At 44.0% G+C, this 72089-nt stretch overlaps 2 protein-coding genes across 2 annotated transcripts; one reads left to right on the top strand and one right to left on the bottom strand.

Moving 5' to 3' along the window:
• Positions 1–27106: 27106 nt before the first annotated feature.
• LOC139389584 (endothelial lipase-like) lies at positions 27107–48457 on the bottom strand. Its single transcript, XM_071136415.1, has 10 exons — positions 47981–48457; positions 42642–42823; positions 42310–42489; positions 39618–39729; positions 39122–39346; positions 38558–38800; positions 33202–33322; positions 30259–30489; positions 29774–29881; positions 27107–29619 (listed from the first exon to the last, which is right to left on the bottom strand). The coding sequence occupies exons 1-10, from the start codon at positions 48069–48071 to the stop codon at positions 29604–29606; spliced, it is 1509 nt and encodes a 502-aa protein (XP_070992516.1). The 5' UTR covers positions 48072–48457; the 3' UTR covers positions 27107–29603.
• A 13780-nt stretch (positions 48458–62237) lies between these two features.
• Positions 62238–71689, top strand: LOC139389855 (E3 ubiquitin-protein ligase KCMF1-like). Its single transcript, XM_071136842.1, has 8 exons — positions 62238–62420; positions 63844–64011; positions 64345–64484; positions 64765–64866; positions 65466–65646; positions 70225–70313; positions 70719–70951; positions 71121–71689. Exons 1-8 carry the CDS (start codon positions 62405–62407, stop codon positions 71410–71412), a joined length of 1221 nt encoding a protein of 406 aa, XP_070992943.1. The 5' UTR covers positions 62238–62404; the 3' UTR covers positions 71413–71689.
• The last annotated feature ends 400 nt before the right edge of the window (positions 71690–72089 follow it).

Genomic DNA, 72089 nt, shown 5'->3' with positions numbered 1-72089 from the left:
AATGCAATATTTTCAATGTTTTGGCAATTGAATGTTCACTATTTTTTGTCTTTTGAATTTCCATTAAAAAGCTCTAAAATCATTCTAATGTTATTATTTCATAACACATTTAATGTAAAAAAATATATATATAAAAATACAATACAAATCGAAACCAAAAAAACGTGATTATTTCTTTACATAATCAAACCGATACGACTTCAAAAAAGACTAATCGTTCAGCACTACACATGGTAAACACAGTACTCTTCCATTTCCGATATATGCTGTTGAAAACGATGCCTCCTTAACTCTCTTTTGTAGCTTTTACATGCTGAGGTAGGCTACCATCCCCTGCCTCAGCCTGACCCTATTGTTAGTGTTAGGGAACAGGTTGCCAGGGAACAAAGTCAGCTGAACAGGGCCAGCCAATCACAGGCTCTACTTAATTGGGGGATAACAGAGCCCTCATTCCAGCTTGCGCTTTAGTTGTTCCTAGGAGGGCAGGTTGAGAATGTCTCTATAAAATCCTGTCCTCCACTACATCTCATAACTGGACCTTTCCTGAAGAGACAAGGACCTCCCTGGACCTCCTACCTGTGTTAGTGCGTCACTACCCTTACGACTAGTCTCCTCTTCCGAGTTCGCTGTGTGTGTGTCTCATCGGGTTTGGTAATAAAGTGTGGATCGTATCCCTGTCCCCTGCTGGTCATCCACATCCTCTAATCAAGACACTCTTAACCGGCACCTCTATTGGAGTCCGCCACCAATAGGTGGCGCTCTTTTCAATGTATTGAGTATTTCTAAGCATTACGGTATTCTATGCATTCAGTTGAAATGGAATTGATCCCGACTCTGGACGTAAAAGGGTCAATAAGTTCAGAATCAGAGATTCTGGGCCCTTAGAGTAGGAGTACTGATCAGTTTCGCCTTTTACATCATAACGAATAAGATTATGGCAGGAAGGGGGGGGGGGCTGATCCTAGATCAGCATTCTCAGACGTTTTATACATACAGTATGAGCCCAGTAATAGGCCTCCCCCTGATGGCCAGCATCCCAACGAGGGACAAAGTCCTTTTGTTTGCCACGCAAGTCACCACACATTCACTGGTGTGGGATCAGGGGTGTTTGGGGATTAGGGTCAGCGGTCAGGATAAGGTCAGGGGTTGGCATAGAGGGATGTGGGCCCTCCTATCCCTGGGCTGGACCTGGATCACTGGGCTGGTTGGTACTGTTTGGAGGGCGAACGGAATGTCTCAACTCAGATCGCAGCAGTTTCACTGGACTGTACAGCCAACATAGCTGAACATATACATAGAATTTCTAGAAGGGCTGTCAATAAGTCTGTCAACTCCATTCCTGTCACTCTATATCGATGTGTCTGAAAGCCCCTCAGACCACAGAAATGTGACTGTAGTTAATGGGCACAATGACTCAATATGGCCAAAGACTAAAGGGGAAACCCAGATATGACACATGATACGACACATAATTTTTTTTTAATAAACAGTGAGCAGCTGCTCTTGTTCATTGTCATTTAATTTTACTAGGCAAGAACAAATTCTTATTTTCAATAATGGCCTAGGAACAGTGGGTGAACTGCCTTGTTCAGGGTCAGAATGACAGATTTGTACCTTGTCAGCTTTGGGATTTGGAATTGAAACCTTTCGGTTACTAGTCCAACGCTCCAAACACTAGGCTACCCTGCCGCCTCACGAAGCCACACCCATCCCATCACGTTAGATGTTCAGAACGAGGAAGTGTAGGCTATGTAGAAATAATGAGGATTTCTATCAGCCTAATCGAGGTGTAGATTAAGTCTCAGACTCCTTGCTTGTTCTGCACACTGTGCATCATTTGCTCCCATTGTAAATGATGCAGATGTCCTATCTTGAGTTTGTTATAAGAATCTTTGATGTGTCCATTCTAGTTTTTCTATGGGTCTGAACGGCCCTTCAACCACAACTCATGGGTACAGTTAACAATTTCTGTTACTCTTCAATTACAGAAACCCCAGACCAAATCAGGGGGGAGGAAAATAGGTTTCTTAGAAGAGGACAAATCATACAGGGTGGTAGATGATCATTCTCCCCTGTCCTCTGTGATTCTCTCCTGGGATTCTCTCTACACAGAACAAAGGGACAGCGTGTAGTTTTATAACCCAGCCCTTAGCCTGTGGTTGGCCAATTAGAATTCCTTGCAATAAAACTAGCCAATGGCCAAATAAGAAGTATCCTATTTCAGAAGACATATTCCTCCCATGTCTCTGAACCATGGATCAATAATTCCCTATTACAGAAAAAAACACTATTTCCATTGATCGTTATTGACTCTCATCCTCGTAATTTAAAGGCAATGTTCCTGGGTCAGCGGAGACTGCATTCACAGTAAACGCTGCAGATTTCAGCTCAATAGGAAATTACTTGTACATTTCTATTGCGTAACCTGTAGCCCTTCAGCGATATACATACATGAAAAAACACTTTACGTTCACTTTACGAGCGACACAATGCTTAACTATAGCATACAACTCTCTAATGGGCATTAACTCCCCGAGGGGGGGGGGGGGGGGGGGGGGGGGGGGGGACCATGATGTAGTGCCAGGACAATGGGTGATGGTAAAGAAATATGTGACAGATACATTAGGGACAATATGGCAAGGTCCTTACAAAGTTTAGCTTATAACGAGGTCGGCAGTAAAAGTCCAGGGAAAATCAAGATGGTTACATGTCACTCATTGAAAGGTTAGGTAGCTTAGTGGTTAGAGCGTTGGACTAGTGACCAGAAGGTTGCAAGTTCACACCTCTGAGCTGGCAAGGTATAAAGCTGTCCTTCTGCCCCTGAACAGGCAGTTAACCCACTGTTCCAAGGCCGTCAATGAAAATAAGAATTTGTTCATAACTGACTTGCCTAGTTAAATAAAGGTTAAATATTAATTGCAAGATTTGGATGACAAAGCAGAGTCTGGAGAATTAAGAACTGATTGATTAGCAGTCGGGGGGGGGGGGTCAATTTCAGCTTCTATGTTGTAAACCTCAGTCATCATATTAGGGATATCTAGGTGAAATTAGGGATATTTTTTTATTTAACCTTTATTTAACTCGGCAAGTCAGTTAAGAACAAATTCTTATTTTCAATGACGGCCTGGGAACAGTGGGTTAACTGCCTTGTTCAGGGGCAGAACGACAGATTTGTACCTTGTCAGCTCGGGGATTTAAACTTGCAACCTTTCGGTTACTAGTCCAACACTCTAACCACTAGGCTACCCTGCCGCCCCACATTAGGGATATCTAGGTGAAACGTTTTCCTGAAAATCAGGACATGTTTAGTTCTATAGATGAAATATGCATTTCTCTTGAAACCCGGGACATGTTACATTCATTTTTTTGGTTTCCTTCGTTACAGGGTATGAGAATCTATCGTCTGAGGCTGCAGCAGTATATCTTAGATACACAAGATCCCCGGTGAAGTGGTCATTAGAAACGTCCTCATAAACCAGATGAACGGAAGATGAATTTCTCACTACCGGCAGACTGTCAGAACATCATGTCTAATAGTTATCTGTGGGACTGATACCAGTGTGGAAGAGCTGGTCATGTCTAATAGTTATCTATGGGACTGATACCAGTGTGGAAGAGCTGGTCATGTCTAATAGTTATCTATGGGACTGATACCAGTGTGGAAGAGCTGGTCATGTCTAATAGTTATCTATGGGACTGATACCAGTGTGGAAGAGCTGGTCATGTCTAATAGTTATCTATGGGACTGATACCAGTGTGGAAGAGCTGGTCATGTCTAATAGTTATCTATGGGACTGATACCAGTGTGGAAGAGCTGGTCATGTCTAATAGTTATCTATGGGACTGATACCAGTGTGGAAGAGCTGGTCATGTCTAATAGTTATCTATGGGACTGATACCAGTGTGGAAGAGCTGGTCATGTCTAATAGTTATCTATGGGACTGATACCAGTGTGGAAGAGCTGGTCATGTCTAATAGTTATCTATGGGACTGATACCAGTGTGGAAGAGCTGGTCATGTCTAATAGTTATCTATGGGACTGATACCAGTGTGGAAGAGCTGGTCATGTCTAATAGTTATCTATGGGACTGATACCAGTGTGGAAGAGCTGGTCATGTCTAATAGTTATCTATGGGACTGATACCAGTGTGGAAGAGCTGGTCATGTCTAATAGTTATCTGTGGGACTGATACCAGTGTGGAAGAGCTGGTCATGTCTAGTAGTTATCTATGGGACTGATACCAGTGTGGAAGAGCTGGTCATGTCTAATAGTTATCTATGGGACTGATACCAGTGTGGAAGAGCTGGTCATGTCTAATAGTTATCTATGGGACTGATACCAGTGTGGAAGAGCTGGTCATGTCTAATAGTTATCTATGGGACTGATACCAGTGTGGAAGAGCTGGTCATGTCTAATAGTTATCTATGGGACTGATACCAGTGTGGAAGAGCTGGTCATGTCTAATAGTTATCTATGGGACTGATACCAGTGTGGAAGAGCTGGTCATGTCTAATAGTTATCTATGGGACTGATACCAGTGTGGAAGAGCTGGTCATGTCTAATCGTTATCTATGGGACTGATACCAGTGTGGAAGAGCTGGTCATGTCTAATAGTTATCTATGGGACTGATACCAGTGTGGAAGAGCTGGTCATGTCTAATAGTTATCTATGGGACTGATACCAGTGTGGAAGAGCTGGTCATGTCTAATAGTTATCTATGGGACTGATACCAGTGTGGAAGAGCTGGTCATGTCTAATAGTTATCTATGGGACTGATACCAGTGTGGAAGAGCTGGTCATGTCTAATAGTTATCTATGGGACTGATACCAGTGTGGAAGAGCTGGTCATGTCTAATAGTTATCTATGGGACTGATACCAGTGTGGAAGAGCTGGTCATGTCTAATAGTTATCTATGGGACTGATACCAGTGTGGAAGAGCTGGTCATGTCTAATAGTTATCTATGGGACTGATACCAGTGTGGAAGAGCTGGTCATGTCTAATAGTTATCTATGGGACTGATACCAGTGTGGAAGAGCTGGTCATGTCTAATAGTTATCTATGGGACTGATACCAGTGTGGAAGAGCTGGTCATATCTAATAGTTATCTATGTGGGACTGATACCAGTGTGGAAGAGCTGGTCATGTCTAATAGTTATCTATGTGGGACTGATACCAGTGTGGAAGAGCTGGTCATATCTAATAGTTATCTATGGGACTGATACCAGTGTGGAAGAGCTGGTCATGTAACGCGGAATTTCCGTGGTACGGATTGAATAGAGCCCTTAGTTTCAGTTTACTATAATAACCTTGAGTCCTACACACACACTCACACACTCACTTACCCTCTTTTAAGGTGAGGCCATGCCTTTCGGCCAATCACAATGCTACCAGAATCAGGCACTGTGCCCTGAGCCAATCAACACATTTGTGTTTTTTTTACTCCTCTTTTTCATCCTTTTGAAATTCTATTTAGTAACTCAACACTTCAGATCTCCTGGGATGGGCCGGCTCTGGATCTGTGGCAGGCTGTTTACTATCGACTAGTCATTCATAGACACAGATTAACACACAAAGAATAAATCCCAACATGTCTAACCCATGAAACCTCCAAACACTCAAATCAAGTCACATGCGCCAAATCAAATCGCAACAAATCACATGCGTCGAATACAACAGGTGTAGTAGACCTTTCAGTGAAATGATGAATACAACAGGTGTAGTAGACCTCACAGTGAAATGCTGAATACAACAGGTGTAGTAGACCTTACAGTGAAATGCTGAATACAACAGGTGTAGTAGACCTCACAGTGAAATGCTGAATACAACAGGTGTAGTAGACCTTACAGTGAAATGCTGAATACAACAGGTGTAGTAGACCTTACCGTGAAATGCTTCTTTTACAAGCCCTTAACCAACGACGCAGTTAAGAAAATAACAGTTAAGTAAATATTTACTATGTAAGTCGAGCAGTGAATTTCAAACACAGATTCAACCACAAAGACCAGGGAGGTTTTCCAATGTCTCGCAAAGAAGGGCACCTATTGGTAGATGGGTAAAAAAAAAAGAAGAAGACATTGAATATCCATTTGAGCATGGTGATGTTATTAATTACACTTTGGATGGTGTATCAATACACCCAGTCACTACAAAAGATGCCAAGAGTGTGCAAAGCTGTCATCAAGGTAAAGGGTGGCCACTTTGAAGAATTTGAAATATAAAATATATTTTGATTTGTTTAACACTTTTTTTTGGTTACTACATGATTCCATATGTGTTATTTCATAGTTTTGATGTCTTCACTGTTATTGTACAATGTAGAAAATAGTAAAAATTAAAGAAAAACCCTGGAATGAGTCGGTGTGTCCAAACTTTTGACCGGTACTGTATATTGTGTATTTCTAACATGTACTGACTCAGGGGTGTGAATACTTACGTAAATTAGATATTGCTGTATTTTATTTTTAAATAAATGTGCAAACATTTCTAAAAACATGTTTTCACTTTATCATTATGGGGTATTGTGACGTCATTACGGGGTATTGTGACGTCATTACGGGGTATTGTGAAGTCATTATGGGGTATTGTGATGTCATTACGTGGAATTGTGACGTCATTACGGGGTATTGTGACGTCATCATGGGGTATTGTGACGTCATTATGGGGTATTGTGACGTCATTGTGGGGTATTGTGACGTCATTACGGGGTATTGTGACGACATTACGGGCTATTGTGATGTCATCATGGGGTATGGTGACGTCATCATGGGGTATTGTGACGTCATTATGGGGTATTGTGACGACATTACGGGGTATTGTGACATCATCATGGGGTATACAAATACATTTTGGATTCAGGCTTTAATAACACAATAAGCCCATGGATAGGAATACTTTCTGAAGACAATGTATGTAGCGATCGATAGGCAGTGGATGAGTCGTCAGGCAACGATGTTGTTAGTTGAGAATATTCCGTCCTGAAACATATAATTGTATGGAATTGATTAGAATGTATGAAATCATAATCAATAAATGTGTAGTCCTAGTCAGAATCAGGGTAAAACAATATGTCTTTATGGTGTTCTAAACACAGACTGTCTGAGCTCGGTGCCGACCTGACGAGAGATTTGGGAGAGAACAGGGAGTATGTCTCAAGGACAAGGTCACTATCTCTGTTGGCTGGATAGTGAGACAGACAGTGTAGCAGGACAAGGTCACTATCTCTGTCGGCTGGGTAGTGAGACAGACAGTGTGTGCGTAGCAGGACATTGTGTGCGTCTGTTTGTGTGTATGTGTGTGCGTATGGTTGTGTGTATGTGTGTGCGTATGGTTGTGTGTATGTGTGTGCGTATGGTTGTGTGTATGTGTGTGCATATGGTTGTGTGTATGTGTGTGCGTGTATGTGTGTGCGTGAGAAGTCTGAATAAAATTAAGGTCTTTGTACTGTGCACGCCAGAACGTTCCCGTGAATAAACCTTTTGAACCATTTAGCTGGGCCTCCGTCTGTTTCATTCGACCAGGATCTTACACATTCTGGTTTGCAGGCTGAGAGTAATATAATTAAATTAAATTGGGTTATGTACCTGGAGAACATAATTCAGTCTTGTTGTTCTCTTAGATTGTTTCATTGGTGCATTAAAACCAATAAAAAAAATCAGCCCAAAAAGTGAGAGGTTCCCACACACAAAAAAAGCTCAGACGAAGGCCGATAGGTAATGCTCGAATAAACAGTGCCAAGAGTAAGTTTTTCTATTCAGATATCACACACACACACACACACACACACACACACACACACACACACACACACACACACACATCTAGGCACCCGAGTGGCGCAGCGGTCTAAGGCACTGCATCTCAGTGGTAGAGGTGTCGGTGGTCACTGTGGTCTCTCTGGCCACACTAAACTACCATACGAACCCATGTAGAGACACAGCCATGTCAACTTCACCAGCCTTACCACAGCCACGTCGACTTCACCAGCCTTACCACAGCTATGTCAACTTCACCAGCCTTACCACAGCCATGTCAACTTCACCAGCCTTACCACAGCCATGTCAACTTCACCAGCCTTACCACAGCCATGTCAACTTCACCAGCCTTACCACAGCCATGTCAACCATGAGGTGGTCTGGCGAGAGGGGGGAGAAAGGGGAGGATAGGGGGACCAAAGGAGCCGCCCCTGGGACCATAGGAGCACCCCATAGGGAACATAGGAGCACCCCATAGGGACCATAGTGGAACTCATAGAGGCACCTTACGGGCCCCTATCACCACCTCTATGGGTGCCTCTATGTTCCCATGGGTGCCTCTATGGGTGCCCCTATGTTCCCCATTGGTGCCTCTATGGGTGCCTCTATGGGTTTCTCTATGTTCCCATGGGTGCCTCTATGGGTGCTTCTATGTTCCCTATGGGTGCCTCTATGTTCCCTATGGAACATCCTACCTGGCAGGCCGCTCCTACCAGGTGATGTGGAGAGGATCTGGTTCTGCACCACATACTCTCACTACTGGTGTCCCCCAGGGTTCGGTTCTAGGCCCTCTCCTCTTTGCTCTATACACTAAGTCACTCTGCTCCGTCATATCCTCACATGGTCTCTCCTATCACTGCTATGAGGATGGACCTCTCCTCTTCTCTCTACAGACCAAGTCACTCTGCTCCGTCATATCCTCACATGGTCTCTCCTCTCACTGCTATGAGGATGGACCTCTCCTCTCTATAGACCAAGTCACTCAGCTCTGTCATATCCTCACATGGTCTCTCCTATCACTGCTATGAGGATGGACCTCTCCTCTCTATAAACCAAGTCACTAGGCTCCGTCATGTCCTCACATGGTCTCTCCTATCATTGCTATGACACTCAACTACTTTTCTCCTTCTCCCCTGCTGACACCCAGGTGGCAACACGCATCTCTGTGTGCCTGGCAGATATCTAAGCTTGGATGTCGGCCCATCACCTGAAGCTCAACCTCCACAAGATGGAGCTGCTCTGTCTCCCGGGGAAGGCCTGCCTGCTTAAAGTTTTCTCCATCACGCTTGACAACTCCAGAGTGTTGCCCTCCCAGAGTGCAAAGAACCTTGGCGTGACCCTGTACAACACCCCGTCGTTCTCTGCAAACATGAAAGCAGTGACTCGCTCTGTAGAGTACCATCTTTCCTCACACAAGAAGCAGCGCAGGTCCTAATCCAGGAATTTGTCCTCTCCCGTCTGGACTACTGCAACTCGCTGTTGGTTGGGCTCCCGGGCATGTGCCATCAAACCCCTGAAACGTATCCAGAACACTGCAGTCCGCCTGGTTTTCAGCCTTCCCAAGTTTTCCCATGACACCGCGCTACTCCACACACTCCCCTTTCTTCCAGTTGAAGCTCGGAATCCCCTGCAAGACCATGGTGCTTACCTACGGAGCAGCAAGAGGAACTGCCCCTCCCTACCTTCAGGCTATGCTCAAACACTACACCCCAACCCGAGCACTCTGTTCTGCCACCTCAGGTCTCTTGGCCCTCCCACCCCTGCGGGAGGGCAGCTCCCGCTCAGCCCAGTCCAAGCTCTTCTCTGTCCTGGCACCCCAATGATGTAACCAGCGTCCCCCATAAGCTAGAACAGCAGAGTCCCTGCCTGTCTTCCGAAAGCACCTGAAACCCTAACTCTTCAAAAAACAAATCTTAAATTACCCCCCCCCCCCCCCCCCCCAAAAAAAAAGGAACCTACCTGTAAGTCTCTCCCTGCTAAATTACCAAAATGTAATAATTATGATAGTAAAATGCATGCTATGGCTGATGGTTTGGTTAGCTAAACTAGCAAGTCTGTTTGGTTACCATGGAAACTACTGCATGGTTACCATGGAAACTACTGTATGTCACGACTTCCGCCGAAGTCGGTCCCTCTCCTTGTTCGGGGGGGCGGTCGGCGGTCGACGTCACCGGCCTTCCAGCTATCGCCGGTCCCCTTTTCATTTTCCATTTGTTTTGTCTTTGTCTTACACACCTGGTTTCAATCCCCCAATTACCTGTTCATTGTCTAACCCTCTGTTCCCCCATGTTTGTTTGTGAGTGATCGTTTCTATGTAGGAAGGTCCGTTATTGTGGGCTCTGTTTTTGTATTGCATTTATTATATGTTGGATAAATATGTTTATTTACTCATATCTGCTGTCCTGCGCCAGCTACACATAGACCTCCTGACACTGTAGCTATCTAGTAACACTCGCTAGATATAGTCCGAACACAATTCTAGGGTTTCTACCCGAGCCGGCTGGTCGTCCATCGTTCGTTCTATCGGTTCGGCTGCCAGAGACGTGACTCAGTCGTTAAGTCTTTTTGTTCTAAACCCAGTCGTTCATTCTAAATGCTCCATTGCCATGATGGCTGGCAACGTTTTCTTCCCTTGCTTGCTAGCTAGTCAACTTTGGCTAACAGCTGGAATGACATCAAACTAGCTGCATTTAATGTTTTCCTATTGACATTTCTTAATATATATCCATAACAAATAATACAGAGTCATGATTGGCTGGCTGAGAAAAGCTGCCTGTCTGTCTCGTCCCGACACCTACACGTTCATTACTATGGGACAGCTGGAAGATCGAATTACAATATTGAAACAATGATGCAAACGTCAGAGAGACAGAGAGCAAGGTTTGTACAAATCTCCTCTGTTGAAAACCAATTGCTAGTCTAAAATAAATGTGAGATAATGTCTAGATGCTTTTTATAGTGGAGATCAAGTTTATAAATTGCCTGGCTGGGCTGTTGAGACAGTGGATTGCGCAGTCAGATGGAACAGAGTAAATAGGCATTTCAACATCATAGATTTAGCTGGTGGTAGATTTAGCTGGTGGTAACTTGTGGAATAGACACAGTCTGGGACGTGGTTCTAACCAATCCTCATCCAGGATTAGACCCACCCAGACAACAATGGCTTAGTTTCATCCAGTTCACAAGGGCCTCCTAATATACTGGATACTAGCCAATGAGAAACAGTGACTGGTCATAAAGGGCGTGGTCAGAAGTCATGCGTTAGAAGAGTTAGTCTACATACAGAACACACAATATATATATATATACATACAGGCATTATATAATACATACATACTGTACATGCATACATACATACATACATACATACATACATGCATACATACATACATACATACATACATACATACATACATACATACATACATACATACATACATACATACATACATACATACATGCATACATGCATACATACATACATACATACATACATACATACATACATACATACATACATACATACATACATACATACATACATACATGAGACACTTAGAGCATGAGAACTTTTTGTTGCTGAACTCTTTATGGAATGAGTCTGCTATGTATATTAAATTGACAGAACCACAACCATGACAACCCTGTAAACAAACACAGCAACAAAAAGAAAACAATAAGGATCCTCTCCCACCAAATAAAAAGTATAAACACGTCTACACTTCTACAAACGCGTTCACCCCCTTGAATAGTAACACGCCACTGAAAACAATGCGTTTGTCTCGTGCCACGAACACACATCCATCTTTTCATAATACTCGTTAAAATTGAGCATATGCACACACTATAATTACCCAACACAACAGCATTCCACAGAGCTCAGTACCCGACCTGATTCTATCAGGTCATCCTAGAACAATCACCAGGCTGATTTTAGCAGGCAGCAATCGAAATAACTAAGTCATATTATTGAAAGACTCAGCTATCTAAATTCACTTTTAATTCCCCCTTTCCCAACTGCACGGCCCCCACCTCATTTTGGGCAAATGCCGGCCCGGTGCATTTTTAGACCAGTTGGCCTGTCTAACTAGTCTTTTCATGCAACATTACCATTATCTGGTTAGTACTAAGTCCTCAGGGAAGAAATAAATGGACCGGTGTGGGGCGCCCCCCCCCCACAAAAATAAAAATAAAATAAAAAATAAATAATTAAATCAGCTGGTATGTTAGAAATACCAGTCCCAGTACACCCCTGCTTGTGATAATTACATAAATCCTTTTCAACATCAGATTTACTGTAACCAGTAATTACTGATTCATGTCTATTACTATCTATCTATACCATCTATTTCTGATTACTATCTATACCATCTATTTCTGATTATTATCTATACTATCTATTTCTGATTACTATCTATACTATCTATTTCTGATTAATATCTATACTATCTATTTCTGATTAATATCTATACTATCTATTTCTGATTACTATCTATACTATCTATTTCTGATTATTATCTCCCCCCCTTCAAAACTGACAACAGCGGCATTTCTATTCTCCCATTCCTCCTTCCATCTGGCCATTTTCTCATGAGAATATCTTACCCTTTTAAGACCTTAAGGCAGGGAAAGGGAGAAAACTGCTTGGCTGGCGTCGACACATAAAGTTCCGTGTTGGGAATCTGATCATGTTCTGCCAAACAGACACTTCTCTGTGGTAGTATGATGTAGCCTACTTGGGATAACTGCCTTCTGGCCAGGGGGGGGCACCTCACCTCACCTCACCTCACCTCACATCATCTCCTCTCCCACTAGGCTGACAATGCTATCATGCCTCCTGAAGGAATACCACTTGACATAGGCAGTGTACATTGATTTCATCATAGGTTGATCCTCACCAAATCAAATTTTATTGGTCACATACACATGGTTAGCAGATGTTATTGCGAGTGTAGCGAAATGCTTGTGTTTCTAGTTCCGACAGTGCAGTAATATCGAACAAGTAATATCTAACAATTTCACAACAAATACCTAATACACACATATCTAAGTAAATGAATGGAATAAGAATATATACATATAAATATATGGATGAGCAATGACAGAACGGCATACGCAAGACGCTATAGATGGTATAAAATACAGTAAATACATATGAGATGAGTAATGCAGGATATGTAAACATTATTAAAGTGGCATTATTAAAGTGACTAGTGGTCAATTTATTAAAGTGGCCAATGATTTCAAGTCTGTATGTAGGTAGTAGCCTCTCTGTGTTAGTGATGGCTGTTTAACAGTCTGATGGCCTTGAGATAGAAGCTGTTTTTCAGTCTCTCGGTCCCAGCTTTAATGCACCTGTACTGACCTCGCCTTCTGGATGGTAGCGAGGTAAACAGGCAGTAGCTCGGGTGGTTGTTGTCCATGATGATCTTTTTGCCCTTCCTGTGACATCGGGTGCTGTAAGTGTCATGGAGGGCAGGTAGTTTGCCCCTGGTGATTGTGCAGACCGCACTACCCTCTGGAGAGCCTTGTGATTGAGGGCGGTGCAGTTGCCGTACCAGGCGGTGATGCAGCCCAACAGGATGCTTTCAATTGTGCATCTGTTAAACGTTTGTGAGGGTTTTAGGTGACAAGCCAAATTTCTTCAGCCTCTTGAGATTGAAGAGGTGCTGTTGCTCCCTTCTTCACCACACTGTCTGTGGGGGGTGGACCATTTCAGTTTGTCCGTGATGTGTAAGCCAAGGAACTTAAAACTGTCCACAATCGTCTCCTTTGTTGTGTTGACGTTGAGTCAAGAGGTTGTTTTCCTGACACCACACTCCAGGCGGACAAGAGGAGAGGGCTGTCTACTTGATCTGGATACAAACAAAAATGGATTGGGGAGGTTGACTTCGAGAGGTTATAATGCTTTATAAAAGGAGTATAATGCTCCATAACGACATACCACTTGGCAGTGTACATTGTTGTGCCTATAGATTCTAAGGCTAAGCTAATACATGATGGTAGCACAGGGTGCTGTGGTGTAGTAGCTAACTGCTAAGTAGGTAAGTATGATACATGCAGACGGTGACACAAAGTAAAGACAATAAAACACTCTCTCATACTCCCATTTTCTACAACAGGACTCTAATTGTTCCATACATGAAATCTCTCGCATGACTTGTCTTCGTGCTCAGTGTCCTGGTTGGCAAATGGCTGTGGTGACTGGCTAGTGTTCTGTGTCCTGCATGGTTGGCTAATGGCTGTGTTGACTGGCTAGTGTTCTGTGTCCTGCATGGTTGGCTAATGGCTGTGGTGACTGGCTAGTGTTCTGTGTCCTGCATGGTTGGCTAATGGCTGTGGTGACTGGCTAGTGTTCTGTGTCCTGCATGGTTGGCTAATGGCTGTGGCGACTAGCTAGTGTTCTGTGTCCTGCATGGTTGGCTAATGGCTGTGGTGACTGGCTAGTGTTACGTGTCCTGCATGGTTGGCTAATGGCTGTGGTGACTGGCTAGTGTTCTGTGTCCTGCATGGTTGGCTAATGGCTGTGGTGACTGGCTAGTGTTCTGTGTCCTGCATGGTTGGCTAATGGCTGTGGTGACTGGCTAGTGTTCTGTGTCCTGCATGGTTGGCTAATGGCTGTGGTGACTGGCTAGTGTTCTGTGTCCTGCATGGTTGGCTAATGGCTGTGGTGACTGGCTAGTGTTCTGTGTCCTGCATGGTTGGCTAATGGCTGTGGCGACTGGCTAGTGTTCTGTGTCCTGCATGGTTGGCTAATGGCTGTGGTGACTAGCTAGTGACTGGCAACAGGGAGCGTTAGGACATAGGCCGATGTATATTCTTTATCCCCCACCTGTTTAGGAAAAAAGTGTTGTGGCAACACTGCTATATATCAGGGATCACGGAGACAGTTTTCAAAGATACTTACAATTACCTGAAGATAGTTAATCTGCGTTGTTTACAACGGGAACAAATTAGCACAGCGGGCAGAACAAACAAGGAGGTGGGCAGAGCCAAGCATGAGCTAGCCAGATCCTACTGGTGCGTTTCAGCATGTATTTGCATATTTCCGTTAGGCAACACCTACTCTGTGAATTGCTCGTGTGCAATAACTCAATTCGCCCTTGCACTCTTAAATAACTAAATGTGTTGAAACTTTGGTAAAGAGCTAAGTCTACTGTTAGTAACAGATTTTAGTTTTGGGAAAAGAAAACTGTATTGAGATCGAATGTTTCATCGATGAGAAAATTTGCAGAATGTCGGCCAAAATCCATCTTCTACCATTTCCTACAACTGGACATCCTCTCATTATCATATTTGGTGGTGAGTGGAAGTTCCAACCAGATGCTGCACATTTTCACCCCCTGTGATCCATCTGGGTTTCCCCTATCCATTTGAGTTTCCCCTTTCCATCTGAGTTTCCCCTATCCATCTGGGTTTCCTCTATCCATCTGAGTTTCCCCTATCCATCTGAGTTTCCCCTATCCATCTGAGTTTCCCCTATCCATCTGAGTTTCCTCTATCCATCTGAGTTTCCCCTATCCATCTGGGTTTCCCCTATCCAACTGAGTTTCCTCTATCCATCTGAGTTTCCTCTATCCATCTGAGTTTCCCCTATCCATCTGAGTTTCCTCTATCCATCTGAGTTTCCTCTATCCATCTGGGTTTCCCCTATCCATCTGGGTTTCCCCTATCCATCTGAATTTCCTCTATCCATCTGAGTTTCCTCTATCCATCTGAGTTTCCTCTATCCATCTGAGTTTCCTCTATCCATCTGGGTTTCCTCTATCCATTATTTAGTTGGATGTGTCCCAAATGATGCCCTGGTCAAAAGTAGTGCACTATTTAAGGTGTCTGCAGGTTTTCACACCTCCCTTGTACTTGACTGATGAATTAAGGTCACTGATTAGTTAGGAACTCCCCTCACCTGGTTGTCTGGGTCTGTAGTGATTAGTTAGGAACTCCCCTCACCTGGTTGTCTGGGTCTGAAGTGATTAGTTAGGAACTCCCCTTACCTGGTTGTCTGGGTCTGAAGTGATTAGTTAGGAACTCCCCTTACCTGGTTGTCTAGGTCTGTAGTGATTAGTTAGGAACTCCCCTTACCTGGTTGTCTAGGTCTGAAGTGATTAGTTAGGAACTCCCCTTACCTGGTTGTCTAGGTCTGTAGTGATTAGTGAGAAACTCCCCTCACCTGGTTGTCTGGGTCTGAAGTGATTAGTTAGGAACTCCCCTCACCTGGTTGTCTAGGTCTGTAGTGATTAGTTAGGAACTCCCCTTACCTGGTTGTCTGGGTCTGTAGTGATTAGTTAGGAACTCCCCTCACCTGGTTGTCTAGGTCTGAAGTGATTAGTTATGAACTCCCTTTACCTGGTTGTCTAGGTCTGAAGTGATTAGTTAGGAACTCCCCTTACCTGGTTGTCTGGGTCTGAAGTGATTAGTTAGGAACTCCCCTCACCTGGTTGTCTGGGTCTGTAGTGATTAGTTATGAACTCCCTTTACCTGGTTGTCTGGGTCTGAAGTGATTAGTTAGGAACTCCCCTTACCTGGTTGTCTGGGTCTGAAGTGATTAGTTAGGAACTCCCCTTACCTGGTTGTCTGGGTCTGAAGTGATTAGTTAGGAACTCCCCTTACCTGGTTGTCTGGGTCTGAAGTGATTAGTTAGGAACTCCCCTTACCTGGTTGTCTGGGTCTGAAGTGATTAGTTAGGAACTCCCCTTACCTGGTTGTCTGGGTCTGAGGTGAAAACAAATGTAAAGGAAATAACAAAACGAGCAGACACTCTGCCCTCCATGGAGTGAGTTGGACACCCCTGATAGGGAATAGGTTGTCATTTGGCACACAACTCATCTACTCTAGAGCCGGGGCATTCTCACTCGAACCCTACGAGGTCCGGGAGCCTGCTGGTTTTCTGTTCTACCTGATAATTAATTTCACACACCTGGTGTCCCATGTCTAAATCACTCCCTGATTAGAGGGGAACAATGAAGAAAAAAAACTTGCTGGAACTGACTTCCAGGTCCACAGTGAAGTTTGAGGATGGAGAGCATCCACTGGGTGTGTTGTATTGTCCTGAGACTGTGAAGCGTTGGTGACCCCAGAAATAAAAGGTCAAGTCTGTGTGGCGTGGCCTGTCGGGAACACATATGGCTGCCCTATTACATTTGACCCCAGTGGTTGCACTCTCCTGAATGGCCAGGAATGGGCCCAAACTGACTCTGAATCAGTTTGACCTGGGTCGTGTTGATTATGACAGGGGTTCTACCTGGGTCATATTGATAAGGACATGGGTTCTACCTGAGTCATGTTGATTAGGAAAGGGGTTCTACTTGATGTCGTATTGATAAGGACAGGGGTTCTACCTGGGTCATATTGATTAGGACAGGGGTTCTACCTGGGTGGTGTTGATAAGGACAGGGGTTCTACCTGGGTCATATTGATTAGGACAGGGGTTCTACCTGGGTCGTGTTGATAAGGGCAAGGGTTCTACCTGGGTCGTGTTGATAAGGGCAAGGGTTCTACCTGGGTCGTGTCGATAAGGGCAGGGGTTCTACCTGGGTTGTGTCGATAAGGGCAGGGGTTCTACCTGGGTCGTGTCGATTAGGGCAGGGGTTCTACCTGGGTCATGTCGATAAGTGCAGGGGTTCTACCTGGGTCGTGTCGATAAGGGCAGGGGTTCTACCTGGGTCGTGTCGATAAGGGCAGGGGTTCTACCTGGGTCGTGTCGATAAGGGCAGGGGTTCTACCTGGGTCGTGTCGATAAGGGCGGGGGTTCTACCTGGGTCGTGTCGATAAGGGCGGGGGTTCTACCTGGGTCGTGTCGATAAGGGCGGGGGTTCTACCTGGGTCGTGTTGATAAGTGCGGGGGTTCTACCTGGGTCGTGTCGATAAGGACAGGGGTTCTACCTGGGTCGTGTTGATAAGTGCGGGGGTTCTACCTGGGTCGTGTCGATAAGGACAGGGGTTCTACCTGGGTCGTGTCGATAAGTGCAGGGGTTCTACCTGGGTCGTGTCGATAAGTGCAGGGGTTATACATGGGTCGTGTCGATAAGGGCAGGGGTTCTACCTGGGTCGTGTCGGTAAGGGCAGGGGTTCTACCTGGGTCGTGTCGATAAGGGCAGTGGTTCTACCTTGGTCGTGTCGATAAGTGCAGGGGTTCTACCTGGGTCATGTCGATAAGTGCAGGGGTTATACATGAGTCGTGTCGATAAGGGCAGGGGTTCTACCTGGGTCGTGTCGGTAAGGGCAGGGGTTCTACCTGGGTCGTGTCGATAAGGGCGGGGGTTCTACCTGGGTCGTGTCGATAAGGGCGGGGGTTCTACCTGGGTCGTGTCGATAAGGGCGGGGGTTCTACCTGGGTCGTGTCGATAAGGGCGGGGGTTCTACCTGGGTCGTGTCGATAAGGGCGGGGGTTCTACCTGGGTTGTGTCGATAAGGGCGGGGGTTCTACCTGGGTCGTGTCGATAAGGGCGGGGGTTCTACCTGGGTCGTGTAGATAAGTGCAGGGGTTCTACCTGGGTCGTGTCGATAAGGGCGGGGTTCTACCTGGGTCGTGTCGATAAGGGCAGGGGTTCTACCTGGGTCGTGTCGATAAGGGCAGGGGTTCTACCTTCATCTTATTCAACAAGTTCAGGTGAGAACCTCCAAGCTTCAAACCGTTTTCTTCAGTTGGTGCCAACTGAACCCGACCCAGTGTAGGAGGTCTGGGTCACATCTCTCCAGATTGGCCATTTGTTTGATTCACACCCTGCAATGGGAATGTATCCGTTGTGACCGTCAGGAAAAAGACCTGCAGCTTCTCGTTGTTTGACTCTGGTGGATGGGCAGTTCTCTTGTGATTGGGTGTTCTCTATCTCCAGTTCATTTCCATAAAAGGGGGCGTCGCCTGTTGTAACACTGGGGCTGATATGACGCTCTATATTCCCTATGGACTGGGGAAAAGTACTGCACTATGTAGGAAATAGGGCTCTGGTCAACAGTAGTACACTATATAGGGAATAGGGTGTCATTTCAGATGATTAGGGGTGTGGTCAAACTGAGCCATGGAAGAGGAACCTGTCAGGTGACCTGCTAAAGAGGCGTGGTCAGGGCCAGTCATTGGTTATGGTCCAAACACTTAAAAGACACACCCTCGTCCACTTACCCTCGCTTTATGCTCTTGGGGGAATCCCCATCACCATCTTGGAGGGCGGTCCAAATGATTAGCCAAGCAAGGGAAGTTTGCACCGTAAGCCCCTCAGCCCTCGTTTTTAGTCGGCTTTGCGAGCGTACAATTATGTTCACTCCGGGACCTGAAACTCCCCATAATTACATTTGCGACGATTGTACATAAGCGAAGAAAAGTCAGCGAAAACATAAAAACAACATCAATGGAGAAGTCAACATATAAGTGTTAGTAAAAACAAATGCAAATAAGTTAGAAATTGTGCTACTAATGCACATGACGGCACAAACACGTCTCGTAAAAAGTAAATATGTTTTTGTTTGGTTATCTTTTGGAAATTGTAGAAATAAAACATTTTCCTTCTTCAGAAGTTCCAGCTAGGCAGGCTAACGTCAGTTACTTAATTAATTAGCTAGCTATCATACAGTAGGCAGTTAGCTAATTAATTAGCTAGCTATCATACAGTAGGCAGGCTAATGTCAGTTAGCTAATTAATTTGCTAGCTGTCATACTGTAGGCGTATATTAATAATTATATATTTAATATAAGTAGACATGCACTCATAATTGACTGTAGCCCATATCAAGCACCCACAAGCTCCCGGCGGCTGGAAACACAATCATCACGGGATGAACGACTGACGAAATTCCAGCCAAGATTGGTCCATTTAAAATGATTCCTTCCTCCCTCGCAAGTGTATACTTATCAGACGTCATGATACGAAGTGATACGTCATGATACGAAGTGTCCACTTAATTTGAGGGCTGGGGGGATAGGGTGTGTCTTTTAAGTGTTTGGACGCAGCCATGGAAGAGGAACCTGTCATGTGACCTGCTAAAGGGGTGTGGTCAAGGTGAGCCATGTAAGAGGAACCTGTCATTTGACCTGCTAAAGGGGTGTGGTCAAGGCCAGCCATGGAAGAGGAACCTGTCAGGTGACCTGCTAAAGGGGTGTGGTCAAGGCCAGCCATGGAAGAGGCACCTGTCAGGTGACCTGCTAAAGGGGTGTGGTCAAGGCCAGCCATGGAAGAGGAACCTGTCATGTGACCTGCTAAAGGGGTGTGGTCAAGGCCAGCCATGTATAAGAGGCTCCTGTCAGGTGACCTGCTAAAGGGGCGTGGTCAAGGTGAGCCATGTAAGAGGCTCCTGTCAGGTGACCTGCTAAAGGGGTGTGGTCAAGGCCAGCCATGGAAGAGGAACCTGTCAGGTGACCTGCTAAAGGGGTGTGGTCAAGGCCAGCCATCGAAGAGGAACCTGTCAGGTGACCTGCTAAAGGGGTGTGGTCAAGGCCAGCCATGGAAGAGGAACCTGTCAGGTGACCTGCTAAAGGGGTGTGGTCAAGACCAGCCATGGAAGAGGGACATGTCAGGTGACCTGCTAAAGGGGTGTGGTCAAGGCCAGCCATGGAAGAGGACCTGTCAGGTGACCTGCTAAAGGGGTGTGGTCAAGGCCAGCCATGGAAGAGGACCTGTCAGGTGACCTGCTAAAGGGGTGTGGTCAAGGCCAGCCATGGAAGAGGAACCTGTCAGGTGACCTGCTAAAGGGGCGTGGTCAAGGTGAGCCATGTAAGAGGCTCCTGTCAGGTGACCTGGTTAAGGGGTGTGGTCAAGGTGAACCTTCCAATAGGACAACGACCCTTAGCACACAGCCAAGACAACACATGAATGGCTTCAGGGCAAGTCTCTGAATGTCCTTTAGTGGCCCAGCTAGAGCCCGGACTTGAACCCGATCAAACATCTCTGGAGAGAACTTAATATAATTGTGCAGCAATGCTCCCCGTCCAACCTGACAGAGCTTGAGAGGATCTGCAGAGAAGAATGGGAGAAACTCCCCTGTCACAATGTGGCCCTTTGAGGTATATATCGTGGCTCCACTCTCTCTCACTCCCTCCCATCACAAGTTTCATGAATTTACAAAAGGTCATACATTCCTGTCAAAGACTCTCTCCCCCTGGATGCAGAAAGAGAGGGGAAATAAACCTATGTATCAACTCCTATTCCCCAAAATTGGAGGAATAAACAATATTTATATTTTTGAGAATGTGGGAATGGTCCATGGGTATTTAAAGAGCAATCCTGTCGAAGTTGTTTTATTTTGTGACATCAGGAAGGACGGTAGCACAGAATAACGGTAGCTTTGGAAGTGTACATTTCTCAGTTATTAGTTTCTACCTGAATGTTGTGTAATATCTATGATTGAATATGAAACTATTTGTGAGAAGATGTAATGTCATGTTGGCCTTCTAAACGAGATACTTGTTTAGTTAAAAGTTTTAACTAGTCAGTGGCCACATCCCCGTGAGCCCAGACATTACATCAGGCATCATAGAACCGCCCATATAAAACCCACTTCCTATAAAATATACATTAAGTCAGAGAACTTCGGGAAGGAGTCCCCACATTGGAATGGCTACAGATCTATAGGCCACTGAGACCATACAGCTGTAGTTATGGCTACATGGCTAGAGATAGTTAAACTCAGACTATCGATTCACTGCAGAAGGAGCAAATTCTAGATGACACTAATTACTAGTCTGCAGCGAGAAATTACGTAACCACATACAATCGTAAATATGTACAGTACATTGCAATTTCTTGAAGAATGAGTGGCCGTTCATGTGCAAAGTATTAGCATGTCTATGAGTACAATTATCAACTGTGTGTGCAATCCATCTGGTCTTTCCCGCTCTTTGTCTGCCCCACCTCTTTCCTTTGTCTACCAAGCCGTCATATCGGCTTAGTCCACTAGGGACTTTTCTATCATTGTTAGTAACCAATATCTACTGTTTGTTTGGTATGTATTTCTGTGATTATTTAGTTAGTTAGTAAATAAATGATTAAGTCAATTTGTATATTGCTGATTCATTACAGAAACTAGGGTTCGTGCAGATAACCAAGAATTTTACGACGTTTGGAATTTGGAAGGTAACAATTAATAGTAATTCATGGAAGACTGTAATTGATAAGATATTAAAATATCTGAAGAGTTATATCCGGGAAATTCTAACTCTGTAACTCTAAAAAAAAAATCTGTGGTGCCCCGACATCCTAGTTAATTAATATTTACATGATTAGTTTAATCACGTAATAATTAAACCTAGAGAACTGATTTTATATAAATAAGTCTTCACATTTAATAATACACAAGACAACATTTTGACACCCCTTGCAAGGAATCTAAAATAGGTTTTCATGATTGAATTAAGTATATATATTAATTGTGCAAACAGATTACTTTACAAACAGACTGCATGAGATACGAATAGAGCTGTTTGGTGTGTGTGTTGCCCATAGAAGTTGTCCCGGTGTTGCGTATCTGATGATGTCAGAGTGTCTTCTGAGTTGGTAAAGTTAGTGATACATTTATTGTGCTTGGACACAATCCAGCTACTTCTAGAAATTTGACAAATAGATGTGTTGGGCCAAACGTGCCATTTCTGTCTCTCGTGTTTCAGAAGCGGGTAGACTCGATCATTATTAATTTCTCGAGCGAGGACATAGGAACAGCCGATTTGAAATTTGAGGATATATTAGCTTGACCAAGCGATACATCTCGGTCCCCTGCATTTTCAGTAGCGTGGGTAGGGCACAAGCGTATCTTTTTCCTAAATTTACCGCAAGTTCCGGTAACAGGACTACCAAAGGTGTTATTAGGAAAACGGTTTAAGGGATTTGATTGGATATCATCGTCTCATTCAATTTAATAAGAATTAGTGAAATTGTCAAACATACATTTTCAGGTTCTTCCAATTAAATTAGACATTTTAAACTTTCCCACATTAACCTAGATGAACCAACTTTTCAGGTTAATTAAAGTTGAATTCCCAGTTTCCTATACATGTCTGATTAATCATTATCATTGATTAATCAAGTCAATTTGCTCCTGCAAATTCATTCACGTCCAACTCCCACATTAACGATATTGTACTGATGGTTCATTTAACCATCAGTACTGTAAATAGATTAAAAGTCTATAAATAGATTAAAATCATCTTTGCAGCTTCCAACATCAAACTGGAAAAATATGGAAACCTGGAAAAAACTTCTTTTTTTTTCCTCCTCTCAAATGTTCTAATGTGCAAGCTATCAGAGGGGTTGGTGCCCACTCCCCTGCTAATTAGTGAAACCTCACCCATAAAAGGATGTATCGCTGACCTCAGCAGCAATATCAACTCTAAATAAGCCATTAGCGGAAAAACAGTACAAATCGCGAAAATAGCTCCAAAATCAACCATCGGGCGCAGGTCTTGTAAAGGTTCTCTCCAGTGTAGCCCTAATGTCTTGCCACCCAAGATTGGCATCGGTCCAATACCGCAGCTGAAGCCCGAGCCGGAAACGGTAGACATAAAGGGACAGGTGGAGAGAACCCGGGAAACTGATGACAAAAGCAGAAAAGGGAAAAATTCTGCTAGCTATGGAACTGCGTTTGAAAACTGAACAATGTAATTGCAAAAAAATTATGGCGACGAAGGAGCACAAACTCTTCAACAAAATCGTGTTCTACAGGAACAAAAACTGGTTTTAGCCAAAACTAAATACGACAATGTCCATGCCAAACTGGATAAATCTGACAAGTTATCTACAAACAGGAGCGAGCAACTTGATAACATGCATGCAGTGTTGTTGAACGTTACTCAAAGTAACAATGTTCTACTCCAAACGCTGTAGAACTAAGACGATCAGTTAATGAACACAATGACAAAGTTGGATGACAGGTCAGCAGAACTCATTGAAGTCGCTGACCAAATGAATGACGAGAGAACTCAGGTGATGAAGATGGAAATATTGATCTCTAAGCAAGCGGAGGAAATCTCATCACTGAATCTCTCGCTCCGTACTCAGGACCTCTATCTGCAATAGAGGTCGGCACTGAGTAATATGGCGCCTCTTCGCCTCCTCTTGGCCTTTCGGCCACAATTTCCCCACAGGATGAAGTCAAACCTCTCCGCCCGCCTGGCGCGGAACACCTTAACAATCTCGTCAACTTCATGAGGTAGTCACCTGGAATGCATTTCAATTAACAGGTGTGCCTTGTTAAAAGTTAATTTGTGGAATTTCTTTACTTCCTGATGCGTTTGAGCCAATCAGTTGTGTTGTGACAAGGTTGGGGTGGTATACAGAAGATAGTCATATTTGGTAATAAGTCCATATTATGGCAAGAACAACTCAAATAAGCAAAGAGAAACTAAAGTTTAAGACATGAAAGTCAGTCAATACAGAAAATGTCAAGAACTTTGAAAAGTTTGAAAGTGCAGTCACAAAAACCATCAAACGTTATGATGAAACTGGCTCTCATGAGAACCGCCACAGGAATACAAGACCCAGAGTTACCTCTGCTGCAGATGATAAGTTCAGTAGAGTTACCAGCCTCAGAAATTGCAGCCCGAATACATGCTTCACAGAGTAACAGTAACAGACACATCTCAACATCAACTGTTCAGAAGAGACTGTGTGAATCAGGCCTTCATGGTCGAATTGCTATAAAGAAACCACTACTAAAGGACACCAATAATAAGAAGAGACTTGCTTGGGCCAAGAAACATGAGCAATGGACATTAGACAAGGTGGAAATTTGTCTTTTGGTCTGGAGTCCAAATTTGAGATGTTTGGTTCCAACGGCCATGTCTTTGTGAGACGCGGTGTGGGTGAACGGATGATCTTTGCATGTGTATTTCCCACTATAAAGCATGGAGGAGGTGGTGTTATGGTGCTTTGCTGGTGATACAGTGTGATTTATTTAGAATTCAAGGCACACTTAACCAGCATGGCTACCACAGCTTTCTGCAGCGATACGCCATCCCATCTGGTTTGTGCTTGTGTGGGACTATCATTTGTTTTTCAACAGGACAATGACCAAACACACCTCCAGGCTGTGTAAGGGCTATTTAACCAAGAAAGAGAGAGATGGAGTGCTGCATCAGATGACCTGGCCTCCACAATATCCCAACCTCAACCAAATTCAGATGGTTTGGGATGAGTTGGACCGCAGAGTGAAGGAAAAGCAGCCAAGTGCTCAGCATATGTGGGAACTCCTTCGAGACTGTTGGAAAAGCATTCCAGGTGAAGCTGCTTGAGAGAATGCCAAGAGTGTGTACATCTGTAATCTAGGCAAAGGGTGACTCATTTGAAGAATCTTAAATATAAAATATATTTTCATTTGTTTAACACTTTCTTGGTTACTACATGATTCCATATGTGTTATTTCATAGTTTTGATGTCTTCACTATTATTCTACAATGTAGAAAATAGTAAAAAAATATTAAAAAAACCACTTGAATGAGTCGGTGTTCTAAACCTTTTGACTGCTAGTGTAGTCTTGGGAGTAGTCTTGGGAGTGTGCATAGGATCAGTGCAGATAGTAACCATGAATTATTATTATTCATATATTATGGCTATTTAGCAGTCATATGGGAATTGAGAAAGGCAAGGTCGTGTTTCTTGGCACATTACGGGAAGTGAAATTCTTGAGAAATCGCTGAATTGATGGAAACTGTAGCTCACCTCTTATGCTGTTCCGTGGGGTGGTGAGAAAGTCCTCCCTCATATCATCTCTCTCTCTCTCCCACGGTAGGCACCACACTGTGGGCTGAATTTCCCCTGCACATCAGGGATTTTCCTGTATTTTGCTACATTCGTTGTTCCCCTCTATCCTTACCAGTCTCCCAGTCCCTGCGCCGCTGAATAGCATCCCCATAGCATGATGTCACCATACTTTACGGTAGGGATGGTATTAGATGGGTCATGAGCTGTGCCTGGTTTTCTCCAGATAGCACTTTGCATTCAAGTTACACTTTTGTCTCATCAGACCGACACAGAATATTTTGCCTTATTCTCCCAGTCTTTAACGTGTCTTTTTACAAACTCAAGGCGTGCTGTCATGTGCCTTTTCATCACAAGTGGATTCCATCTCCATAGCTGATGTGTGTAAGACCTTTAAACAGGTCAACAATCACAAGGCCGCAGGGCCAGACGGATTACCAGGACGTGTGCTCCGGGCATGTGCTGACCAACTGGCAGGTGTCTTCACTGACATTTTCAACATGTCCCTGATTGAGTCTGTAATACCAACATGTTTCAAACAGACCACCATAGTCCCTGTGCCCAAGAACACAAAGGTAACCTGCCTAAATGACTACAGACCCGTAGCACTCACATCCGTAGCCATGAAGTGCTTTGAACGGCTGGTAATGGCTCACATCAACACCATTATCCCAGAAACCCCAGACATGGTGAGTCAATCCGGAAAATTAAGAACTTTGAATGTTTTTTCAAGTGCAGTCGCAAAAACCATCACAGCACAGATGAAACTGGCTCTGAAGACCGCCACAGGAAAAGACCCAGTTACCTCTGCCGCAGAGGATAAGTTCATTAGAGATAACTGCACCTCAGAAATTGCAGCCCAAATAAATGGTTCACAGTATTCAAGTCACAGACATCAACTGTTCAGAGGAGACTGTGTGAATCAGGCTTTCAAGGTTGAATCGCTGCAAAGAAACCACTACTAAAAACGACTCCAATAAGAAGTCTTGCTTGGGCCAAGAAACACAAGCAATGGTCATTAGACCAGTGTAAATCTGTCCTTTGGTCTGATGAGTCCAAATGGAGGTTTTTGGTTCCAACCGCCGTGTCTTTGTGAGAAGCAGAGTACATGAATGTGCCTCTGCATGTGGTTCCCACCATGACACATGGAGGAGGTGTGATGGTGCTTTGCTGGTGACACTGTCTGTGATTTATTTAGAATTCAAGGCACACTTAACCAGCATGTCTACCACAGCATTCTGCAGCGATACGCCACCCCATCTGGTTTGGGCTTAGTGGGAACTTCACCTGGAAAAGCATTCCAGGTGAAGCTGGTTGAGAGAATGCCAAGAGTGTGTAAAGCTTTCGTCAAAGCAAAGGGTGGCTACTTTGCAGAACCTCAAATATATTTTGATTCCATGTGTTATTTCATTGTAGAATAATGAAGACAACTATGTAGGAAAAAGTACATGTATTTAGACAACTGTAGTTGTCTAAACTTTTCACTGGTACTGTATATAACTAAAATAAAGTTGTCTTATTTTCACAAACTTCAGCACAAGTCTTCCAACTTAAGGTAAACATACACTTTGGACTTGAAATATTTACCAAAATTCCCTACCAACCCACTAAATGTGTCACTACCAACACAGTGAACTTAAAAATATATTTAAAAAACGGGACAACAGTAGTAATCATGTTGATTTAGCTTATATTACAGATTCATTCTAGAAATGTTATTTGCATACCAAAATATTTTTCACCAGATTTTAAAAGCCTTAGAATTGAAAGGTGATCTCTATTTCTGTAAAAAAAAAAGTGTTCAACTTTGACAGTATGAATCTGAAACTTGACTGATTGAATTACTTATCCATCTAAGACAAATTCATTAGTATTTATTTACAGTAAGAAATGCCACACAATGTCCATTTTCTGGTTGGAGTTGTGCCACATGATTTAATTTCAGTTCCTTTTTTGGAAGGCAGAGCGCACATTTGTGGTGGGAAATTTCAATTTCTCAAACTTCTCCAAGAATCACTTCACTTTCTTGATTGTGACGTGCAGGCCAATAAGTAGTAACAGATGCAGCCTGAAACCTTATGTCATACTGCAGCCACAGAAATGTACGGTTTAAAAACATTGGGCCAATTTCCTATGAAATATGGCTGCACAGTAAGGTCAGAGGTCCTAATTCATTTTTGGGGTACCGTCGCTGCCAAAATCGTCACACCTGGTTTGCTATGTTGAAGATTTGAAACCTGTCAATTCAGTGAGATATGTGCAGCAATCTTATGAAACCTTATGGTTTACTTAAAATTGTTAAAAAAAAACCTATTCCCCCCTATATAAAGTATTGAAACCGTGTGAGAGAAGTTTACTGGTGGATTAGACAAACTAAGGATCACCACACATACTGTGAAGTTATTGGAGCAGCTGTGAAAGTGCGTCATAAATCCAATCCATCTGGGGTTTATTTTCTTCTTCATCCTTTTGAGATTTTCCAAGAATTCCAGCGCCTTAGAACATCACCTGTGAGGTTTGGGAAGCACATCAAAGAAAAAGTATAAGCTGAGTCGGTGTGCCGATTAACTAGCTACGCAAGACAGAAGGCATTTCAGTCTTCTCTCCACCTCCTCAAACTATATTGGAGAAGAGCCAAGCAGCATCCTCTTGGAACTTCTTCTCGCATCTTCAATGTGTTTAGAGAAGGTGGAGGGGAAAGAGGCAAGGAAGAGGAATATGGGAAGAGTAGTGTCCTACTCTAGCCGTGCCATGTGTACCAAACAAGGAAATATCTATACAGAAGTGGTCTACTCTAACAGTGCAACCGACAGGGACTTTAGCAGATGTGGGTCATATTTTTTTTTTTTTTAATTGGCACGTTTACTAGATTCCATAAGATTAATCCCAGCATCACACCATGGGCTACGTAGACTTCTGCTAGAGTTGCATTTCCACTGTCAAAATGAGGCCATACTTCCCAGCACTGTAACACAACTAAAAGTAGCACCGTCAATACCACTGACCCAGGCAAGCAAAGGAATCTGAAACCGTGGCAACAGTACTTCCAGGCCTCAGGAAGGCCGTACATAGACGTAAACGATGTTGAAAACGCGTCTTTTCAGCATCGTGGTAACTGAACATCTGGGAATAATGATCAGATTTTTGGGTTAGTGCAACGTAAGTGTCATACTTAAAGTAGTAAGCTTATCTAAGTAGAACTGGACATCAAAACTTCTGCAGTAATTTCAACTCCTCTTGACTTTGAGGATGAGCCAAATAAAAAACAGCCTTTAGCACCTTGGTCATCCATCTGAAGAAAAACAGCCCAAAAAAGATTTTTTTTCCCCCAATTTTTTTTTTAAATTTTTTTTTTAAACATTATATACATACACACAGCCACATATGGGGAACATCGAAATAACAATAGCAACACATTGTACAGAAGTAGGGTAGCAAATTTCAGTTAAAATTTCCCCAAATTCCCAGGTTTTTCCCCCCAAATTCCAAGAAGGAATATGACCGGACACCGAAGGGACTAACAAATCCACAATCATCCAACCAAGATTTCAGGAAAACCTGGGAATTTTGCAACCCTACAAAACACAGTGAAAGATCAAGTGCATGTAGCCCAGTCACATCCTTCAGTTTTACAGTGTAGTCGCATTAAGCTCGCTCTAGCCAATAGGCACGCTCATACCCTTGGTCACACCACACACACACACACACTACCTGCATGCAAACACATACACTCAACCACAAACACTGCATCAGAGGAAATTATTCAAACAATGTGCTCGATAAATAACCATGGTCTTGCAGTGCTTCCAATTCAGAAAATTAATACAAATATACAGTAAAGAGACTAGGTTTGTTGGGGGGAAATGTCCGATGGATAACAACCATTTATTTTCCCGAGTTGAACAGTCTCTGTACAAAGAAAAACTCTGGGAATTCTCAGGTCCTGACAGACGGCATGTGAAGCCTCCCGCCATCCCATTGGCCAGAGCCCAGAGTCATGTGACCACCAGTAAACATCCAGGTGCATCCCAAGTCCAAGGCCTCCCACCGTGTGCTCATCACTCCTCCAATCAAAGTGCTCAGATGAAGAAAAAGGCGGGCCCTTACAGACATGCCTTCTGACTTTAGGTCCCATGCTATTGGTGCGTTGATTGATGAAGTGCTGAATCCTTATAAGTTATGCAACCTGTCAAAGCAAGAGGACCGGTCAATATGCTGTATTGACTAGACATGTATCCATTCATCTAAGGACCTTGTCTAATGGTTTAAAATACAATTCTGTATCTAAGAATAAGACACCGTTAGGGAACGCAACACTAAGTGAACGGGCTGTGCTGTACCTTTTTTTACTTGGTTTGACCTCCCAGCCATCACGACACTTGACATACGTGATGACCTGTCCTGGAGAGATCTCAGTCACTGAGGGGTCCTGGGCACAGAATGTGAACCTACACAAGCACAAACCAATAAGTGAAACAAGGAACCGATAGCACAACGTCGAGCAGCAGATTAGATGCTAAAAACAACCAAATGATAGTTTAAAAAAAAAAATGAAAATATAAAAAGAGCATGTTTAACAGCAAGATGCATTTGATTCAAGACTAAATGGCTCCATTTCCTGAGTTATAAACAAAGGCCGTTTGAGTGAGAGCATTATCAAATCAAAGACAGCCGACTCGGCTTGGTGAACTAACCATAGAAATACAATTACTAGACTGGAAATCCCAATTCTGAGCTCTTTTTCCATTCTATGGAACCAACCACTCATTGAATGGTATGTGGGAAAAAAACAAAAATGGCCACCGCTTTCTGCCTCCCAACTTACTTCTTCTGCGTTTCTCCACACTTGACACGGATCCTACGGACCTCCAGCACTTGGTTGATGGGCGTGCCGGTGCGGTTCCAGGACCAGAAAGACTTCTTCATGTTCTTCCAGATGGACCCTAGCGACTCGTGGGCTCCCTCCCAGCTCAGACGAATCTTCAGCAGATCCCCGATGTCGTCCTCGGTGAAGACCAGGAAGGTGTTGGTCAGGTTCAGACCCACTTTGTTTGGACTGGCGGGGGAGAGGGACATAAAAAGGTGTCGATCACAGGTTGTTACGGATACAGGTATCCTGTGTTTCTTCTCTCTCCTTCTCCCCTCACAGGTGGCAATCATTCCTCAAACAGCCTTCAAAATCAGAAGACCCCTCCCTGTTTCCATTACCCAATCACATTCCCTTGGCTTAAAAACCCTGACCGTTGTTTTCTCAGAAGCTCAATCTTTCGGTAGTTCTTTTGTTTTTTTCAACTGCATGTCACTTTGTCCCCACCTGTGAGTATTGTTTTTGTTGATGGTGGGAAAAGGGGGTACTAAGACAAGTCCCCCATGGGCCTACACTACCTGTAGGTAAACTTTGTATAAGAACACTAGTTAGAACTGGGCGGACCACCCACTGTATATTTGATTAGTTAGCTGTTGGTGAAGTAGGCTAGTCTAGCTTAGGGGTGTTTTTGGTTGGTTAGCTGTTGGTGAAGTAGGCTAGTCTAGCTTATGGGTGTTTTTGGTTGGTTAGCTGTTGGTGAAGTAGGCTAGTCTAGCTTATGGGTGTTTTTGGTTGGTTAGCTGTTGGTGAAGTAGGCTAGTCTAGCTTAGGGGTGTTTTTGGTTGGTTAGCTGTTGGTGAAGTAGGCTAGTCTAGCTTAGGGGTGTTTTTGGTTGGTTAGCTGTTGGTGAAGTAGGCTAGTCTAGCTTAGGGGTGTTTTTGGTTGGTTAGCTGTTGGTGAAGTAGGCTAGTCTAGCTTAGGGGTGTTTTTGGTTGGTTAGCTGTTGGTGAAGTAGGCTAGTCTAGCTTATGGGTGTTTTTAGTTGGTTAGCTGTTGGTGAAGTAGGCTAGTCTAGCTTAGGGGTGTTTTTGGTTGGTTAGCTGTTGGTGAAGTAGGCTAGTCTAGCTTAGGGGTGTTTTTGGTTAGTTAGTTAGCTGTATTGAAATAGGCTAGTCTAGTTTAGGGGTGTTTTTGGTTAGTTAGCTGTATTGAAGTAGGCTAGTCTAGCTTAGGGGTGTTTTTGAATACTTATTATAGTACATCACCTGCAGGATGTCCATGTCCTTTCTTATGTTTCAACATGGCTACTAAATAGGTGAACCTCTCCCAGAAAAAAAATAAATGAATTCACTAATTTCCATTACACTTCAGTGCATTAGGACTACGCAAGTGTTAGTTTCTTTTTACATGAGCACAGTAGTAATAGTGTTTATATTTGCTCCATTTCCCACGTATACATAGTGTGTTTTATACACAAGTGTGAATTGGAAAATGTTTTTTTTTGCATATCCCAAAGGGTCACGGCCAGGATCAGCCACTATCAACAGCGACCCTGGAGCAACTTGGGTTAAGTGTCTGGCGCAAGAGCACCGAATTTTCTACTTGTCGGCTCAGGTATTTGAACTAGAGACTTTTTGGTTACTGGCCCAAAAGCTCTAAGTGGGTGAATTCCGACTAGAATTAAGCATACATTAAAAATAAGGTAAATCCCTTGTTATACTCCTCTCTATGAGTTCTAACCTCTACCGTAAGCAGCAGAACCTAAGTCTAGTACTGCTATCATCACTGTTCACCTGCTATTCGCGTGGTGGAGAGCACTGAAATTAAAAGGCGTGGTCGGTGTCAATGCTGTGTTCTGCATCACTTAACCCCCGTCGTAAATATAAATCTACATGCACTGTAATTTACACATTAAGGTAAATGAGAAATCCATTTGGAGAAGGGAGTCACAGGAGGAGGTTGGTGGGTAACTTGAAAATCGGGGAGGATGGGCTCGTAGTAACGGCTAGAGCGGAAATAGTATCAAGTGCAGCCAACACATGGTTTCATGCCATTCCATCCACTCCGTTCCAGCCATTATTATGAGCCGTCCTCCCCTCAGCCGCCTCCACTGGTGGAAATGCACATAGCAATTATTTTAGATTATTTTCCCTATGATCCCTGGAGACAAATGTGAAACCAGTCATTTGGAAGCAAACTGAAAATCTCCTCAACATGGCGTGAATTAGGCTATAAATAGCTGTGCCGTTATTCTGAATTTTGGCGTAGTTGTTCCTGAGGGTCACTAGCGATAGTGGATCATAATAGGCTAACGCATCACAAGTTGTGCAATCATTTGGGACATGTAACCCATTTGAATCATTATGGAATGAAGACCATACCTAGCAGTTTAAATCTGGAGCACGGTTCACGACAACAGGACCGCCGTCAAAACAGTTCCATGATCACTGAGGATTATTACTGGTCAACCCCTATTGTACACTGCTCATCTTCCAATATTTCATAGATTGAACTTGAATATGACAATCTTCAGGACGACTCAAAACCATTATTTTGGTGCGTAGTTATTATTTCTTATGATTCATACGTTCCTAACCTAAACAAACTAGCTACTATTGAGTTGGAGCTGAAACAGACAAATATGTCCATACATTCTAGTGAGTGTCAGCAATTCTAATACATTTATTTTTTTAATTACACCGTATTTAGATAAATGTTAGAAAACCCGATTGAATGACAACCCATAGAAAATCTGTTTGCCAGCAAGTGAAAAGGGTTTTCATGGGTCGAATTAAAAATGTATTCAGTGCGCACAAGGAAAGCTTATTTACAAACCTGCATAAGGCAAGTCTGAATACCAACTTCTAAGTGCCTAGGAAAGGCGTACATTTCCTAAGTCTTCTAAAATCAGGCCCAAACCGCTAGGCTACCTGCCACTGAGTAGAGAGCAGCAGTACTCACACGTCTACATGCAGGTCATCGGTGTCATTGTGAGCTCCATACAGCTTGACGTGGAAGGTTGGGTCAGCATCGTCAGCCTGCTTTCTGTTGAACACATGCATCTTCATCTGATAATGGATGCCTAGGGAGGGACAAACAATACAAAACGGCAAAATAAATATCACAGGACAGGGACATAAACAGGAGCCAATACAGTAGCTTTACGACTGCAAGGTGTGACTGAGTCATAAAAAAAGAAAGTTCAGATAAATCGCTTGGCTACTGATCAAGTACTGTGTGTTATGTTTAAGTGATAATGTCCGAGAAGCCGGTGTCTGGAGGATATTGTCACAAGTGTTAAGCCCGAGAAGAAGTAGAGAAACTGTGGCAATATATCCTCCAAAAAAAAAACACGTTCCACAAGGCATCACTTTTATGCAACAGGTTAACATATTGAAATGACTGATAATATGCATGTATTTATACCATTTCAGCCTTCCACAAAGATATTCCTGAACCAAACCTAGGGTTGCTACCCTAGCCACCTGTTCGTTCACTTGCCAGAGACAAGTTAGGTCTCGTTATAAATCTACGGACACCACCCAGGCGTACGGTCTAAATATTGCGCTGCGATGACGGCTGGCAACATTCTTATCCCTCGCTTGCTAGCCATAAAAAACATCTGCTAACTGTCATGTCAAACAGTGCGGCCAGAATAACAGAAAAGTAGCGACGTGCGTTTGTTTAAGCTGTTTTCTAGAACAATGAGCTAATGGGCAAATTCACCTGGCGTAGAGCATTTGCTTCCTAGCCAGGTTACTATTCAGAGGAGCTAGCCAACACAAATCCCTTCAAACTGAAACGACAGAAAACTAGCTGCCTTTGTTTTTCTATTGAATTATTTTTGTTTTGACACACTGAACAAAAATATAAGTGCAACAATTGCAAAGATTTTACTGAATTAGAGTTCTTATATATATATATATATATATAAAAGGAGATCAGTCAACTGGAATACTATTAATTAAGCCCTAATTTATGGATTTCACGCGACTGGGAATACAGATATGCATCGGTTGATTACACACACACAACCTTTAAAAAAAAATAAAACATTTAATGTAGGGGTGTGGCTCAGAAAACCAGTCAGTATCTGGTGTGATGACCATTCGACACATCTCCTTAACATAGAGTTGATCGTGGCTGTTGATTGTGGCCGGTTGAATGTTGTCTCACTCCTCTTCAATTGCTGTGCGAAGTTTCTGGATATTGGCAGGAGCTGGAACATGCTGTACTACACGTCAATCCAGAGCATCCCAAACATGCTGAATGGGTGACCTGTCGAGTATGTAGGCCTTGGAAGGCTTTGGAAGAACTGGGACATTTTCATCTTCCAGGAATTGTGTCCAGATCCTTGCGACATGGGGCTGTGTATTATCATTCTGAAATATGTGACGGCGGCAGATGACTGGCACAACGATGGGACTCAGGATCTTGTCACGGTATCTCTGTGCATTCAGAATTAACATCAAAATTGCAAATGGTGTCATCTAAGTTATGCCTGCCCATAACCACACCATGAGGCACTCCGATCACAATGTTGACATCACCAGGGTCTTGACCTGACTACAGTTTGCCCTTGTAAACGACTTCAGTGGGCAAATGCTCACTTTTGATGGCCACTGGCACGCTCTTTGTGGATGAATCCCGGTTTCAACTGTACTGGCATGTACGGCATTGTGTGGGCAAGCAGTTTGCAAGGACGACAAGCACGCAGATAAGTTCCCCCTGAGACAGTTCGTGAAAAAAAAATATTTGGTTGTGCAAACCCACAGTTCCATCAGCAGTCCAGGTGGCTGGTCTCAGATGATCCCGCAGGTGAAGCTGGATGTGGAGGTCCTGGGCTGACGTTGTTACGCATGGTCTGTGGTTGAGGCCGGTTGGACGTACTGCCAAATTCTCTAAAACGACATTGGAGGCGGCTTATGGTAGAGAAAGGAACATTAAATAATCTAGCAACAGCTCTGGTGAACATGCCTGCAGTCAGCATGCCAATTTGTGCACTCCCTCAACTTAGACATCTGTGGCACTGGGTTGTGACAAAACGGCACATTTTAGAGCTTTTATTGTCCCCAGAAATTCTCAGTAACAGGGATCGAAACAAATTTGTGACAAATCGGGGAGAAATAACCTTTGTGCATATGGGAAACTTCTGGAATCTTTTATTTATATAAAACATCCACACTGAGCTAAAGGGTAGAGTTGCCACTTTCAAGGAGCAGGGCTCTAAACCGGAAGCTTAAGAGAAATCCCGCTATGCCCGCCGACGAACCATCAAACAGGCAAAGTGTCAATACAGGACTAAGTGTCAATACATGACTAAGAGTCAATCTTACTACTCTGATGCTCGTCAGATATGGCAGGGCTTGCAAATTATTACGGACTACAAGGAGAAGCCCAGCTACGAGCAACAAGTCTACCAGACGAGCTAAATTACTTCATGCATGCGTCAAGGCAAGCAACACGCATGAGAGCACCAGCTGTTCCGGACGACTGGGATCCCACTCTTGGTAGCCGTTGTGAGTAAGACTTTTAAACCAGGTCAACATTCAAAGACGCAGGGCCAGACGGATTACCAGGACTTTTACTCCGAGAAAGCGCTGACCTACTTGCAAGGTTCTTCACTGACATTTTCCACCTGTTCCTGACAGAGTCAAAAAAAATTAAGCACAGGAGATTAAGCGAGAATTTAGACATGTATAAAAGCAACAGATACCATTAATAAGACGGGGCTAGAAGTGACGTATATGGTGAGCTACCAAGTGGCTAGGACAGGCAAGCCCCATACTATTGTGTTGGACTTATTTCTTCCTGCTGTTGCAAATATGGCTGGAACAATGCTGGGGGAAAAGGCAAAAAAAAACTACAGACAATTTCACAACACTTCAGTGACATGGCAGGAGATGTTTTGAAACAATTACTGCTTAGCATACAAGCCAGTGAATTATATGCGTTACAGCTGGATGAGTCACCCGTGGCAGGCCTGGTACATGGGGGGGGGGGGGGGGGGCAATTAAGGAAGACATCCCCAGCAAACCAGGACAACATGAGGATATTTTTAAAGTACTGGACAGCTTTGTGACATCAAATGGACTTGTGTGGTACAAAATTGAGGCTAAGAAGTTGGAGCTCTTTTCTGTCTGCATTAACAAGGACAACAGGTCTTTCCGTCATTGTATGCATGATTACCATGCACATGAACGAAGCACCTGAGTGAGGTGGGTGCGCAATTACTTTCCCGAAACAGACGAACTGGATCCGTTATCCCTGTCATGCCCTGCAGCCAGTCCATTTGACCACGATCTGAACAAGAGCCTCATCGAAACAAGCGGTTCTGTGAAAATTGAATTTAAAATCAGAAGCCACTGTCAGATTCATGGCTAGAGCTGCACTGAGTTTTGCCACGGCAAATTAAGAAACCGAGGCCCTTTGTAACCACGTACCTATCCGAGTGTGGATTCTCAGCCCTCACTAGCATGACAACTAAATACAACATTGCAGAGTTACAGGCATCCCTTCAAGTACACCGTCTCATTAACCAAGTTTTTGATGAACAAATGAGGTTGAGTGTGTAAGATGGCAAAATAACTGATTATTATTTGTGCCCTGATCCTATAAAGAGCTGTCACTTCCCACGAGTCGGGTTGTGAAAAAAAACCTAAGTCTTATATTTAATAAATGCATAGTATGTGTGGCAGGCACTCAATGGCAAAAAACAACATTAGAGTGTGCCGACCCTGGTGCTAGAGGGGGTACGCAGCTGGATGTTGACTGTTTGAAGGGGTACGAGACTATAAAAAGTATGGGAACAGACCAACTCCAATTCACATGCCGCAATCTGTATTGTACTCCACACTGCCCTTTCACACCTGACAAAAGGAACAATTACGTGAGAATGCTGTTCAGACTACAGCTCAGTGTTCGACACCACAGTGTAGGCAGTCATTGTAAATAAGAATTAACTGAACTGCCTAGTTAAAGCATAACATTGTTTTTTTAAATCCCTTGTTGCCCACATAGCTTATCACAAAGCTAAGGACCCTGGGATTAAACACCTCCCTCTGCAAAACGATGCTGGACTTCTTGATGCCCCCCCCCCCCCCCCCCCCCAGGTGGTAAGGGTAGGTAACAACACATCCGCCACACTGACCCTCAACACAGGGGCCCCTCAAGGGTGTGTGCCTAGTCCCCTCCTGTACTCCCTGTTCACCCAGCCGTGAAGAGGGCACAACAATGCCTCTTATCCCACAGGAGAGTGAAAAGATTTAGCATGGCTCCTCAGATCCTCAAAAGGTTCTACAGCTGCACCATCGAGAGCATCCCGACTGGTTATAATCACCACCTCGTATGGAAACTGCTCGGCAACCGACCGCAAGGTGCTACAGGGGGTAGTGCGTATAGCCCAGAACATGACTAAGTCCAAGCTTCTTGCCATCCAGAATCTCTATACTAGGCAGTATCAGATGAAGGCCCTAAAAATGTAACGACTCCAGCCACCCTAGTCAAACTGTTCTCTCTGCTACCACACGGCAAGCGGTACCGGAGCACCAAGTCTAGGTCCAAGAGGCTCCTTAACAGCTTCTACCCCCAAGCCATAAGACTGCTGAACAGATAATCAAACGGCTATCCGGACTATTTTACTTCAGTTTATTAAATATTTTCCTTCTCTTAAACTACAAGCACTTCAGTTAGGTCTACACCTGCGGCATTCAGCGCACGTGACCTGCTGCATTGAGCGCACGCGACCTGCTGCATTGAGCGCACGCGACCTGCTGCATTCAGCGCACGCGACCTGCTGCATTCAGCGCACGCGACCTGCGGCATTCAGCGCACGCGACCTGCGGCATTCAGCGCACGCGACCTGCGGCATTCAGCGCACGCGACCTGCGGCATTCAGCGCACGCGACCTGCGGCATTCAGCGCACGCGACCTGTGGCATTCAGCGCACGCGACCTGCGGCATTCAGCGCACGCGACAAATAATTTGATTTATATTACACAAGTGCGAAAACCCATCAGTAGATTTGAAAAAATGGGGTCGGGACATGGTACACTGTATTTGGTACATTGGAAATCAACCAAAGGGTCAAGATATGTGCACCATGTCATCACGCATAACAGTCAATTAGATGAAAAACGGTTCTCTGGTGGGAAAATACATTTTTAATAAAAACAATTAAAATAAAATTAAAAAGACTATTTGCATGAAAATCTGTCGGGTGGAAACCAACCCATGCGGTTGAGGGAAAATAGCTAAATGTGAAGAACAGCATTATAAAACTGCACATCCCCCCAAATTAAAATAATCCCCAGCTCACCTCCGAAGGGTGTGACAGCACGGGTCTTCAGGTACATCTTACAGTTGCTCCTCTTCCTCATCTTCTTGGTGTTGTAACCAATGTTGTTGCAGCGGTTCTTGCGGCAACTCAGGCAGATGCCCTTCTTGAAGCGTTCGGGGTCGGTGCACTGGTAGGCAAGGCTCATGTACTCGTTGTTCATCAGCGAGTCCACAAACAGGAGCACAGCCCGCTCGTGTTCACACTTAATCACATCCATGAAGCCTGAGGAGGAAAGCGTTAACAGCACTGATAAGCAACAAGGGAACAGCTAACCAGTCACATGACAAGCAGCCAACTCCCATCTAGCCAAAGAACAGCAGAAAAAAAGTCCGTTAAACTTGGTACAGCACTGCGTTTAGTGGTGCGTCCCAACAATCTCTCCTTCCACCCAAAGTGTGCACTTGTTCACTTCCCTTCATGGATTTGAAAGGAAATGACTGGTGTATGGAAACTCCCTCTAGCCTATGCCTACACCAATCCAATGCTTTTAGACTTGTGGTGGGAACACACCCTCAGTGACTTCTTCCTGTGTGTGGTACTCACTTCCTCCAGCTGTACTGGTAAGCATCTCACGCAGGGAGCAGCCTGGCTGCACGTCTCCACCGTTGGGGTAGATGTCAATGTCTCCGATGGGCTGCTGGATCCCAATGCTAATACCCAGTGCCTCGCGCGTGTACGTATGCAGGATGTCCACAAAGTCGGCGTCGCCCGATGAGAGGCGCTTATCATCTCCCACCCCCTCAAACATGGGCCCTGCCGGGTCTAGACCTATAGGAGAGATTGGAGAAACAGGAACGTCTCTTTTGGTGGACAAGACAGGTGTGTCTAAGATCTATAGGCATACAGCCACAGCTTAACAGTCAATACACCGCGACTATAGCCACAGCCATCACTCCATGAAGACGGTAAGGTGGTACTGGTTTCATACTGGACTATATTGAGTTTGATTTAAAGGGGATTGGCACCGTTACAAAGGTTCAGACTGTTCAGAGTCTTGAGGAGCAACAGTGAATGAGGTCATAAACCTCCCACAACTTACCCGTGATTCTGCCAATAGTCCCTCTCACAGATGTTCCGGCGTAGCCCGCCACATGGGCCCCCAAGCTGTAGCCAATCAGGTGCACATTCTGCAAGGGCAGCTGCTGTTCCTCCTATCGGATACATGACAACCAACATCAGCTGCTGCCACACACAGGCCCTCAGCCAATAGCAGTCAGTCGTTCCCTGGGCACCAGCAAATCCCAGTGGAGATAATGAGGTATCAGAACACGCTCTCCCTTCCATGCAAAAGCACTTCCACCCTCTGCTTGTCTCAGAAGGCAGTCTACCCTCTTACCCACCGCCTGAACCCTGGGCTTGCATGTCAGCGGTGTCCTGGCCTGTAAAGGGGGCAGAGCCTGAGAGCCTGGCCTGAATGAGACATAGAATGTATCCCAATACTGTTAAATAGCCTCCTTTCCCTTCAGCCATCTGAACAGATTAGATAGGTAGAAAGCAGTACAGTGGATTGGAACCACACCCAGTCTCTGCTCTCAGTGGACGTCACAATGGAGACACACGAGGTCACACAGCAGTTGACTCGTGATGAGAACGAGACCCATTGCAAACTAGACAGAGGACAACTCTTCCCCAAGAGCATCTGGCGAGTTCCCGTATGACCAAATGGAAAATACAGAATACCCGCAACTCCCTCATTAGAATTCACAGGATACCAGGAGTTCCCACCAACACCTGAAAACACTGCCAGCTGTTCTGTTCCTGAGGGAAAAGTTTCCAGCCAGCCAATCCTGCACATCACCACTACTACTGTAGTCAGCGCTGGACTGGAAGGGTATTGGGATACTCAGCTGTCCTCATAGCACACTGGAGCTATCAACTCGCTAAACTACTGGAGACGGTCCAGAGCCTCATTTCCCCAGAGCATTCTTAGTATTAAGATTATCACTGGCTCCAGGTCATCTACAAGTCTCTGCTAGGTAAAGCCCCGCCTTATCTCAGCTCACCATAGCAGCACCCACCCGTAGCACACGCTCCAGCAGGTATATCTCACTGGTCACCCCCAAAGCCAATTCATCCTTTGTTCGCCTTTCCTTCCAGTTCTCTGCTGCCAATAACTGCAAAAATCTCTGAAGCTGGAGACTCATATCTCCCTCACTAGCTTTAAGCACCAGCTCAGAGCAGCTCACAGATCACTGCACCTGTAAACAGCCCATCTACCTACCTCATCCCCATACAGTATTTATCCTGCTCCTTTGCACCCCAGTATCTCTCCTCCATTCATCTTCTGCACATCCTACCATTCCAGTGTTTTAATTGCTATATTGTAATTACTTCATCACTATGGCCTATTTATTGCCTTTACCTCCCTTATCTTACCTCATTTGCACACACTGTATAGACTTTTTTTCTACTGTATGTTTTGTTTATTCCATGTGTAACTCTGTGTTGTTGAATGTGTTGAATTGCTATGCTTTATCTTGGCCAGGTCGCAGTTGCAAATGAGAACTTGTTTTGGTTAAATAAAAGGTGAAATAAAAAAAATTAAAACCATCTTTATTAAAAGCCATTCTGTTTCCCCAGACCATTTGATCAAGACCACTTGTAGAGCAGACAATGCACATTAGATCGTATTAGTATTATTATTCACAGAAGATCTCCACTAAACACAGAATCAAGATTTGTAGGCTAGGCATCCATCAGACTGGCGGTTGATAACGTCAGAACGAAGTTGACTACTAGTCGGGCGGCAGGTAGCCTAGTGGTTAGTGTGTTGGACTTGTAACCGAAAAGGTTACTAGATCAAATCCCTGAGCTGACACGGTAAAAATCTGTCATTCTGCCCCTGAACAGGCAGTTAACCCACTGTTCCTAGACCAGTTAACCCACTGTTCCTAGACCAGTTAACCCACTGTTCCTAGACCAGTTAACCCACTGTTCCTAGACCAGTTAACCAGTTAAGACCGTCATTGAAAATAAGAATTTGTTCTTAACCGACTTGCCTAATTATAAATAAATAACCATTTAATTTTTTTTTTTTTAAAGTACAAATTTTAAAAAATAAGTTGCCAAATGATTTGCAATTGTTACAAAACAAGTGAAAGAAAACTATGCAAATAAAAACCGAGATGATATAATAATACTGCATTCAGTAGACACTAGGCTACGGCCTCATTTTAGCCTCAATACGTTTCATGTGTACCAAGGTGTGCCCAGTCTAATTTAGTACATTATTACGGGGTAAGAGTCATAAACCGCCTCAATATTTGAAGTCATAAGCAGTAATCTCTCTAGGAGCTGATCCATTGTCAGTATTGTGGAATAACTATAAATGTTAAGGTAAGATTTGAGTGGAGAAGGCTGATCTGAGAGCAGCGTTGCTATTCTTTCGATCCCATCGGTAGACCCATGGTCTAACGAGGCACTTAACGAACTCTACATGATTGGTTTGGTAAACACATTCTTCTTTAAATAAAAAAATAAAACAAGTAGGCTCTTAAATAACGATGCTACGATCGTAATGCTACAGTTATATCGCAACTGGAAAACGAGGCCCTGTCCCACATCATTTAGATAAACGTCCCCGAGAGAAAAACACGTCACCCCTTAGTGTCCTATGAACACGGTCAGTACATGTAAGCTCAATGTATTCAACAGCCCTCCTCACTGATACTGCAATGTAATGTAATGTAATGTAATAGACCGCTGAACAACCAAATCTCACACACACACACCTGGAGCCAGTTAATGGTGGTGGCGACACTGAGGCCAACTTGGTGGGTGTGGTTGACCGCGTCGGGGTAGAGTTGGTGGGCCATGGGAAGCCAATCAACGATGACCACGTTGGACTCCGGTTCTCGCTGCATCATGGCCGCCACCAGCTTCTGCATCCAACTCTCAAACATCCCACTCGTCTGTATAGGCGAGAGCAAATCGGTGATCCTCAAACTTACACACAACCCTTTGAACAGCAACCCTCTGCCTAAATAAAATAAAATACACAGCAAAGGCTCACTAAAGCAACCTGTGACAAAGAGGTAGACGAGGGGATAAGGAGTGTGTTTACCGTCCAGCCGTGGATGATGAAGAAGGTCTTGGCTGTGACGTTGAAGCCACACTCCTGCAGACTCCTCTTCTCACCAGGCAGAAGGACACAGCCGTCCACGTCGAGATTCAGGCTCTTCCTCATGTTGTATGTGATCCGGTCGTGGATCGCCTCGTCGTCGTAGAGCACTTTAAACTCCTCATCTAGGGAGGGGTGAGCAATAGGAGGGCATTAGGATGAGCAATATCTCTAGCTGCATGGAAAAAGATACAAAAAAAAAAAATGTACTTGGTTTACAGTTCAGCGGGAGTCACCTTCAGAGCCTTGGAATAAAACATGTAGGGAGGTACCTATATACCCTCACATGGAGAGTGTCCCTCATTTCAAATCAAACGTGCTATTACTGTCAGTTGTAGCAGCAGGAACTACACAGGTTATTGGGGCGGCAGGTAGCCTAGTAGTTGGTGTGTTGGGCCAGTAACCGAAAAGGTTGCTAGAGCAAACCTGACAGCTGACAAGATACAAATAAAAAAGTAGTTCTGCCCCTGAACAGGCAGTTAACCCACTGTTCCCCTGAACAGGCAGTTAACCCACTGTTCCTAGACCAGTTAGTATGATCATTATACAAGATTCCTACACAAACATTACACTTGAATAATCACTTTTTTTTTACATAATCAGCTTGTACCCCTAGCAGATCTCACATTTGTCTTTATTGTGAGGAGGGCGGCTCTACCAGTCAATCATGCTCGTTTATGAGCCGTGTTCGAGCCAACCTCCTTATTTCAGCTTCACGTCTCAATCATTTGATTTGCTGCAGTTTCGCATTAGTCTGGGAATATTGCGTTTGAGAGGTTTAGGATGATTACTGTCACATACACTGTATAGTGGACTTTATGAACCTATAGGAGGAAAGCACCTGTGAGTGTCAGCATCACTCCTCCCATGGAATATCCCCACAGCTGGGCTCAGTCAAGGCCCACATCTGATCACTTATTTGGCTAAATTATTAGCCATAGTTTACGCTATCGATACAGCAGTCTTAAAAATGGACTGCTACCGCGAACGCAACATTAAGATGCTAAAACATTTCAACTCCTCACTCCAGTTGTTCTGTCCTCCAATGAATGCTGTGTGTACTGATTCAAATTCTAAATTAGCATAAGAGTCCAATGCTCACCATCATTGCAATGGATTGTCCGGTCTGCTGAGGGGGCCATTGGCTGCCACCTGCCCTCTATTGAGGTCCTGTACGACTCCAGGGCAAGGAAGCTTGCAGTCAAGATAACCATCGACCCCTTCCGCCAAAGATTACCCTCAGGAAAACAGTTTAGGTCAAGCGCGACCAGTACCTCCCACTACTTGAACAGTTACTTCCCACATGCCATGCTAATCAACAGTCCACCTGGTCCTCTCATCCATGGACTATGCACCATTTACCCTGCACAGTCATCCCAAAACTGCACAGATCATCTTCCAGCATTATTTAGCAGACTCTTATCCAGAGCCAATTAGGGTTTAAGTGCTTCATTCAAGGGCACAGATTTTTCCACATCAACCTTAATGGTCAATCACATTGTGCCAGTAACCTACTAGGTTACCTGCAGCTTAGTGTTCATTCTATATCTGGATCTGTGAAAATTCAGCATCTATACATTTTAAATTTGTGCCAGCACCATTTCACAGGTCAAATTCCTGTACATGCGAATGGATTTGGCGGATAAAGCCGATTCGGACATGCTAAACTCGGGGTTCTGGTTTGTCAGTTTACATTGTATTCTTGGGGACTGATTATGTACCCAATGAATGGTAGCAGATTCTCCCCTTCGTGCCTTCATATACAGTACCAGTCAAAAGGTTTGGACACCGTTTTTACCATTTTCTAAAATTGTAGAAAAATGAAGACATTCAAAACTATGAAACATTGAATCATGTATTAACCCCCCCCCAAAAAAAATATGAGATTCTTCAAAGTAACCACCCTTTGCCTTGATGTCAGCCAGCTTTGCACACTCTTAGCATGGTCTCAACCAGCTTCATGAGGTAGTCACCTGGAATGCATTTCAATTAACAAGTTTGCCTTGCTAAAAAAAAAAAAAGTTACTTTGACCTTTTTTTCTCTTCTTAATGAGTTACGCCAATCAGTTGTGTTGTGAAAAGGTATGGGTGGTATATAGCAGATAAACATTTTTGGTAAAAGACCAAGTCCCTATTATGGCAAGAACAGCTCAAATAAGCAAAGAGAAACAATAGTCCAGCATTACCGCAAGACATGTCAATACAGAAAGTTAAAAACTTTCTGAAAGTTGTGTAGTTGCAAAAACCATCAAGCGCTATGATGAAACTGGCTCTCATGAGGACCGCCACAGGAAACGAAGACAGAGTTAACTCTGCCGCAGAGGATAAGTCCATTAGAGAGAGTTACCAGCCTCAAATTGCAGCCAAAAATAAATGCTTCATAGAATTCAAGTAACAGACAACTGTCCAGAGGAGAAACCCTTGAAAGAGAAACCCTTGAATGAGTAGGTGTCTAAACTTTTGAATGGTACTGTAATTCAAAATCCCTCATGTGATGTGTCCTTCCCTGGACTGAAACCCTTAAATATTGGCTCCTTCCAGCAATTTGTGGACTCTTTATGGAGACAGTCCGCTTTGGTGGTTAACGAGTAATAGGCTAGCTAAGTTTAGCAAGTAGATTCCACTCAACTCCAGGTATACCTATTATTAATTGGGGAAATAATTGATTTGGTTATCATACTGCTGGGTTACCCAAGTCGTTTGGCACTCCCTGCTCAACCCGGCTAGCTATGACAAGTGACTACTGCTGGTGGACAATTGAATGCACCAAACACTGGTTTTAAGCACGTTTCTTTGCTTAGTTATATGTAACGTTTGACATTTTATCTGTGCCAATGATGTTCTGCTTGCTCAAAAGGCATTTGCAAGTGCTCAAGTTTAATTTGTGTTCTTGACTGGCCTGTGCTCGCGGGACTGGTCCTCTGCTCACTCAACCATTTTCTTCTCTCTCGACTTAATGATGTTTCATCTTGCTCACGCGCCATCTAGCGCTAGTTCAGCGTTTGGCTCAGAATTGAAGCCATAATCATACCTTACATGCTGACTACACTGACCGCGTGCACCATAGCGTGCACGCTGATGTTGATCCACACCAGACACGAATCAGGACACATATTGAAATATCAAAACGAACTCTGAACCAACTACATTAAAAACTTGGGGACAGATCGGAAAGCATTAAACATGTATTGCAATTTAGCTAGCTAGCTTGATGTTGCTAGCTAATTTGTACTGGGATATAAATATTGGGTTGTCCTTTTACCTGAAATGCACAAGGTCCTCTACAATTCAGCCACAGATAAAAGGGTAATCTAGTTAGTTTAGTAATCTCTCCTCCTTCAGGCTTCTTCTTCGGACTATATATATGGCGGTTGGCAACCAATTTTAAGGTGCATTACCACCACCAACTGGACTGGAGTGTGGACCTCAGTTCATCTTTCAACCACTCACCTTGGTATATGTGCCTAAAAACCAATGAGGAGAGGCAGGATTTGGAGCGCATCAAGTGTCACAAATAGAAACAAGTTCTAGTTTAGCGCCTGGCTACGCAGACACGCGAGAGCAGTGTCGATGCAATGATTGAATAACACGCATGTTCAAATTTATTTTGCAATGCTCGCGGGTGTGGTCAGCATGCGTGTCCTGATCGCGTCTGGTGTGGGTGTACAAAAAAACATGCGTGCAATAGCAGATACGCACGCCCAGTCTAGTCAGCATGTTAAGAGCGTTTGCAAAAAAAAAAAAAAAAAAAGTTTCAAACTGTCGCCTTTAAAAACAGCGAGGTGCAACGCTCTTCTGTAAATGATAAAAATGGGGATTAGTAGTTTGCAGACAACACAAGTCTACTCAAATCCTCCTGTGCCCCTCCAGACTACCATCAATGTATCGGCGTCACAGGATATTAGAAAATAACAGATTAGATATAGCATTGTAAACTCATTTTTCACCCCAGAAAGGAATTGGCATAATTTTACACCCATGCCACACCATCGCTGTTCCCTGGCATTGGAGGTTAAAAAAAATAAAAAAATGAAATGTTAAAAAAAGTATATTGAAGTTGGCTCAGTGTTCACTTGGTTCTTCCATTCACTGCACCAGACTGGTGAAAGCAATATAGGGATACCGATCAAGACCTGTGCTTCTCATTCCCCCCCGTTTAGCATCTATCCTATGTGTGGAGTTTAGTGCACATGGGAGGGGGGGGGGTTACTGAGAAGCAGCCTTTGGCAATCCCTTTGTGAAGGCAACCTGCTACTATTGTACAGACAGCGTATAAAAATGCACTGTAGCTTACAACTGCTCTGTGACAGTATCAGTTGGCTGTACAGACAAAGCCAGCTGCCTACTATACTGCAATCTCTCGGCACTCCAGAACTCTCCGGCACTTCTATTCCATATGGCCTTGTGCTCTTACTGACACGCTTTCACGCGAAATACCGGAAAAGTGAAACTGAAGACGTTAAGTGTCTCAAGACAAATATTATATTATGGATTGGTTAAGAATTTAAATTTGACTGCCAAGTTTGTGTGAATTATTCTCCGGAACAGGAGAGTGGAATAATTATGGACATCAGATAAGTGTTTTTTCTAAGATAAAAGCAAATTTTTAAGATCATTTTGATTGATTACAGACTTGTAGAACAAGCCAACAGCCCCGGCCGGGCACTGCGGTTCTCGGTAAAACGCGGAGTCATCGGAAAAATCTCAATACCAAATAGAACCACGAGATGTGACGACGTCTAGTCCTGCTTTTGCGCCACATCACGAGCACTTCAAGGACACGTATCTCACATGAAAATCCATTCCCGTTCATCCCGGTCTCCTTTATCTCACCACTTGATCCTTATACGATCAATGCAATCAAATCCAAGATATGCTGTGCTAATGGGTTAAATTGAAAAATAACTGATTTCCATTGAACCTGCTTGTCTGAATGACCCTTTTACTCATGGTGTGTAGCATATTCCCCTTGACTCATTCTTGTAGTGGATAGCCTAGTATTTAAAAAAAAAAAAAAAAATTATGTAGGCATTCCGAATAGGCTATGTCAACTTTCCCCCAAACTCAAACCTCGATACCCCAGGGGGTGCACGTTGTGTATTGTTCCAACACTACACAACTGATTCAAATTATCACAGCTTGAGGACTAGTTGAATCAGCTGTGTAGTGTTAAGCAAAAACCAAAACGTGCACCCCTAGGGGTCCGAGGAACCAGTATGGGGGAAACCCTGGATTATGCTGTTAAGTGTCAATGAAATAGTCTGATTAGATGTATTTCTTACCTTTGAAAAGTTCGTTGTCTTCCACTCCCGACGCAAAGAGCGCAATTGCACAAAGTAGGACAATCCACAAAGAAAAAGTTATATTTTTCATTTCTTTCTCACGCAAACAAAATGTGAAGTCCGTCGATGTAAAGATAACCGGCTCTATTTAACAGTTACTCGTGTGTTCAGTGAGTTTATGTCCAATGATCAGCGAGACTGTTGTTCGTGTACGCCTGAGACCAGTGAGAGTTGAGTGACCTGGAGTCAAGTTGTTCATTAGAGATTTAAATAGTTTCTCCTTTAGTCGTCTGATCATCGGCAGAGCGCTATGTGAGGATTCAAGGCTTGCAATTGGTCAAGCACAATTTCTTTACGTTTTAAAGGCGTGGCGAAGAATTCATGAATGAATTTGTAGTAGCCTCACGTTGTCTTTTAAACTATTTTATGAGCGGTCTCTGAAAACAAACAATGCCACCATGTGATCCGACCATGTATGGCTCGGATTATGGGGAATACACAGATTAGACTACGTTGAATAGAACCACTACAGTTACGCATGGACGACAAGTGCCAATACCGCAGTCACAACCTGTAGGCATTACAGCAGCACTATATTGTCTGTACATTTACAAGTCAAACTGGACCTCTAGTCTCTCCTTCCTTTGGCATTTACCCCGTAGTAATCTCTCATATTTAGATGCTTTATTAAATTGACCGTAAAAACACTGAGCAAGTGATCTGGTAGACAAATTTCTTTACTAGCCTATTGTGTTTCAGAGAGGAAATGTCATTAGTGTAATCGATGATTACATTTCAATTGTGTGACTTCTGGTGGCATTCAATATTGCCTGGAAACCAGAAATTGAATTGCATAAAATTCTTCTTCGGGAATGAGCGTTTGAATCGGTAAAGTTTCCATTCACCAGAATGTTGAATAAAATGATATGTCAAAAGTACTTTACCGGTTGTAGGTGAACTTGGTCTGTTTGGCGGTAGGTATGTGAGACAATATATCCACGGGAAAGTATAAATTAAATCAACTTTTCAAAACGCTGGTACTGCGTTCATATGTCTTTAATTAACCTCGTAAACACGTTCAGCATGCAGCATGCATCTCCGGCATGTATTTTTTTAAATCTTGTGCGCGTGCTTCAGGTGATAGAAATTGAACGCACTACCAGCGCTTTAAAAAATGGATGTAATTATACTTTCCTGTGGATATATTGTCTCACATACCTACCGCTAAAAAGGACCACGTTCACCTACAACCGGTAAAGTACTTTAACATATCACGTTATTCAACATTCTGTCGTGTAGAGCTGTGAGAGGAAACGTTCCTGATTCTAACCTTCATTTCTGCCCGACAGAATTATATCAAATCAAAGTTTATTTGTCACGTGCGCAGAATATAACAGGTGTAAACCTTACAGTGAAATGCTTACTTACAGGCTCTAACCAATGGTGCAAAAAAAGGTGTGTGTGTGTGTGTGTGTGTGTGTAGATATGTAAACAAATAAAACAACAGTAGAAAGACATTTGAAAAAAGAGTAGCAAGGCTCTATACAGAAACATGTTAGTCAGGCTTATTGAGGTAGTATGTACATGTAGGTATGGTTAAAGTGACTATGCATATATGATGAACAGAGAGTAGCAGAAGCGTTAAAAGAGGGGTTTGACGGGTGGTGGGACACAATGCAGATAGCCCGGTTAGCCAATGTGCGGGAACACTGGTTGGTCGGGCCATTTAGGTAGTATGTACATGAATGTATAGTTAAAGCGACTAAGCATATAAGATAAAGAGAGAGTAGCAGCAGCGTAAATAGTCCGGGTAACCATTGGTTACCTGTTCAGGGGTCTTACGGGCTTGGGGGTAAAAACTGTTGAGAATCCTTTTGTCCTTGACTTGGCACTCCGGTACCGCTATGACAATTTTTAGGGCCTTCCTCTGACACCGCCTGGTGTAGAGGTCCTGGATGGCAGGCAGCTTTGCCCCAGTGATGTACTGGGCTGTACGCACTACCCTCTGTAGTGCCTTGCGGTCGGAGGCCGAACAATTGCCCTACCAGGCAGTGTTGCAACCGGCCAGGATGCTCTCGATGTAGCAGCTGTAGAACCTTTTGAGGATCTCAGGACCCATGACAAATCTTTTTAATTTCCTGAGGGGGAATAAGCTTTGTCGTGCCCTCTTCACGACTGTCTTGGTGTGTTTGGACCAATCTAGTTTGTTGTTGATGTGGACCCGAAGGAATTTGCAATTCAACGTGGGGTTTCTAGGCAACAGTCAATAGAGAAAACAAGAAAATGTATATCCTTGACTGGACAATAGTGATATTCTATTTGTTTCTATTCTACATACACTTGAAAAGGAGACAATCAAAAACATTGACCAAGTTTACATGCACACCAATATCACGTTATTATTCGGGATTGAGTATTCTATTTTTGAGATGACATATAAGTGTAACGGATGTGAAACGGCTAGCTTAGTTAGCGGTGGTTCGCACTAAATAGCGTTTCAATCGGTGACGTCACTTGCTCTGAGACCTTGAAGTAGTGGTTCCCCTTTGCTCTGCAAGCGCCGCGGCTTTTGTGGAGCGATGGGTAACGATGCTTCGTGGGTGACTGTTGTTGATGTGTGCAGAGGGTCCCTGGTTCACGCCCGGGTATGGGCGAGGGGACGGTATAAAGTTATACTGTTACATAAACATACTATCCCGTTTGCAATAACCCGAAAACGATTATGAGAAACCCGGATAAGATGCCTGGCATATGCTGATCTAAAACGGGATACTGTGGCATGTAAACAGTTGATCCCGTTTTACTGTTGTTTTTGCACTGTTGCACTGATGGGTTTATGCAGATTGTACAGATATTGTGACACCAGGTTAAATGGTGTCCCTTGAGAGGCCAAGAACAAGATGTATATCAAGAGAAGTGCAGTGTTATCATAAGGTGACATACAGTGCCTTCGGAAAGTATTCAGACCCCTTGACTCTTTCCACATTTTTGTTATGTTATAGCCTTATTCAAAAATGTATTAAATAGTCCCCCCCCCCCCCCTCATCAATCTACTCTGAATATTCCATAATGACAAAGCAAAAACAAGTTTTTAGAAATGTTAGCAAATTTGGTAAAAATGAAAAACTTAAATATTACATTTGCATAAGTATTCAGACCCTTTACTCAGTACTTTGTTGAAGCACCTTTGACAGTGATTACAGCCTTGAGTCTTCTTGGGTATGACGCTACAAGCTTGGCACACCTGTATTTGGGGAGTTTCTCCCATTCCTCTCTGCAGATCCACTCAAGCTCTGTCAAGTTGGATGGGGAGCGTTACTGCACAGCTATTTCCAGGTCTCTCCAGAGATGTTCGATCGGGTTTAAGTCCGGGCTCTGGCTGGGCCACTCAAGGACATTCCGAGACTTGTCCTGAAGCCACTTCTGCGTTGTCTTGGCTGTGTGCTTAGGGTTGTTGTCCTTTTGGAAGGTGAACCTTCACCCCAGACTGAGGTCCTGAGTGCTCTGGAGCGGGTTTTCATCAAGGATATCTCTGTACTTTGCTTCGTTCATATTTGCCTTGATGTCGCATTCCATGCAGCTGAAAAATAATCTCCACAGCATGATGCTGCCACCATACTTCACCTGGCACTGGGTTGGTTCCAGGTTTCCTCCAGACGTGATGCTTGGCATTCAGGCCAAAGAATTCAATCTTGGTTTCATCAGACCAGAGAATTTTGTTTCTCATGGTCTGAGAGTCTTTAGGTGCCTTTTGGCAAACTCCAAGCAGGCTTTCATGTGCCTTTTACTGAGGAGTGGCTTTCGTCTGGCCTGATTGGTGGAGTGCTGCAGAGATGGTTGTCCTTCTGGAAGGTTCTGCCATCTCCACAGAGGAACTGTGGAGCTCTGTCAGAGTGACCATCGGGTTCATGTTCACCTCCCTGACCATCGGGTTCATGTTCACCTCCCTGACCAAGGCCCTCGATTACTCAGTTTGGCTGGGCGGCCAGCTCTAGGAAGCGTCTTGGTGGTTCCAAACTTCTTCCATTTAAGAATGATGGAGGCCATTGTGTTCTTGGGGACCTTCAATGCTTCAGAAATGTTTTGGTACCCTTCTCCAGATCTGTGCCTCGACACAATCCTGTCTCGGACCTCTACAGACAATTCCTTCGACCTCATCGCTTGGTTTTTGCTCTGACATGCACTGTCAACTGTGGGACCTAATATAGACAGGTGTGTGCTTTTCTGAATGATGTCCAATCAATTGAATTTACCACAGGCGGAGTCCAATCAAGTTGTACAAACATCTCGAGGATGATCAATGGAAGCAGGATGCACGTTATCTACATTTCAAGTCTCATAGCAAAGGGTCTGAATACTTATGTAAATAAGGTAAAATAAGATATTTAATACATTTGCAAACATTCTAAAAACCTGTTTTTCGCTTTGTCCTTATGGGGTATTGTGATGTCATTATGGGGTATTGTGATGTCATTGTGGGGTATTGTGATGTCATTGTGGGGTATTGTGATGTCATTGTGGGGTATTGTGTCTAGATTGCTGAGGATTCTTTTTATTTAATCAATTTTAGAATAAGGCTGTAACGTAACAAAGTGGAAAAAGTCAAGGGGTCTGAATACTTTCCGAAGGCACTGTATGTATACTTGGAATAGGGAGGAGGAATGGAGGGAAGAAGAGAGGCAGAGGAGGTCGAAGAGAGAGAGAGAGAGAGAGAGGGAAGAAGAGGGAGCAGCTTACGTTGGTTAAAATGAAAAAATGATAAATGATAAATGGAAAGTATGTGTTAAAGAAGAATGGTAGAAAGTGTCAGCAGAGTGAGCTGTACGCCGGATCGAAGACAGGAGGAGGAATGGAAGTGAATGAGGGCAAAGTATCGGAGGTGGTAGATGTGGTGAAGTTCTCGGAGACCGAGGCTTGCACCGGGGGTCAGGATAACGATGAGTGTGACAGTGGGAGTGACATCCATTGTGGTTTCAGGGTGGGTGAAAACAGAGTTGGGTGCTGTGGAATCGGTGAGGGTAACTCACAAGTGGTCTTGTGATAATTGTTTGTGTTTCTGCTGGTCAGAGGGAGCAGGCTCTCCGTGTTAAACGAATGGGGACAAGACAGGTAAGGGCTCCATTGAGAAGAGTGATTACTGGGGTAGTGGTAAATGTAAAAGTTGACCAACTGAAAGGGAAGATTCCCGGTGTTTGTGATGCTCGTCGGTTGGTGCGACGCAGACAGGGTGAAACAGAAGAGTCATTGTCTGTCCTTTTGAGTTTTGATTTTGAGTCTTTGCCCGTACAAGCTTTTGTGCCAATTACATTACGTTGTTACAGGTGTCAAGTTTATGATCATAGGGCAAGTGTGAAGGAGGGAGGATCCTAGGTGGGAGAAGTGTGCAGAAGGGCATTGGAGAAAGTAGTGGTATGTGTTAATTGTAGGGGTGCCCATGGAGCTGGGGATCAGAAGTGTCCGGTGTGAGAGAGGCAGGTTGAGGTTTCCGGGGTCGGAGTAGTGTAGAAGGTGTTGTATGCTGAGGCAGTGGAGAAAGTAGAGGAAGATGGGTCAAGGTGGATGGATCCTGAGAGGATCCCTGTGAGTAGTAGATCTGTACCAGTACAGAGGCCAACGAGTGATGTACTGGACCAGTCAAAAGTTTGGACACACCTACTCATTCCAGACACACCTACTCATTCCATTATAGAATAATAGTGAAAACTTCAACTATGAAATGACACGTATGGAATCAGGTAGTAACCAAAAAAAGTTTTAAAACAAATTCAATTATATTTTAGATTCTTCAAAGTTGCCATCCTTTGCCTTGATGACAGCTTTGCACACTCTTGGCACTCTCTCAACCAGCTTTATTCGTAGTTCTGATGTCTTGGTATGTAGAAAATAGTACAACAAAAAAAATGTTTGACTGGTACTGTACATAAAGAATTGGATCAAGTGAATGGTGCACAACGACTGACCCGCATGGTGGCCCACTCCATCTGAAGTGTCCTGTTAGGGTGAAGGAGAAGAATAAGGGCTGAATGTCTCCTATCCGGAGGCGTTGAGAATAAGGCCTGTCCAGAATGTCTCCTATCCGGAGGCGTTGAGAATAAGGGCTGTCCAGAATGTCTCCTATCCGGAGGCGTTGAGAATAAGGGCTGTCCAGAATGTCTCCTATCCGGAGGCGTTGAGAATAAGGCCTGTCCAGAATGTCTCCTATCCGGAGATGTCAAGAATAAGGGCTGTCCAGAATGTCTCCTATCCGGAGGCGTTGAGAATAAGGGCTGTCCAGAATGTCTCCTATCCGGAGGCGTTGAGAATAAGGGCTGTCCAGAATGTCTCCTATCCGGAGGCGTTGAGAATAAGGGCTGTCCAGAATGTCTCCTATCCGGAGGCGTTGAGAATAAGGGCTGTCCAGAATGTCTCCTATCCGGAGGCGTTGAGAATAAGGGCTGTCCAGAATGTCTCCTATCCGGAGGCGTTGAGAATAAGGGCTGTCCAGAATGTCTCCTATCCGGAGGCGTTGAGAATAAAGGCCTGTCCAGAATGTCTCCTATCTGGAGGCGTTGAGAATAAAGGCCTGTCCAGAATGTCTCCTATCTGGAGGCGTTGAGAATAAAGGCCTGTCCAGAATGTCTCCTATCCGGAGGCGTTGAGAATAAGGGCTGTCCAGAATGTCTCCTATCTGGAGGCGTTGAGAATAAAGGCCTGTCCAGAATGTCTCCTATCTGGAGGCGTTGAGAATAAAGGCTGTCCAGAATGTCTCCTATCCGGAGGAGTTGAGAAGAGTGGAAGAAAGGAGTGAAGTTGAAGAAGTAATGGTAGTAGGAGCAGAGACACCACATGATGTTCCTTGTCAACAGAGGGATGCTGACATGTTGCATGTTAACAAGGTGGACTTTGTAGCGTTAACTACAAAGCGTTAACTATTTAGCAGTCTTAGAGCTTGGGGGGTTAGAAGCTATTCAGGGTCCTGTTGGTTCCAGACTTGGTACAGCGTTCTGTGGGGTAGCAGAGAGAACAGTCTGTGAGTTGGCGTTCTGTGTGGTAGCAGAGAGAACAGTCTGTGAGTTGGCGTTCTGTGTGGTAGCAGAGAGAACAGTCTGTGAGTTGGCGTTCTGTGTGGTAGCAGAGAGAACAGTCTGTGAGTTGGCGTTCTGTGTGGTAGCAGAGAGAACAGTCTGTGAGTTGGCGTTCTGTGTGGTAGCAGAGAGAACAGTCTGTGACTTGGGTGGCTGGAGTCTTATGACAATTTTTAGGACCTTCCTCTGACACCGCCTGGTATAGAGGTCCTGGATGGCTGGGAGCTTGGCCCCAGTGATGTACTGGGCCGTACGCACTACCCTCTGTAGGGCCTTCCTCTGACACCGCCTGGTATAGAGGTCCTGGATGGCAGGGAGCTTGGCCCCAGTGATGTACTGGGCCGTACGCACTACCCTCTGTAGCGCCTTGCGGTCAGATGCCAAGCAGTTGCCATACCAAGCGGTGATGCAGACAGTCAAGATGCTCTCAGTGGTGCAGTTTGATTAAACATCTCCTTTGTAAGATAAATGTTTTAAAATGAAACATGTATGGAAACAGGTGATTTAACACTTCTCAGTTAGCAGGCTCAAGCAAGCTAAAACCCACATGGTAGCAAAAACTAACTAGCAGAAATTGTTAACAAATTAGAAATTATTTAAATACACTTTGCTGTAGGCCACTATTTACTAGTTAACAAAATCATGTATGTCATATAAAATATATTCACCCCACCCAGTATTGTAATCAAAACTTACCAGAAAGCATGTAGTCCTTGGCTCAGACAGTGTAGTAGTGTGGGCTCAATAGCATCTCATTAGTGTGCAAGATCTTGAGAATCAGCTGCACATGTGATGGAAGAATGCACTGTGGATACAGAGGGTTGCAATTCCATTGAATTGGGGGTAGTTTAACCAAAATATGCCACAATATCTAGAATTGCCTTATGTGTATCCCACTAAAAAGGTTCACCGTTATCAGCTAACTTTTTTGATGAATTTAAGCAAAATTTCCCAAATTCCTGGCTTCAGTTCCCATGGAAAATTTCCAGGAAAATTATGGAAAATTACAGACAAAGATCTGACTCTTTGCAACCCTAGTATGGAGTAAAGGTGATCTAGAGTTGTTTTCTCTTCTAGTTCCACATGCTGGTAGAAATGAGGTCAAACGGATTTCAGTTTTCCTGTATTTAAGTCCAGTTTATTCTCCAGTGATTGCTCGTTCGCCAATAGAACGGAGGGTAGAGGTGGTTTATCCACTCTCCGACGTAGTCTCGTCAGGTATCCCACACGCCGGCCTCTATAGCACCGTCTCCTCCTCCTTCGAGTGTCGGGGACCTGGTCCATGATAATCAATATGTCTTTCACCTCTGACTCATTGAAGTAGAAGTCCTTGTGGAGGTTAGTGATCGATGTTCTGATGTCCAGAAGTGATTTTCAGTCGTAGGAAATGTACAAGTTAAGATCAGCGCATGGAGAAAATACACACAATTGGTCAGGAGTCTATAAAATAGCCACCATTCTCTCTGGCTCCATTCTCTCAATATCTTTCTAACGTGCTAAGGGTAAGCTTGTGTTAAATAATGTTGTCAGCACTGTTAAGAGTTTTGAATCATCTCTGCATCATCAGAAATGTTGGACACCATGAGTGGACTGCTGACACCTGCTGTTAGAAATAGCCAAACGCCCTTCGACTTTATTGCAGTCTGACTGCTTACAAGGCTACTGCTACTTCTCAGTGTGAGGCCTGTAGGTTTGACTGGAGCCCAGGGCCCCTAAGACTCTGTTTCAGAGGATCAGTTGTCTTTGCCTTGACTGGAAAGAAACTGTCCCCTAATGTACACACACACACACACACACACACACACACACACACACACACACACACACACACACACACACACACACACACACACACACACACACACACACACACACACACACCGTCCTTCAGTGTTTTGGACAACAAGATTTCCAGGGCTGGTAGTACAGTGCCGTAGAAACAGTTTTCCTCCACTTGCAATATGTCCAATGCCACAGTGAGTAGCTTCATGACTGTGCAATATGTCCAATGCCACAGTGAGTAGCTTCATGACTGTGCAATATGTCCAATGCCACAGTGAGTAGCTTCATGACTGTGCAATATGTCCAATGCCACAGTGAGTAGCTTCATGACTGTGCAATATTCCCTTAGGAATTGATAGGCCTACGCTCACTCAGTGATGCAGAGTGTGTTCAACTCAGTAGTGGGAAAACTACTGAGATTTAGACGCTTCTGGCATTTCTCATCTTTCTCACTTAAACAGTTAGCAGTACGTGCATGTGTACATAAACAGGACGTTCGTGCTCAAACTCAGGATGAAACCAATTAGAATCTGGGGTGGGGAACTCTTTTAAATATTGTGGCAACAGAGAGGGAATAATTATTATTGATTTAGATCAATCAATCAAATGTATTTATAATGCCCTTCGTACATCAGCTGATGTCACAAAGTGATGTACAGAAACCCAGCCTAAAACCCCCAAACAGCAAGCAATGCAGGTGTAGAAGCACGGTGGCTAAGGAAAAACTCCTATAAAGGCCAGAACCTAGGAAGAAACCTAGAGAGAAACCAGGCTATTAGGGGTGGACAGTCCTCTTCTGGCTGTGCCGGGTGGAGATTATAACAGAACATGGCCAAGATGTTCAAATGTTCATAGATGACCAGCATGGTCAAATAACAATAATCACAGTAGTTGTCGAGGGTGCAGCAAGTCAGCACCTCGGGAGTAAATGTCAGTTGGCTTTTCATAGCCGATCATTCAGAGTATCTCTACTGCTCCTGCTGTCTCTAGAGAGTTGAAAACAGCAGGTCTGGGACAGGTAGCAAGTCCGGTGAACAGGTCAGGGTTCCATAGCCGCAGGCAGAACAGTTGAAACTGGAGCAGCAGCAGGACCAGGTGGACTGGGGACAGCGAGGAGTCATCAGGCCAGGTAGTCCTGAGGCATCGTTCTAGGGCTAAGGTCCTCCGAGAGAGATGAAAAAGAGAGCGAGAATTAGAGAGAGCATACTTAAATTCATACAGGACACCGGATAAGATAGGAGAAATACTCCAGATAAAAGAGACCAAACACAACGTAAAACAAAACACATCGTCGATGAACAACAGCTCAGCTACAAGGTCCTCAATCAACCCTAAACTGTCCGAGCGGCACCAGAACATTCCAATTGTAATGAGTTCTGCAAATTGTTCCAGCAGCGAGGCACATTAAAACTAACAGCGGATTTACCTAAATTGGTGGAGGTCCGAGGAACCTGAAGCGTTAATGAGGATCAGCCAACCTTTTGGTACAGGATGTAGTGATGAGTATTAAAACTGTCACCTGTGATAAAGCGAAGGGCGCTACGGTAGATGGTAAATTGTGTTAATGTAACGGATGTGAAACGGCTAGCTTAGTTAGCGGTGCGCGCTAAATAGCGTTTCAATCGGTGACGTCACTTGCTCTGAGACCTTGAAGTAGTGGTTCCCCTTGCTCTGCAAGGGCCACGGCTTTTGTGGAGCGATGGGTAACGATGCTTCGAGGGGTGACTGTTGTTGATGTGTGCAGAGGGTCCCTGGTTCGCGCCCGGGTATGGGCGAGGGGACGGTCTAAAGTTATACTGTTACATTAACATAGTCAATTGACTGTACGATCTGCTTCCCGCTGTTTAGGGAGTGGCAAGATCTATTTCTAAAAAAGAAGCCCACTTTAAATCGTAGCGTTTTAACTAGCTCATCAGTTACGTTTAAAAAAAAATAAACGTTAAATCCTCGTCAATCCAAAAGCCCAGATACTTAGAGGTGGGAACCCGATTGATGGGAGAACCATTCAACGAATAAATATGTAGTCCATCCGAAACCTTTTTTTGCGAGATTTAGAGAACAACATATATTTTGTTTTGCCCACATTAAGAATGTTTTAAACCAACCAGTACCCAATTGTCATACTTGAGTAAAAGTAAAGATACTTTAATAGAAAAGGACTCCAGTCAAATACTACTTGAGTAAAAGTCAAAAGTATAAATCAAAAGTAAAAGCAAAAGTATAAATCATTTCAAATTCCTCATATTAAACAAACCAGACGGCGCCATTTCCTTGTTTTTATTTATTTACGGAGAGCCAGGTGCGCAATCCAACACGCAGACATAATTTACAAACAAAGCATTTGTGTTTAGTGAGTCTGCCAGATCAAGAGGCAGTAGGGATGACCAGGGATGTTCTCTTGATAAATGTGTGAATTGAACCATTTTACTGTCCTGCTAACTGTTCAAAATGTAACAAGTAGTTTTGGGTGTCAGGGAAAATGTATGGGACTAAAACTTATGTAATTTTCTTTAGGAATGTAGTGAAGTAAAAGTTGTCAAAACTATAAATAGTAAAGTACACATACCCCCAAAAACTACATAAGTGGTACTTTTAAAGTATTTTTTACTTAAGTAATTTACACCACTGAAACCAAACAGGGCTTTTTGTAAGGCAACAAAGTACGATTTCAGCTCTAACACCTGGTCTACATTTGGGTCAATGACATACATACTAATAGTGTCTACATACACATCAATATCACATGTTTTAACAGATAGACCAATATTATATTTATATACATAGTAAAGAGAACAGGTCCCAGTACAGACCCCTGCGGTACACATTTTGTAATACCCAGGAAACTAGACTGAACACCATCAGAAATCACACATTGAGTCCTGTCTGACAGATAATTCTCAAACCATTTGCAAGAAACCTGATCCAGGCCTATTTTAGTCAACCTTTGAATGAAAGTGTGGAGATTGTTATGGTCAATCGTATCAAAGGCCTTGGCCAGGTGCACCAAGAGACAGGATTTCTGTTGGACCAGTAGCCCATCTGGTCTACTTCTATCTGCCTCGCTCGATGACTACAAGTCTTCATGTCACCCCCCTTAGTGACTGTCTGCCCTTGCTTCCCTTTGTTGTTGATTTCAAATCTGTAAAAACAGCCAGCTTTCTAGCAATGTTGGCCAGTGACTAAAAATCTCAATGTAATTAATTTTACATTCAGGCTGTAACACAAAAAAAATAAAAATGTGGGGGAAAAAAATCAGGGGGTGTGAATACTTTCTGAAGGTATGTTTCGTTTCTTTTCTTTCCAGAACCACAGTTATCAGTACTGGATGGGATTTTAGAATGGTCAATTAAACCCCCATAACCGACTCATCCTTGTTCTGACCGGACATTCTGTCGTGGTTCCTACCCGCCTTAAGCCAGCACCTAAGGTTTCTTATTATTACTATCATTCATGGTCATTTGATTCTCTTCCACCCAACCCTATTTTTCACTCATGTCTACGTACATAGTTTAATCTGGCAGACTACTAACAGTTATTTTCTCCTTAATAGCACTTTTAATGTGGTTAAAAACAATAGAAATGTATCAAAAGTTCAACTATAGCGCACTCTAGTGGCCAACAAAAGAAACTACAACGTCCTCACTGTATAACAAGAAGCTGTATTGGAATGGAGTTTAAACAAATTCAGAGATCGATCAGGTAAATATGTATGTTCCTGTGAGGGTACTTGTAGTGTAGAATTGGTACATGGCACATGCAGCAAGACACAGAGATGATGTAGGATAACAAATAACACAATTTGACAGTTGACAGGCAACACAAGAGCCAGGAGGACACACAGTATAAAGTTCTTAATCAATCAATCATCCAAAAAGCTATTTAAAATATATATATATATATATATATATTTTTTTTTTTTAAATAGCTTTTTGGATGATTGATTGATTAAGAACTTTATACTGTGTGTCCTCCTGGCTCTTGTGTTGCCTGTATATATATATATATATATATTTCACCTTTATTTAACCAGGTAAGCTAGTTCGATATAGCGAGATACAGCTAGATACAGTCAGATGTAGTCATACTTACCTTGTTTAGCCAGAAGAGGATTCCTCTGTGAGCCTGGTTCCTTTTAAGGTTTCTTCAGTTTTTTCCTGGACCGCTGTGGTTCTTGCTTGCTCTCTGTGGTCGGGGTTGGGTTACTTTAAAACACGGAGACAACAATCCCGGAAATGATAAAAGATAAAGACACAAACAAATGGTTAATTAACCTACATCTTAGGTTTCAAGTATCTACCTGCCTTGATGTGTATCTGATGGGCGACACCGCAGTTTTCCTCTTGTTAGGCTATATGTCCTTCACTGACAGTCACTCAATTAGCCCATGTCAGTTAACGTCTTTTTAAAGATTGGTCAATTTAATCTAGTTTGTCTAGCCAGCTGTCTAAATGTGTAGTAATCACGTGATTTGTTAGTCACTTTCACTCAGATATCATATTAAAGAGATTCTCGGGTCGTTTTTTAAAATACTTTTTTAGCCAGTAGTTCTGAAAGTTGTACTCAGGAGCCAAAAGTGGTCCCCGAAAATGGTGCACTACATCACAATATGTGCACCACGTTATTGCTTTCTTTCTCGCTCTGCTGCGTGTGCATTGCTAGCTGTCACTCAAATGGCAAAGGTCTAAAGCTTGTGTATGAACTACACATTGACACACCCAGCCCAAAGCGGGAGGTTTCAAAAACACTTAGATGTCGCCAAAGTTCCAGAGCAAAATGGGTAGAATTGCCGGGAATTTGCTGTAAAATTGCAACAAACAAAAGTTCTGTAAAGCAAACGTATTTGTTTGCCCTTTGTTAATAAAAATGTGTGTAGCGGCCAATTGTATAGCTAATAGGCTATGTGTTTGTAGATCGACTGAGGTGAATGAACCTACAGCAACCAATGAGATAATGGCTGGGGTAATTTTTGCTTTGTTTTTGCTGTTCTCCAAATAGCATTTTAGAGTTTTGAAATGTTATAGAAATGCATTAAATGATCTTCAACTTTCTGGATCTCACTAAAACTGATGGGGACAGTCAGTTTTGTACACTGCTGCTGCTATCTATGCATAGTCACTTCACCCCTGCCTACTTGTACAAATTACCTAGACTAACCTGTACCCCCGCACATTGACCCGGTAACCCCTGTATATAGCCTCGTTATTGATATTTTGTGTTACATTTTATTATTATTTTGTTTATTTGGTAAATATTGTTTAACCTCTTCTTGAACTGCACCGTTGGTTAAGGGCTCGTAAGTAAGCTTTTCACGGTAAAATCTAAGTTACACTTGTTTTAAATAAAGTTTGATTTGAGTAGCGGTATGTGGACAACAGTGCTCTCTGGCGTTTCTCCGGCGCATTGGACGGTGACACAGCAAGCAGGCGGCGGAGAAGACACTGTCACTGTGCCAAACCGGATCCTTCATGAGGAAGAGGCCAGGGACATCCAGCCCCGGCTTCTATTCTCCAGCCGATATTAAATTGCGTGGTTCAAGCCAGAGTGAGCCCGTAAGGGGGGCTGTGTTAATGTCCATAGGATGTCCCGTCATGAAGGTAAGAAGTTTAATAACCCACACAGAAAGACAAAGTGCTCGACAAGAGACCGCAGCGAAACGATTGCTGGCTAACTAACGTTACATGAAGGTCTTCGTGTATTTTGTAATGAACGCTGTATTAGAATGGCTGCCGCTATACATTTACCCACTTTATCTAGTTCCTGTGCTTTATTTTGTATATTGTTATAGCTAAAACACTTAAACGTATCTTGGTAACTTACTAACCTTAGTTGGGGCGCAATGGCACTGCCCAAGAAAACAGTTCCTATTTTCCAGACTTAATTAAACTAATTCGTACGGTAGTTAACCTAGTTGGATAGCATCTAGGTTGCTAAACTAGATAGCTAAACTCTCCAGTTACCTAGTTATCTTTTTATTTTATTTTTATAACCTGTCGTGAGTTAACTACTAGCGAGCTAGTTTTACTAGGTTTACGGCAACAAAAGGAGGGGAAAAAACAACATTTTATACATGGAAATGTATTCATTATCGTGTCTTGTCAAAACATCACCTTTGGAAAAAGTGTCCTGGCTAGTTTTTATTCTTGTTTTCTTTGCACTGTCATCAAAGTAGCCTTTTGGACGAGGCCTTGTAACCGAGGCCTTCATCAGTAGCTAGTTAGCGCTTTAGATATTTAGCATGGGGTTGTTCTTTAATTTATTTTTTAAATATCCACCAAAACATACATTTAAAAAAAAAAAAAGAGTTAGCTAGTGAGAACCCGCTTCTGAACCGGCTAGTTATACAAACTATAGGTAGTTAACTATGTTGACCAAGCTGTGTTGAGTCTCTGTGCAGAGTTAGCTTTAGCGTAGCATTTTATATAGCACGACTGTTGTAGTCTAAATCAGCTGCATGCCCTCAAACGTCGGTGGTCCGCATAGATGGCTTTCTAGATGGGTAAATCATTTACACATGTTATTTTAAAATTAATGCCAGTCTTAAATAACAAAAGGGCCATCAGTTCTGCACAGAGCCAGTCGTGCAATTGCCTGCCTTTAAAAAAAAATAAAAAAATTCGGTGAGATAGCTGTCCATGCTGGGTCAATGCATTTACACATATTTTACATTCATGTCAGTCTTTCATCGTCTTAAATAACACCGGCTATCAATTCTGCACCAGAGTTGCAGCTATATTGGCCAATGCAGTTCAGCATCTTTTTTTGTTGGATTAGTCACATGGACACTGGAAATGTGAACCTGCTGTGTTTGTGTAGCTAATAGGCTAGTTCATGTTATAAGTGTAATGCCAATGTGTTGGTTGTGTATTATAGCTAGCTAAATGCTGCAACGTGTTGTCTTTGTTGCTGTGTGTTTGACCAACACCCCTATCCGTGTGGTCTATTCTAATACTCTGTGTTGTGGGGTCATAGGACAGGGTATTGGTCAAAATGGTCCGTCTGTGAATTGTCTTTCCCCAGGTGTGAGCTGCGATGCGTGTTTGAAGGGTAACTTCCGGGGGCGGCGGTACAAGTGTTTAATTTGCTACGACTACGACCTGTGTGCGTCGTGCTACGAGGGCGGAGCCACGACCACCAGGCACACAACAGAACACGCCATGCAGTGCATACTAACCAGGGTCGACTTCGGTAAGTACATAGCTATTAACCAGACGGGAGACGTAAAAGACAAACACCACAACTAAACACCCTGAAAACGGATTGTCTTTCGGTCAGATAGCGCGTTGATTCTGCCTGCACTGATTCTGTCCTTCCAGACCCATGTATTATGGAGGAGAGGCCTTCTGTTGAGCAGTTCCTGCTTTCACTTGTCCTTACTGTCTAACCCTGCCCCCCCCCACTCCTGTCTGTCTTACTATAGACTTATATTATGGAGGAGAGGCCTTCTGTTAAGCAGTTCCTGCTTTCACTTGTCCTTACTGTCTAACCCTGTCCCCCCCACTCCTGTCTGTCTTACTATAGACCTATATTATGGAGGAGAGGCCTTGTCAGTGGAGCAGCCACAGGCCTTTACCTGTCCCTACTGTGGCAGGATGGGCTACACGGAGACCTCCCTTCAGGAGCACGTTGCTGCAGAGCACACAGAGACCTCCTCAGAGGTGGTAAGTCTAACCACTGCTTTTCTTGGACCCGGGCATGGAAACGCAAGTCTTTAGGCCAAGCACCAGTGTAAATCTCTGCAGTGGGAAAGAGACCAGTGCTTCCTCTAGATTGTTTTCCAGACAGGAGGGAGGGGCAAAAAAATGTCCCCAAATCAACATCCAGCAGCCATGTTCAGTAAAATGAACAACCCCCCCCCCCAAAAAAAAAAACAGTGTGTTGAAATGCATTAGATGTGGAGCATGCTCAGATGGGCTTGTGTCCTCTCCTTCTCCTCTGCAGATCTGTCCCATATGTGCTTCGCTGCCCGGCGGGGACCCTAATCACGTGACTGACGACTTCGCTGCTCATCTCACACTTGAACACAGAGCCCCCAGAGACTTGATATCCTTTACCCTTCTGAACCTGGTTCCTCTTGGTGATTTTTTTTTTTTTCTTCTCCCCTTTCAACTGTGCTTTCGTTTCTGCTTTGGAATCTAGACTGTCTAACTGCAATGCATTCTGGTTTAAAAGGGGCGATATAAAATAAAATGTGATTGATTGGTCTACTACTGTCTGCTCTGCAGTCCACTCAGGCTAACCCTAACTCAGAAACTTGATATCCTTTTTACAGGCAAACAGAATACTACTCTACTTTACTCTTACAATGTAATGCTCCAATTGTGGGGCTTTCCACTGAAGGCCTACTATGTAACATGGAAAACCTCCACAGGGAAACAACAACATGTCAGTGTAAAGCTCATCAAGAACCACAGGACCATTCGCTGGTCACCACTGGGTACTGCAACAAACTCTGTCTCTGTGTGTGTCTCTGTGTGTGTCTCTGTGTGTGTGTCTGTGTGTGTCTCTGTGTGTGTTGCTGTCTGTCTGATGTGTGTTGCAGTTTAGCCTCTTGTGAGTGTGTTTTTAGTTCTGGGCATAGAGAGACTGTGTGTGTGTATTTCATGACGTGTCCATGATGTTCCTTGACGGTGTTGCTCCACGATGAGTCGAGCGGGGTGCGGCACGTGCGTAGGATGTTCCACCCGGGTCGGGGTCTAGGGGGGCCGAGGGCCCGTCGATCCAACATGCACTTCACCTCCTCAACCTCCGGGGGGAGCTCTACCACACAGACCTCTACACAGAGCTCCAACTACAACAGGGAGGCCATGGATCCTATAGCTGGTAGGACACACACACAGAGCTCTGACTACATTATAGAGAGAGAGACACAGCAGATTTGTCAAGAGAACATGCATGGTGTAACCCACCCACCCAAGACCCTTGTAGACCAGTCTAGACAGTAACACACCCACCCAAGACCCTTGTAGACCAGTCTAGACGGTAACGCACCCACCCAAGACCCTTGTAGACCAGTCTAGACGGTAACACACCCACCCACCCAAGACCCTTGTAGACCAGTCTAGACGGTAACACACCCACCCACCCAAGACCCTTGTAGACCAGTCTAGACGGTAACGCACCCACCCACCCAAGACCCTTGTAGACCAGTCTAGACGGTAACACACCCACCCAAGACCCTTGTAGACCAGTCTAGACGGTAACGCACCCACCCAAGACCCTTGTAGACCAGTCTAGACGGTAACACACCCACCCACCCAAGACCCTTGTAGACCAGTCTAGACGGTAACACACCCACCCACCCAAGACCCTTGTAGACCAGTCTAGACGGTAACACAAGTTATCCTGATTGGTTCAATGCCTGATGTGTTTTTTTTAATGACTGAAAAATGTACATCCTGTTGTGTACATACAGGGCCTCTTTATGACAGCGCCTTCAGAATGTATTCACACCCCTTGACTGTTTCTACCTGTTGTGTTACAGCCTGAATTTAAAATGGATTAAATGGAGATTTTGTGTCACTAGTCAGGTTTCCAGCCAAACCTTTTATGCGTGTGAAGTACATGCCGGATAAAAGATATCACGACAGGATGGAAACGGCTACACTGAACAAAAATATAAAACACAATATTAAAAGTGTTGGTCCCATGAAATGAAATAAAATATCCCAGAAATATTCCATACGCACAAAAACAAATTTGTTTGCATTCCTGTTAATGAGCATTTCTCATTTGCCAAGATAATCCATCCACCTGACAGGTGTGGCATATCAAAAAGCTGATTAAACCGCATGATCATTACACAGGTGCACCTTGTGCTGGGGACAATTAAAGGACACAAAAATATGCAGTTTTGTCATATAACACAATGTCACAGATGTCTGAAGTTTTGAGTGTGCAATTGGCATGCTGACTGCAAGAATGTCCAACAGAGCTGTTGCCAGAGAATTTAATGTTAATTTCTCTACCATAAGCCGCCTCCAATTGTGTTTGAGAATTTGGTAGTACGTCCAACGGGCAACCATGTGTAACCACTCCAGCCTAGGACCTCAACATCCGGCTTCTTCTTCGTCTGAGACCAGCCACCCGGACAACTGATGAAACTGGGTTTGCACAATCGAAGAATTTCTGCACAAACTGTCAGAAACCATCTGCGTGCTCGTCGTCCTCACCAGGGTCTTGACCTGACTGCAGTTTGGGGTCGTAACCGACTTCAGTGGGCAAATGCTCACGTTCGATGGCCACTGGCACGCTGGGGTAGTGTGCTCTTCATGGAAATGAATCCCGGTTTCAACTACCGGGCAGACAACGTGTATGGTGTTGTGTGGGCGAGTGGTTTGTTGATGTCAAAGTTGTGAACAGAGTGCCCGTGGTGGGGTTATGATATGGGCAGGCATAAGCTATGGACAACGAACACAATTGGATTTTATCAATTACAATTTGAATGCACAGAGATACCGTGAGGAGATCCTGAGGCCCATTGTCGTGCCATTCATCCGCCTCCATCACCTCATGTTTCAGCATGATAATGCACGGTCCCATGTCGCAAGGGTCTGTACACAATTCCTGGAATCTGAAAATGTCCCAGTTCTTCCGTGGCCTGCATACTCACTCACCAGATATGTCACCCGTTGAGCATGTTTGGGATGCTCTGGATCAACGTTTACGGCAGCGTGTTCCAGTTCCCGCCAATATCCAGCTAAATCAAATCAAATGTATTTATATAGCCCTTCGTACATCAGCTGATATCTCAAAGTGCTGTACAGAAACCCAGCCTAAAACCCCAAACAGCAAGCAATGCAGGTGTAGAAGCACGGTGGCTAGGAAAAACTCCCTAGAAAGGCCAAAACCTAGGAAGAAACCTAGAGAGGAACCAGGCTATGTGGGGTGGCCAGTCCTCTTCTAGCTGTGCCGGGTGGAGATTATAACAGAACAAGCTACTAAGCACATCCATTGAAGAGGAGTGGGACAACATTCCACAGGCCACAATCAACAGCCTGATCAACTCTATGTGAAGGAGATGTGTCACGCTGCATAAGGCAAATGGTCACACCAGATACTGACTGGTTTTCTGATCCAGACCCCTACATTATTATTATACCAGCAGATGCATATCTGTACTCCTAGTGAACTCTAACTCAATTAAAATCTTTGAAATTGTTGAATGTTGTGTTTTTTAAAAACAGACTTGCTGATTCACATGAAAATATGTCACCATTTGGATTGAAACCTAGCTACTGACCATTACCTCATGTCAGTAGAATTGTGTTTTTAAAAATGTTTACAAATTGATTTAAAGCTGATTTAAAGCTGAAATGTCTTCTAAGTACTTAACCCCTTTATTGCAAGCCAAAATATACTGAACAAAAAAATATATAAACGCGACATGAAACAATTTAAGATTTTACTGCGTTACACTTCATAGAAGGAAATCAGCCAATTGAACTAAATTCATAAGCCTTAATCTATGGATTTCACATGACTGGACAGGGGCGCAGCCGTGGGTGGGCATAGGCCCACCCATTTGGAGTCCAGGTCCAGCTGATCAGAATGAGCTTTTTACCCCACAAAATGGCGATATTACAGACAGAAATACTTCTTAGTTTACCACCCTCAGACGATCCCGCAAGAACCTGGATGTGGAGGTCCTGGGTTGATGTGGTTGTGAGGCTGGTTGGATTTACTGCCAAATTCTCTAAAATGACGTTGGAGGCGGCTTCTGTTAGGGAAATTAACGTTCTCTGGCAACAGTTCTGTTGGACATTCCTGCAGTCAGCATGCCAATTGCACACTCCCTCAACTTGACTTCTGTGGCGGCGTGGGACAAAACTGCGCATTTTAGTGGCCTTTTATTGTCGCCAGCACAATGTCATGCCGTTTAATCAGCTTCTTGATATGCCACACCTGTGAAGTGGATGGATTATCTAGGCAAAGAAGAAATGCTCACAAACAGGGATGTGAAGAAAGTTGTGTACAATATTTGAAAAATATTTTATTAAAAGCTCATGTAAAATGGGGCCAACACTAAATATGGGTACTTACTGAACGTTTTATATTGTTGATCAGTGTAAGTTAAGGAGTAAAAAATGTGCTTCACAAGTTGCATGGACTCACTGTGTGTGACAGTGGGTAACATGATTTTTAAATGACTACCCCACACACAATTATCTCTAAGATCCCTCAGTCGAGCAGTGAATTGAAGCACAAAGACCAGGGATGTTTTCCAATGCTTCACAAAGAAGGGAACCTATTGGTAGATGGGTAAAATAAAATAAGCAGACATTGAGTATCCCATTAAAGCACGGTGTAGTTATTTAATTACACTTTGGAGTATCAATGCACACAGTCACTACAAAGATACAGGCATCCTTCCTAACTTAGTTGCCGGAGAGGAAGGAAACTGTTCAGAGATTTCACCATGAGGCCAGTGGTGACTTTTTAAAACAGAGTGTAATGGCTGTGATGGGAGAGAACTGAGGATGGATCAACAACATTGTAGTTACTCTACAATACTAACCTAAATTACAGTGTGAAAAGAAGGAAGCCTGTTTGCATTAAGGCACAAAAGTAAAACTGCAAAAAAATGTGGCAAAGAAATTAACGTTATGTCCTGAATACAAAGCATTATGTTTGGGGCAAACACATCACTGAGTACCACTCTTCATATTATCAAGGATGGTGATGGCTGCATCATGTTATGGGTATGCTTGTCATCGGCTAGGACTAGGGATTTTTTGGAGATAAAAAAATAAACGGAGAGTACCACCTTGCCCGAGAGAGATTTACATGGTTATCAAAATGTCACGCCAAGGTACGGTGTATATACACGAGAAACAGCCCTTTTAAGTGTCTCTAAAATCAGCTATGGGGAAAAATGAATGGTGGAAAAACAATTGGAACCATTTCCCTGTTTGACCGCTAGGTTATATGGGTATTATGACACCTGCACTGTGGGTCTCAATAGAGCTAAGCACAGGCTAAATCCTAGAGGAAAAAATGGTTCAGTCTGCTTTCCAGACACTGGGAGACAAATTCACTCTTCCGCAGGACAAGAGCCTAAAAACACAAGGCCAAATATACATGAGTTGGTTACCCAGACGACATGGAATGTTCCTGAGTGGCCTAGTTACAGGTAATCCCACTTTGTAACACAACAACAACAAAAGGACAAAGTCCAGGGGTGTGAATATTTTTCTGAAGGCAGTGTAGATGCATCACTAACTTCATTCTTCTAGTCCTGTTGATAGTACCATTTTATACATGCTGTGTACGTGACAAACATGGATTTGATATGATTGACTCCTGTTCGGAAACACCATATCTCTCACGGTCTGGTTAGGGCTGAATTACTTTTGTGACCCCCCCCCCCCCCCCCACAACTCAATCTCTCTCCCCACACAGAGCTTCTCTCCCAGTTGTCGGGGGTGCGTAGGTCGGCGGGCGGACAGCTGAGTTCAGGTCCTTCAGCATCCCAGCTACAGCAGCTCCAGGTAGGTAGTCCATAGGTTAGAGGGGAGAGCCGGCGGTTAGAGGAGAGAGCCGGCGGTTAGAGGAGAGAGCCGGAGGTTAGAGGAGAGAGCCGGAGGTTAGAGGAGAGAGCCGGAGGTTAGAGGAGAGAGCCGGAGGTTAGAGGAGAGAGCCGGAGGAGAGAGCCGGCAACCAGAGGTTAGAGGACAGCCAGTAACCAGCGGTTTGAATCTCGTCCCCCCTCCTTTAGCTGGTGTCAGTATCCTAGAATCTGTAATGCAAGTATGCCCTTAAAGCAAAGTACTGAACTCATATCTTACTTCTCCTGAACCCTCCTACTTCTCCTGAACCCTCCTACTTCTCCTGAACCCTCCTACTTATCTTCATGTTTCTTCTCCTCTTCTCTCCTGCTCCTCTTCCTCCTCTAGATGCAGCTCCAGTTGGAGCGGCAACAAACCCAGGCTGCCAGACAGCAATTGGAGACGGCCCGGAGTGCCACGCAACGCAGCAGCCGTACCTCCACCAACGCAGGGCTGAATGCCAATCCAAGCCCAGGGCATCACAACGCCAACCCCAGTTCCAACTCTACCAGCCCCAACCCAGGGCATCACGAGTTCACCACACACACTCAGCACAGCAACTCCCAGTTCCTCCTCAACAGGTTAACTACTGTGTGCTACACTTCGATTTAACCTTCTTTTTTTTTGTGTGTGGTTATTCTAGTTTAGGTAATATCAGTTGAACAAGAGACTTGTTCTGAGGCTGTCTGCTACATGTAGGACAATGGATTGTATTTGTAATGGAGTGCCATCTCTTTCTCACTCCTCCAGACTGAGTGAGCCGAGGTTGTCGGAGGCGGAGCGTCAGCTGAGTGAGGGCCAGTGGGCGGATCGCTCTCTCTTCGTCACGGAGCTCCTCCTCTCCACCCTGCTGGCCGATCCCGACCACAGCGAAGATGACGATCTCCATGACTACCACGACGCCGTGATCCGAGGTTCTGACGCGTTCAGTGATTTCGGCACCTTCGGAGACATGGGCTGCGTGGAGGTCATGACCTTGGACGTGGCGTTGGAGAACCTCAACCTCCGAGAACAAAAGGAGCAGCGACCCCCGCCTCTTTGATGACGTCACTGCTGGGTGCCGCCGTCACTACAACGTTTAAACCACCAACTGCCGTTACCGACCGTCGCTTGGCAACTGAAAGAAATAAGATTGCAGCTCTTTTCTTGGCTTCGGTTATTATTCATTTTGTTTTGTTTTCTTTGGCTGGGTGATGTCAACTCACTTGTCACCCCTCCCTCCCTCGACCCCACCCCACGTTGTGTACATGAAAGTCGGAAGCAAGTGAACGTGAGAGACCGAGAGAATGAACTATATATAAATCTATATATAAATAAATCTATGAAAAGAAAGCCGATAATCAATTCCGCATGAAGCTGTGTGTTTGACCCTAACAGGTCAAGGTAGGATAGGTAGGCATTTTGATAATTGATTATCATAAACGAGTGCACAGACACACTGAGAGGAGGAGGAGGAGGCGGCAGGCGGACAGACTTCCCAGCAGGCTAAGCTGTTCTTTGTTTATGGTTAGGAACAATAAAACCGGGCTTGGCTGATTTTTACCACAACAAACGTTGGTATGTTGAGATTCTTCACCCTTAACTGTCAGAGACGTCTTCCATTAAGCACCCTATTAAAATGGAGTTTTGGGTATCGCAGAGATGAAACTGATCTCTTTTGGTCCTATGATAAGCGTTTGTGTCTGTGGGTACTTTCCTATCCTGTCATCTATATGGGGT

The sequence above is a fragment of the Oncorhynchus clarkii genome, chromosome 30 (assembly GCF_045791955.1).
Source record: "Oncorhynchus clarkii lewisi isolate Uvic-CL-2024 chromosome 30, UVic_Ocla_1.0, whole genome shotgun sequence".
NCBI classification, from domain to species: domain Eukaryota; kingdom Metazoa; phylum Chordata; class Actinopteri; order Salmoniformes; family Salmonidae; genus Oncorhynchus; species Oncorhynchus clarkii.
The sequence above is the reverse complement of the archived record's forward strand: the minus strand, read 5'-3'. Positions and strand labels throughout refer to the sequence as shown.

Coding starts and splice junctions, on each gene's coding strand:
- LOC139389584 (XM_071136415.1), bottom strand. CDS start 48,071: ATGAAAAATATAACTTTTTCTTTGTGGATTGTCCTACTTTGTGCAATT. Junction 42,490..42,641: donor TCATCATCCACGGCTGGACG/GTAAACACACTC, acceptor TCGCCTATACAG/ACGAGTGGGATGTTTGAGAG. Junction 39,347..39,617: donor GACTATTGGCAGAATCACGG/GTAAGTTGTGGG, acceptor TCTCTCCTATAG/GTCTAGACCCGGCAGGGCCC.
- LOC139389855 (XM_071136842.1), top strand. Junction 64,867..65,465: donor ACAGAGCCCCCAGAGACTTG/ATATCCTTTACC, acceptor GTGTTGCTCCAC/GATGAGTCGAGCGGGGTGCG. Junction 70,314..70,718: donor CCCAGCTACAGCAGCTCCAG/GTAGGTAGTCCA, acceptor TTCCTCCTCTAG/ATGCAGCTCCAGTTGGAGCG.